We start from the raw sequence: 72,089 nt of genomic DNA, 5'->3' as shown, positions 1-72,089 counted from the left end.
AAATTGCCATAATGGAAAAAAAAAATATCACACAAGTTGAAGGTGGCCAGGGGTCAAAGCAAACACGGTTCATTCCATGCATTACAGTTTGACTTTATGGCATATACAAACAAAACTGACTGAACATCAAAATTTGATTCCCTCGCACTACAAAACCCTATGGCTTTTATAAGGAAGAAAATGATGAAGAATAATCCTGAGTCCCTTTGATAAACTATCTAATAGCACTGAGAACAATTACCTGAGACCTCTGTACACCCATTAAGATATAACTGTATGGTAAGAAGATGTAATCCTGATGGAATTTGTTTTATTTTAGTTTCTATTTTGGTTTGGTTTTATTTTGCTTTTTTGATATTACTGAAATTCAATAAAAATCTGGAGAGAGGGAGACCACTAGGGTGGGTACTAGACATGGACAAATCTGCCAGATTCAGTTTCTCTCTGTTTTTGTTAGTTTTCCAATCTTAAATTCAGTTCATCCTGAACTCTGAGATTTTTTTTTTTAAAATAGTTGCATGAAAATTCACAAGCTTGATTGTGCACATTTGTGCTGATGCATGCATGGTTGTATGCATTTTTTGCCTAATATACACATTTTTGCAAGCATTTTGTTTTCTAATATGATGTATTTTACTGTTAGTGTGTGTGTGTGTGTGTGTGTGTGTGAATGTGTGCATTGCTGAACAGATTCTGTATTATTATTGGAGAACACCATTGCAAAATTCAGAGAAGTTTTAACTGAGTTCAGTTCACATAGTGGTTCGAACACGCAAAACTATGTAGGTTTGCATTAAAATGCAAACTGAACAAATTTCTCTGCCATCCCTAGTGGGAAGACATCTCCTTTCCTATTCAGAAGTTCCTTCACTTGCGGCACTTGCTGGATGTATGGCAACATGTTGATTCTAGTTTCAAATATCTCGTTACAGAACCTCTCCTGCTGTCAGGATGCCCCTGTTGCCTGCTGAATCCTCCAATAGCCAGAAACAACATACAGAATCAAAGCAGACAAAAGGGCTGCTTTCCAAGGCTTTAATTCCATTCATCCTAATGAAGCATACAGATGCTAATTGCCTGAGACTCAGAGGAACTACAAAGCAACAGCCATCTAGGGGTTTCTAAGGGTTAGGACATCAGTTGATCTCCATTTGGGAAAAATGTAGTAACTCTCTGAACTTAAGGGGTGGGAGGGGAAGATCTCCCCCTCTCCCATGGGGCCTCAGAGCGCAGCTGTTGATGTCAAACCAATCAGACTGAGCAGAGTGCCTAAGCTTGACTCCTGCATAGGGGTGGACGAAAGTCACTTACCTTTTCTCGCAGCTTGTTCGCGGTGGGGGGGAGCCCTTCGCTGCTCCCCCCGCGAAGTTCAGGCCAGGGGGGGAGGCTTCCTGCCTTGCCCGGCCGAAATTCAGGCCGGGGGGGGAGGCTTCCCGCCTCGCCCGGCCGAAATTCAGGCCGGGGAGGAGGCTTCCCGCCTCGCCCGGCCGCGAACACGAAAGTAAAAAAAAAAAAAAAAACAACGTCCCCTGATAGGCTACGTGACGATTCACATAGCCTATCACGGCTAGATCTGGAAAGTCAGCTGTGATAGGCTACGTGAATCGTCACGTAGCCTATCACGGGTGACTTTAAAAAAAAAAAAAAGTGCGTACGCGAATGGCGGCCCCCATAGGGAGCCGCCATTCGCGTTCCTTATTTAGTTGCTGTAGTCTACGTAAATGTTTACGTAGACTACGGCGAAAATAAGGGCAACGCTATTTGCATTGCCCTTATTTTCGCCGTAGTCTACGTAAACATTGACATAGACTACAGCGACCAAATAAGGAAGGGGAATGGCGGCTCCCTATGGGGGCCGCCATTCGCGTACGCGCTTTTTTTTTTTTTTTTAAGTCACCCGTGATAGGCTAAGTGACGATTCACGTAGCCTATCACGGCTGACTTTGCAAATCTTGCCGTGATAGGCTACGTGAATCGTCACGTAGCCTATCAGGGGACGTGTTTTTTTTTTTTCTTTCATTGCAATGGCGGGGGCGGCAGCTGGTCGAAAGACCGGCTGCCGCTCCCGCCCCGCTCGAACACCGGACGAACCGCCAGCCGGACCCGCCGCCGAGAGGGACATTCAGGGAAGGTAAGTCCCGTCCCGGGGGGGGTGCGGGGTGCGGGGTGTGTGTGGAGGATTTCTCCCCGAAACTTGTTCGGGGGGCCGAACACGTTGGCGCTCGGCCCCCCGAAGTTTCGGGGAGAAATTCTCCGCCATCCCTACTCCTGCAATCTCTCACTTGTGCCTGCACCTGGCATCTAAAAGCTCAAGTTGTCCCTCCCTTTCTATGCCTGGGTCACTGTCGCTCCCAGGGATGTGAGCGGGGGGGGGGGGCTCCCCCTCCATCTGTGCCTCTGAAGTCTGAGAGAGTTCCTCTCCCACGAATTGTATCTCCCCCTCAGAATCAGAGCTGCCTTGGGACTCTATGGGGTCAGATACAACCCTGACACCCATCACTCCAAAATGGCTCTTTGCAACTATGGCAGCTACAACTCAGCCCTCTGTGGTGCCAACATAGCCTGTGTCTCACAGGTCCCACCATTGGAAGTCTTGTTACAACCTCCGCTCTTTGCGGTGACCATTCCAGGACCCACCCTCTCTGCCAACTGCGAACCAATTGCCATGGCACCATACACACCATGTGCTAGCAGTTATGGTAGCTGCTCAGCTTTGCCCTACGAAGGGCACAGCTATGGAAGAAGATACCATTCTGGCTTGTCATCTCCTTGCTTCTCCAAAAGGTCATTGGCCTGCAGTTCTTACGAATGCATTCCATGTGGCCCTTGCTAATCCCTCAAGGCATACAACGGTACAAATCTAAGGCACAAATCAGGACTTGCTGCAATTGATCAACATCAGATGGAGAATCATTCCAATATAAGCTTCTTCACACATCCATTTTCACCACTCAATAACTGTAACATCCACTGATGGCACGTGTGTGTGTGCGTGTGTGTGCGCGCGCACGCGTGCGTGCGCATACAAGGGTTAGGACAAACAGAACTCACACACTATCTGAAGCAAAAAGATTTTTCAATGGATTTGATTCACACATGCAAATAAAAGTCTTTCAGCATACACAGCAATGGAGTTGAGAGATCAAGTGGTTTATGTGCAAATGCATGAACGAGTCCTCACTCCCAAGCCCCACAGACTTCAACGCTATCGAGATGCAGTGGAGAAAATATTTACCTCAGGAACAGCAAAGGCTGTCATCTGCTTGTTCTTAATGCTGAGGGAACAGGAAATATGTACTCTGATGGAACAAACTCTATGGCTGAAAAAATGTATTTTCCCCTCCATGTTGGTCAACTGAGTGGTGGGGAGATGAGAAGAAAGGTCCTCTCTGAGAACTTTGTCCTTCTCTGTTTCCATTTTGTAGGTTCCCACCCTTGTTTTTGAAATGTACAATTGTGTTTCTGTGTGTGTGTGTGTGTGTGTGTGTGTGTGTGTCGGGGGGGTGGATTGTGAAATAAGATTATGTGCTTCTTTCATTACCATATTTCTCTTTTCCCGGTTAAAATTTACTCTGCATCATCATCAACGGTCTCACCGGCATCTTCTTTGATTATCTTTAAAAACAACAACAGATAAATGGAATTACTTAAGACGCATGGCACACACGTACAGCTTAAAAGGTAAAGAACTTTAAGAAGGGAGAGCAAAGGCCTACAACCAGGGCCTGATCTACACCTCACATCATAGAAATAGAACAGTAAGGTTGGAAGAGGCCTATAAGACCATCCATCTTATCATATCAGTATGGTGCCATCATAGTGACACAGATGCTATATCCCTCTTGTGCACACCTTGTAGCACACACAGTGACATCTGCTGTGGTATTTTGGATAATATGGAATAAAAGGCAGGAAATATCACTAGAAAAGTGGTATACAGATTGTGCAAGGTGGCCCAATGGTTATCTGAGCACTTCAAGACTCATTAAAAAGCACTAATGTACATCTAGCCCTGCTCATCTACTGTGAGAAGCACCTGGGAAGGAGACTGAGCAGCAGGTCCACACGCCATCTGGCCATAGCATTGCCTCATGCCTCTCTGTGGAGATGCTCAGTATTTCTATTTAAATTATGGTTATGATTTCTAAATTTGCATATAAATACACACACGCACGCACACAACTTTATGAAAAATGTATGCAGACGTGCATATTTTACGCAAATTTGAGCCCCCTGGTGTCCTCTTTTGGGGTGATGTATTTCCTCAGTTTTCTTTTCTTTTCTTTTTACTGACACCCTTCTGAACACTCTCCTTCACTTCCTGGATGTGTTGAATTCATTTACTTTCCAACGGCCTCCACTGATTATCCAAGAACTTCCTCTTTCTTTTGGTTCAGGTGTAAGAACAGTGGAGACTGGAGGTTCCCATTAGTGGGGTGGTGAACCTGCTCCAGGTTTCAGTCAGAACTCTAGCACCTTGGATAATTCCTTTAGAGCACAATCCTATGCATGCCGAGACAGAAGAAAGTCCTACAACTCCCAGCACACCTAGAGATGGTGGAGAAATCTGCCATGGACTCCAGTGAGGCTGGATTCTTTAGAATCCAGCCCCCTGGAGTCAGTGGCGGAATGGACTGCTCCCCCCACCATGATATCTGGTAGGGACGGACTCTACCTGGCGCCGGCCAGTCCGGGTCCATCCACTGCCATCCGCAGCCATCTGCTGCCGGGCTGCGGACGCAGGAGTCTGGTGTAGCGGACACCATTTGCATCCCTGCCCTTGGCTGTGATAGGCTATGCAAATATTTACGTAGCCTATCACAGCAAAGAGCAGGAATGCAAATGGAGGAGCAGAGTTGGCTGGGAAAGATTCTGGGGGAAGGGATGGATCCCCCCCCAGCAGATGCCCCAGACCAGACAGGTGAGTGGGGTTCATACACCCCTAAACACAGCTGGCTGGGGAATGCTGAGAGTTACAGGACTTTCTTCTGTCTCAACATGGATAGGATTGCACCCTTAGAGTTCTGACTGAAATCTGGAGCAGATTGGTGGACCCAATGAGATCAGAACCACCGGCCTCTGCTGGGCAAGAATATCAGGAAAACATCAGGAACATCAGGAAAAACTTCCTGATTGTTAGAACAACATGACAAAGGAACCAATTCCCTAGAGAGGTGGTGGGCTCTCCCACACTGGAGGTATTCAAGAGGAGGCTGGACAGCTACCTGTCAGGGATGCTCTGACTTGGATTCTTGCATTGAGCAGGGGGTTGGACTCGATGGCCTTGTAGGCCCCTTCCAACCCTACTATTCTATGATTCTATGATAGGGAAGTTACAATGACAGGTGTGCCCCTGTCACTATTTTCATCTGTGGAATTTGGGAGGTCATATACTTAGTTCTTCAGAACTCTGCTAATGATAGGTAGCTTTCCCTCAAAGCAACTGAGACCAGAGCCTTAGACATATCGGTACTGTAGAGCTCTGGTCCCCTCAAGGATATTAAAAGCCCCTCCCTGAATTTTCAGCTTTCATTTTTAACAAGTGAGTTTCTAATCATTTTTTTAACCTGTGGAAATTTAGAGACTCTGGTCCCAAGCTGTTTAAGGTTTTAAAAGTCAACACCCACACTTTGAATTGGGCTCGGAGCCAGTGCACCAAACTTAAGTCCAGGCATTGCGTGGTTATGGTTACATTAGCCAGCCCCAGCCAGTAAAGGGAAGGACTTCTTCACTCAGCACATAGTTAAACTAAGGACTTTGCTCCCACAAGGTGTGGTGATGGCCATCATCTTGGACAGCTTTAAAGGGAGATTAGAGAAATTCACAGATGATAAGGCTATCAATAACCACTAGCCACAAACTCTATATATTATGGCCAATAGCAGGGGGAATATGCTTCTGAATATCAGTTGCAGGGAACACAATGGGGGCAGGGGTCTTCCACTTCTGTTATGCATGTGGGCTTCTCATTAGGGCATCTGGTTGGCCATTGTGGGGACAGGCTCCTGGACTCGATAGGCTTTTGGTCTGATCCAGCGTGGCTCTTCTTATGCTCCTATGAGTTCTCATAAACCTCCAAAACAAGGCACCTAATTTTATTTTCTTCTCTGACACACCAGAGGGTTGTTGTTGTTTTTTCCCATTCCTCCATCCTATCTCCAGCTGGATCAGTAGCAAATCAACATCACCTTGAGAGTTCAATGTCACCTGCTTCAGAAGGTTTAGATTCAGGAGAGAGATAACTTGACTGTGAAAAGGGTGTGGTCCTGAGGCTTCCTCAGGACAAAGGATTCTGCCGGTGTGAGAATCAAATGGTACTAAAAGTCCTGCCGGTGCAAAATATTGTATTAAGAACAGCTTCTTATTAATGATATTTCTAAACCCCAATGTGAAATGATAGCTTTGCCTTCTTAAAACGCTTGCCAGCATTTTATCCATCCAGAAGTAAGCCAGGCTTTATAGCAGGGACTAGTAACTGGAGGGTGATTTTCTCTGACCCCACTCTTGAGTAGGGTTGTTGTCGGAGAGATACGCAACATAGCCAAATGAGTTCAGGTTTTCATGAATCTCACCTGCAGATTCCACAGCGAACTGGCTGTCCCCCTGTTGGGCAGATTCCGTGGATTTGTGGACCTTTTTCTTCCTGTTAACTTTCCCCAATTTTACTCAAATTTTGTCATAGAAAAACACACATTGAAAAAAACAACCCAGCCAAAAATGCACATTTCCCTATTTTGGGAGGGAAAGACCTTGAGATTTTTTATTATCATTATCGTTGTTATTTTAACAAAATGAATGCAGGAGAAAGTGAAATGGGCAGATTTGCCCATCCCTAACAGCTGCTGGTTTTATACTGTCATTTTAAACTTTTTAGATATTTAAAGTATGTTTTATCCCACTCTTGTATGTTATGCTTTTAACTGTTGTGAAACATCCAGAGAGGTTCACCTATTGGGCAGTACTGAAATGTAACAAATGCACAGATAAATAAAATGTCTGAATTTGCATTGCAGTTTGTGGAATGAGAACAAGCATTTTAAAAACAGGTATATTTGAGTGTGCCTGAAAGAATGTGAACACTTGGAAAACAAATGTGAACAAACACATGGAAGAAAAACTCTCTCTCTCTCTCTCTCTCTCTTTCTCTCTCTCTCTGTCTGTCTGAACTTGAAAAATATATACAAAGAATGTTGATAGCCCCAACCCACAAATGTTGCTGCATCCTTCGGAAGCATCAGGCACAGCATAGTGTATTTTTATGTATGTATGTATGTATTTACAGCATTTATATACCACTCCACATCTGAACAGATTCTGGAGTACTGAACAATAAACTATAATATGATGCAAATATAAAATACATAAAATATGATATTAAAAATAATGTTTTTTTTAAAAGTGCCAATAAAAAAGTGTTTAGTAATTAATTAATTAATTAATTAATTTCTATACTACCCAAAAGCCGAAACTCTCTGGATGGTTCACAAAATAAGTCAAGAAAGGCTTCCTGGGAAAGAGCTTTATTCAGGAGGTGCCAAAACCAACCCAGTGTTGCCGCTGCCTGACCTCCAGGGGCAGGGAGTTCCATAGGAAGGGGGCCACCACACTGAAGGCTCTTCCCTGGGTGGGCGCCAGTCAGGACATTGGTCCATGTGGAACCACCAGGAGCATGCCCTCTGATGACCACAGTGATTGGGCAGGTTGGTAATGGAGAAGGCGCTCTCTCAGGTATCCTGGTCCCAAGATGATTAGGGCTTTGTACACTAGTACCAAACCTTAAACTTGGCCTGGTAGTGAATAGGCAGACTTGGGTTCACCCAAGTTCGACAGGATGAATGACCAACCAAAATGTACAAATGGCCATCCAAAGGTGGAATTACATCTCACAAGCTCGTTAATATGAAAGAGAATGAAGAGGGTGTTGACGGGCATGGAATGATGAGTTAACACCAAGATGCCTTTGATAGACCAATAGCCCCAAAGAAGGGAGGAAAGACAATTAAAACAATTATAACATGTGTGTGAGTGAGCATGGCCTATCGGAGTTGATAATTAATTAGGATTTTCAAATCTCATAATTGAAGGATTGTCCCAGAGACCATATAAAAGGACAGGGCGCTCAACCTTCCTCTCACATCTTCAGTTGATTCCATTCCTTCAGAAACCAGGTAAGTCCTCTTGCGATCCAGCCTGCTCAGGAAGTCTTGAAATATCTCTGTGAGTAACCTTTGCTCCTTACCTTATGAGGCTCTGGTGGTGGTGGTTGGATCTTGAGAGAAACACGCTTGCATCTTAAGACTTCCATTCTTTCAAATGTTTCTTTCTCTCACTCTTACTGATATGGATGAACGCCGGCTGTCGGTGTTAGACTCAGCTTGGAAAATGTGGCCTCCTCATGCCTAGGTAGAATCATGGGGGAGCAATTCTCCATTTCCGTTCCATGGCTTGAAACAATTTCTAAATACCCGGATAGTAAAACAGGCCTGGAATCTTGAAGATTGTTGCAGGTGACATGCTAATTTGGGGGTGTCAGTCCCAAGAGGTGAATATACAGCTGTAACCCAAGCCCTTCTATGAAGAGCAGTCAGAAGAGTGAGTTCGTTTAGCCAGCAGAAGAGAAGCTTGAGGTGATACATGAAAGCTGTCCTCAAATATCTGGAGGGCTGTCACGTAGGAGATGGGGCAGACATGCTCTTTGTTGGTCCAGAGGCAATTGGCGGAGGTGCCGGGAAGTAGGGGTGAACGAAAGTCACTTACCTTTTCTCGCAGCTTTTTTGCAGTGGGGTGGAGCGCTTTGCTGCTCCCCCCACGAAGTTCAGGCCGGGGGGGGAGGCTTCCCGCCTCGCCCGGCCGAAATTCAGGCCGGGGAGGAGGCTTCCCGCCTCGCCCGGCCGCGAACACGAAAGTAAAAAAACAAAAAACAAAACGTCCCCTGATAGGCTACGTGACGATTCACGTAGCCTATCACGGCTAGATCTGGAAAGTCAGCCGTGATAGGCTACGTGAATCGTCACGTAGCCTATCACGGGTGACTTTAAAAAAAAAAAAAAAAGCGCGTACGCGAATGGCGGCCCCCATAGGGAGCCGCCATTCGCGTTCCTTATTTAGTCGCTGTAGTCTACATCAATGTTTACGGCGAAAATAAGGGCAACGCAAATAGCGTTGCCCTTATTTTCGCCGTAGTCTATGTAAACATTGATGTAGACTACAGCGACCAAATAAGGAATGGGAATGGCGGCTCCCTATGGGGGCCGCCATTATCCGTACACACCTTTTTTTTTTTTTTTTAAGTCACCCATGATAGGCTATGTGACGATTCACGTAGCCTATCACAGCTGACTTTGCAAATCTTGCCGTGATAGGCTACGTGAATCGTCACGTAGCCTATTAGGGGACGTTTTTTTTTTTTTCTTTCATTGCAATGGCGGGGGCGGCAGCCGGTCGAAAGACCGGCTGTCGCTCCCGCCCCGCTCGAACACCAGACGAACCGCCAGCCGGACCCGCCGCCGGGATGGACATTCAGGGAAGGTAAGTCCCGTCCCGGGGGGGGCGGAGGATTTCTCCCCAAAACTTGTTCGGGGGGCCGAACACGTTGACGCTCGGCCCCCCAAAGTTTCGGGGAGAAATTCTCCGCCATCCCTACCGGGAAGTGGATTCCAGCTAAATGCTAGGAGGAAACTCTGGATGGTGAGAGCCCTTTGGCAGTGGAACACAACACATGGAGAAGTGGGGAGGTTGGCTGGCCATCTCAGGGATGCTGTACTTGCAAGATTATTGCACCTTGCAGAGGGTGAGGCTAGATGACCTCCAAAGTCCAAAATGGTATGATCCTAGGGCCCTTCCGGCACGTACTGGTCCTGAGGCTCGTTCCAGTCAGTGGGATTTCCTTCTTCTCTAAGACAAAGACAAAGCAGGCCTAAGGTGGGATTCTCTATGCGCGTTGTGTCGTTTCAGATCCAAGCGTTCCCGCTTCAAGCACGATGACTCTCTTCAAGCACCAGTCCTACTGTGACCCATGGACCTACAAAGGCTCCTCCTCCAGCAGCTGCTATGGGGGCGGCAGGCGCAGGATCCGCTATAGCTCCGGGAGCTGCTACGGAGGATCCGGACAGAGCATCCGCTACGCACCGGCTTGCGGCTATGGTTACGGTGGTGGCTACGGCTATGGCGGACGCATTTGCTACCAGCCAATCAGCTACGGGGGTTACGGTTATGGCCGTGGTTGCTACCAGCCACTCAGCTATGGTGGGTACGGGTATGGCGGCAGCTGCTATGGGGGCGGCTATGGTTCTGTTGGGTACGGCTATGGCAGCTGTGGCTACCGCGGCCTCTACGGCCGTCGCTCCATCTGCTACCAGCCTTGCTACAGCTACGGATCCAGGCGTGGCAGCATCTGCTATGACCCATGCAACTGAGCTCCCAGGCCGCCCAATCCCCTCCCCGACAGATCGGTCAGGGCAGCTTCTGTGGACGCTGCTCAGCCCGAGAGCGGGCATGCGGGGACACACGGAGAACCAAACCACCCAACATGAATGCAGCCGACACGCGACCCAGCTTTACAGGCCCGGATTTGCAGAACCACTGAGCCCACGGGAATTCCCGAGGGGACTGGTGGGCGCTCGGCACTTCTTCGAACCCGTCCTGCACTTGCCTGCAGTGGAGGACCACCTTTTGCAATGGACATGGACTGCATGGTCACGCAGGCCCGGGGCTTTCTGCTGGGGAAACCTGGCAACAGAGGTGTCCCTCAGGGATCCCCCTGTGTGGTTTGTGTGACCCAGAGTGCAGCTGGCAGTTGTGCAGCAACACAGCCGGGCTTCCGCTTCCACACTAATTAAAAACCAATGTGCTTGCTTTGCATCAAAACACCGTTCCTCTGGCTTTGTGTCATTGTCCATTTGGTTCTTGCTCTGCTGAAAGACGTCAAAGAGAAAGCAGGTCTTATATATCACGGGGGTCCAACCTCAGGTCTGGGGGCGGGATTTCACCCCCCTGGGTCCCAGTCTGGCCCTCTCAGGTTCCCAGGTGATCATGCCCCACCCCCTGGCCCCACCCCCTTTTCCCCACCCAGCAGACATCTGGTGGCTTCCCCCATCCCATTCGACCAGGTTGAAATGCCTCTCGTAAGGCTTAGCTACCAGCTTTAAGACGTTTAAGCTAAGCTATGGTAGGACTTTGGGTAGTTTGGCTGCACCAGTTCTAGCCTTTGGCCCTGGCCTGGCCGTCACTGGGATGGAGCCCCCATGGGTTTCTGCAAACACTGAATTGGGCCCTTGGGTGGAAAGAGGTTCAGCATCCCTGCATCCCTGCTCTACAAGTAGGCCCACAGCCAAGGGCTGCGAATGTAACTTTGCTGTAGAATATAATCAAGATGAAGGAGGGGGGGACTATGTTGTAAGCCCATTCTGGTCTCTAGTTGCCACTAAGTTCCAGATCACAAAGCAAATGCATTACAGTTTGAAACCTACTGGTGTGAAACCATGAGCATCTCTTCACCATCCTAAAATCCTGCATTGAAAATGGGGTGTTCTGCTTCGTTTTAAATGCAGGATCACAGCGGACTCCCTTACATGTCCTTCCTTTCCCCACTCCACTTTCCCCCTCTTTCTCCCCCTTAACTGCCTCTTCTATATGTTTCATTGGTCCAGCTCCTCTACTTGCCGCTTTTCCTCTTTTCACCGAGGGAACTCGTAAACCACAACAGGGTAATTTGATAGCTCATTTTCTTCAAGCTGTTTAAAAATGGAACCCAGGTCATTTAGTGCAGGAGACGTACTGGAGGTTCACAACATCATCTAAAGGACCCACAAATATCTGTGAACAAGTAATCTCAGTAGCAGAATAAAAGCTCTGTGTGAAGGAGCCCCACAACATCCCTTTTGTCCCACTGAATGGTTCCCAGAGGAAGAATAACTCCTGAGATCATACCTTTATTTTCTCCATTAATAGTCAAAACCCCTGGCACAGCTGGGGGGCACAGGAGGGGGCATCACTTAGAGATAGTGCACCTTCTTTGCATGCTGAAGGACCAGGCCTGGCCCAAGACCTTTTGCTTCCTGATGAAGGACAAGATGGTGTCTCCTCCCTACCCCAAGTATGGAAGCTGAAATGATAGGTGGTTGATGCTTACTTCAACTATGATGATGGGACAGTGTCCTCTATCACACCTGAGACAGCAGGCCGGTTGGAGGGGGTCAGGTTTTGTGGTTTAGACAGCTCTGTTGTCCAACAAGAGGGAACATCTGGGGAATTCAGGAGGGAACATCCAGGAAGACGCCATCACCACCCCACCACCCAGGATCAGTTTCCTGAGGCTATTGCCTCATGGTCCTGAATGGTAGAGCCGGCCATGTAGATCTCCCACATTCAATTCTCTGCAACTCCAGAGGAAAAAAAAGAAGAAGAAAAAAAGATCTTGCACAGCCATAGTGGAAAAGAACCCCATTTGAACCCCTTCCACTGCTGACTGTCCTGGTCTGTTTCTGTCTGTGCAAAGCTAGAAGGTTATGATAGCATCAAGCTACCATCAGGGATGGGCAAATCAATTTTCAGTCTATCTCAGCTTCCCATATGCCTGTTCCATAAAATTTCAGCAAGTATGTTCATACACTTCCCCCCCGCCCCAGTAACATATGCATATTTTATGTAGTTCTCCGAATAGATGAATTCTTGTCCACAACATTCCCTAACATATGCATTATGGTATGCAATCTTTGAAACAAAAAATATATAGAGAATCTGAAGTCATCTGAAGTGCTCTGATTGGTCCAGTAAGTACAGATTTGGTCAGTGTGCTTAAAAATGTGGACCAAAAAAAATTCTCCCCCATCTTTAGCTAGCATCGACATTCACTCTTGAGAGACTATAAACAATGTTTTGATAACCATCCTTCTCAGGGACAAGGAAAAAGAACCAAAGTTCGCTTAAAAACAAAACAAAAAAAGCTTGTTGCTGTCATGTGCCTTTTTCTTCTGCTCTCTGTGTGCACAACGGTGCCGACCAAATCTCTTTGAGAGATAGCCAAATCTCTCAAGCCAAGAGAAAATAGCCCATTCTTCTGATAGTGGCCCATCACTCTGAGATTTGACTCTTTCCCCCAGAGACACTGAGAAGAACTCTCATCTCGATCATTCCAGAGTACAGGGCATAGAACAATGGGCTCATGTTAGAGGAAGCCAGATTCCAACTGAACATCAGGAAAAAAAACCTTCCTGACTGTTAAGCAATATGACAGTGGAACCAATTACCAAGGGAGGGAGTGGGCTTTCCCATGCTGGAGGCATTCAAGAGGAGGCTGGACAGCCACCTGTCAAGGATGCTTTGCCTTCGATTCCTGCATTGAGCAGGGGGTTGGACTCGATGGCCTTATAGGCCCCTTCCAACCCTACTATTATGTGATTCTAGGATTCTAGGATTAAGGCTAAATCCAGCCCTGGAGAGCTGGTCTCAGGTGGCCACTGGGCTTTTAAATGGGCATCTCCTGTCTGCCATCAGTGCTCAAACATACTGAACAAATTCCTGTTCCTCCTTAAGGCTGCCGCATCTCCCCTTCTGGGAACGATGGCCTTAATCATTACTTACCTCTCCACCTCAAAGTGAAGAATGGTATCATGGGAGATGATATGACCAGATTTCTGAACAACATAGTTCTCTGCTGTTGTTTAAGAGGTGTGTTTTAAGAGGGAAAGGTCGGCACCATTGTGCACACAGAGAGCAGAAAAAGGCACATGACAGCAACATGTTTTTTTTGTTTTGTTTTTAAGCGAACTTTGGCTCTTTTTCCTTGTCCCTGAGAAGGATGGTTATCAAAACATGGTTTATAGACTCTCAAGAGTGAATGTCAATGCTAGCTAAAGGTGGGGGAGAATTTTTTTTGGTCCACATTTTTAAGCACACTGACCAAATCTGTACTTACTGGACCAATCAGAGCACTTCAGATGACTTCAGATTCTCTATATATTTTTTGTTTCAAAGATTGCATACCATAATGCATATGTTAGGGAATGTTGTGGACAAGAATTCATCTATTCGGAGAACTACATAAAATATGCATATGTTACTGGGGTGGCGGGGAAGTGTATGAACATACTTGCTGAAGTTTTATGGAACAGGCATATGGGAAGCTGAGATAGACTGAAAATTGATTTGCCCATCCCTGATGGTAGCTTGATGCTATCATAACCTTCTAGCTTTGCACAGACAGAAACAGACCAGGACAGTCAGCAGTGGAAGGGATTCAAATGGGGTTCTTTTCCACTATGGCTGTGCAAGATCTTTTTTTCTTCTTCTTTTTTTTCCTCTGGAGTTGCAGAGAATTGAATGTGGGAGATCTACATGGCCGGCTCTACCATTCAGGACCATGAGGCAATAGCCTCAGGAAACTGATCCTGGGTGGTGGGGTGGTGATGGCGTCTTCCTGGATGTTCCCTCCTGAATTCCCCAGATGTTCCCTCTTGTTGGACAACAGAGCTGTCTACGCCACAAAACCTGACCCCCCCCCAACCGGCCTGCTGTCTCAGGTGTGATAGAGGACACTGTCCCATCACCATTGTTGAAGTAAGCGTCAACCGCCAATCATTCCAGCTTCCATACTTGGGGTGGGGAGGAGACACCATCTTGTCCTTCATCTCAGGAAGCAAAAGGTCTTGGGCCAGGCCTGGTCCTTCAGCATGCAAAGAAGGTGCACTATCTCTAAGCGATGCCCCCTCCTGTGCCCCCCAACTGTGCCAAGGGTTTTGACTATTGATGGAGAAAATAAAGGTATGACCTCAGGAGTTATTGTTCCACTGGGAACCATTCAGTGGGACAAAAGGGATGTTGTGGGGCTCCTTCACACAGAGCTTTTATCCTGCTACTGAGATTGCTCAGCCAAGGACAGGGATTGCTCTGCCACGTACTGAAATGGGGTCGAATTCCCTTCAGTCCGTGCCACGGAATCCTCTGCAGAACAGCACCACGCGGTCCTGCAGAGCCAGCAGTCATGTGGCCTTTTTTCATCATCCACAAAGAGTCGCGGGATTTTCTCAAATAAAAACGCAGTGTAGCATATTCCGATAATAAATACGTACGCTTAAAAACAAAACAAAACACGAATTGTGCTCACCACCTTGTTTGTGGGTGATCTTTTTAAATTGAAATCCTCCATCTCCGTTTACCTTCAGCCAAAACACTTCCTCGTCCTGGGGGCTTCACAAAAGAAGGCTGTCCTAGGCGTGCCTGAGCGATAAACTCTTTGTTTAAAGCAACGCTGTTTGAAAGAAAGACAAAAGCTTTTAAAATGACCATGCTGATCCGGGAGCGGCATGGTCATTTTAAAAGGTTTTTTCTTTCTTTCAAACAGCGTTGCTTTAAACAAAGAGTTTATCGCTCAGGCATGCCTAGGACAGCCTTCTTTTGGGAGTTCAATCAACCATACAACTTGTATGATTGAATATAATCATGATGCTTGTATTCCCCAGAGAAGTTACATTCACAGGGCCTTGGCTGTGGGCCTACCGGTACAGCAGGGATGCAGGGATGCTGAACCTCTTTCCACCCAAGGGCCCAATTCAGTGTTTGCAGAAACCCGTGGGGGCTCCATCCCAGTGACGGCCAGGCCAGGGCCAAAGGCTAGAACTGGTGCAGCCAAACTACCCAAAGTCCTACCGTAGCTTAGCTTAAACGTCTTAAAGCCGGTATAGCTAAGCCTTACGAGAGGCACTTCAACCTGGTCGAATGGGATGGGGGAAGCCACCAGATGTCTGCTGGGTGGGGAAAAGGGGGATGGGGCCAGGGGGTGGGGTGTGATCACCTGGGAACCTGAGAGGGCCAGGCTGGGACCCAGGAGGGTGAAATCCCACCCCCAGACCTGAGGTTGGACCCCCGTGATATATAAGACCTGCTTTCTCTTTGACATCTTTCAGCAGAGCAAGAACCAAACGGACAATGACACAAAGCCAGAGTGTTTTGATGCAAAGCAAGCACGTTGTTTTTTAATTAGTGTGGAAGCGGAAGCCCGGCTGTGTCGCTGCACAACTGCCAGCTGCACTCTGGGTCACACCACACAGGGGGATCCCTGAGGGACACCTCTGTTGCCAGGTTTCCCCAGCAGAAAGCCCCGGGCCTGCGTGGCCATGCAGTCCATGTCCATTGCAAAAGGTGGTCCTCCACTGCAGGCAAGTGCAGGACGGGTTTGAAGAAGTGCCGAGCGCCCACCAGTCCCCTCGGGAATTCCCGCAGGCTTGGCGGTTCTGCAAATCCGGGCCTGGCAAGCTGGGTCGCGCATCGGCTGCATCCATGTTGGGTGGTTTGGTTCTCCGTGTGTCCCCGCATGCCCGCTCTCGGGCTGAGCAGCGTCCACAGAAGCTGCCCTGACCGATCTGTCGGGGAGGGGATCAGGCGGCCTGGGAGCTCAGTTGCATGGGTCGTAGCAGATGCTGCCGCGCCTGGATCCGTAGCTGTAGCAAGGCTGGTAGCAGATGGAGCGACGGCCGTAGAGGCCGCGGTAGCCACAGCTGCCATAGCCGTACCCGCCAGAACCATAGCCGCCCCCATAGCAGCTGCCGCCATACCCGTACCCACCATAGCTGAGTGGCTGGTAGCAACCACGGCCATAACCGTAACCCCCGTAGCTGATTGGCTGGTAGCAAATGCGTCCGCCATAGCCGTAGCCACCACCGTAACCATAGCCGCAAGCCGGTGCGTAGCGGATGCTCTGTCCGGATCCTCCGTAGCAGCTCCCGGAGCTATAGCGGATCCTGCGCCTGCCGCCCCCATAGCAGCTGCTGGAGGAGGAGCCTCTGTAGGTCCATGGGTCACAGTAGGACTGGTGCTTGAAGAGAGTCATCGTGCTTGAAGCGGGAGCGCTTGGATCTGAAACGACACAACGCGCATAGAGAATCCCACCTTAGGCCTGCTTTGTCTTTGTCTTAGAGAAGAAGGAAATCCCACTGACTGGAACGAGCCTCAGGACCAGTACGTGCCGGAAGGGCCCTAGGATCATACCATTTTGGACTTTGGAGGTCATCTAGCCTCACCCTCTGCAAGGTGCAATAATCTTGCAAGTACAGCATCCCTGAGATGGCCAGCCAACCTCCCCACTTCTCCATGTGTTGTGTTCCACTGCCAAAGGGCTCTCACCATCCAGAGGTTCCTCCTAGCATTTAGCTGGAATCCGCTTCCCGGCACCTCCGCCAATTGCCTCTGGACCAACAAAGAGCATGTCTGCCCCATCTCCTACGTGACAGCCCTCCAGATATTTGAGGACAGCTTTCATGTATCACCTCAAGCTTCTCTTCTGCTGGCTAAACGTACTCAGTCTTCCAACTGCTCTTCATAGAAGGGCTTGGGTTACAGCTGTATATTCACCTCTTGGGACTGACACCCCCAAATTAGCATGTCACCTGCAACAATCTTCAAGATTCCAGGCCTGTTTTACTATCCGGGTATTTAGAAAGTGTTTCAAGCCATGGAACGGAAATGGAGAATTGCTCCCCCATGAGTCTACCTAGGCATGAGGAGGCCACATTTTCCAAGCTGAGTCTAACACCGACAGCCGGCATTCATCCATATCAGTAAGAATGAGAGAAAGAAACATTTGAAAGAATGGAAGTCTTAAGACGCAAGCGTGTTTCTCTCAAGATCACCACCACCAGAGGTAAGGAGCAAAGGTTACTCACAGAGATATTTCAAGACTTACTGAGCAGGCTGGATCACAAGAGGACTTACCTGGTTTCTGAAGGAATGGAATCAACTGAAGATGTGAGAGGAAGATTGAGCGCCCTGTCCTTTTATATGGTCTCTGGGACAATCCTTCAATTATGAGATTTGAAAATCCCAATTAATTATCAACTCCGATAGGCCACGCTCACTCACACACATGTTATAATTGTTTTAATTGTCTTTCCTCCCTTCTTTGGGGCTATTAGTCTATCAAAGGCATCTTGGTGTTAACTCATCATTCCATGCCCGTCAACACCCTCTTTGTTCTCTTTCATATTAACAAGCTTGTGAGATGTAATTCCACCTTCAGATGGCCATTTGTACATTTTGGTTGGTCATTCATCCTGTCGAACTTGGGTGAACCTGGCATCTGAAGGGACTTCAGTGGGAGAGTGGAACAGTTGCATTGGGCTACCTGTAGCCTTCTGTGGGCCACACTTGTCATCACGCATATTATGCATCCATCTCCATATCCCATTTTTCTGCTTAGACAGTTCTACTATTCTCATATTAGTTCTCCTCATGCAGTTTATGCCAAGAGATAATGGCTTTGAGCGGAGGCCTGCATCACAAGACCCAGAGGGGTGTGCAGTCTGAAGGATAACCAAAGCCAGTGTGGCTTAGTGGCGAGACTGTTGGAGTGGTCCCCACTGGGCCATGGAAACTCACTGGGTGACTTTGGGCCAGTCACAGACTCTCAGCCCAACCTACCTCACAGGGTTGTTGTTGTGAGGATAAAATGGAGCAGAAGGAGGAGGATTATGTACCCCACCTTCGGTTCCTTACGCAGGGAAAAAAGTTGGGATATAAATGTAATAAATAAAATAAACTATGTTCCACTCTGCATATGACTCAAGGAAGTGTGTATTAGGCTAGCTTGCACAAAAATTCAGACTTAACAAAGCCCGTCAACATCCCTACTTGTGACAGATGAAGGATTTTCACTGTCTGCCTATTCGCTACCAGGCCAAGTTTAAGGTTTGGTACTAGTGAACAAAGCCCTAATCAACTTGGGACCAGGATACCTGAGAGAGCGCCTTCTCCATTACCAACCTGCCCAATCACTGTGGTCATCAGAGGGCATGCTCCTGGTGGCTCCACATGGACCTATGTCCTGACTGGAGCCCACCCAGAGAAGAGCCTTCAGTGTGGTGGCCCCCTTCCTATGGAACTCCCTGCCTCTGGAGGTCAGGCAGCAGCAACACTGGGTTTGTTTTAGCACCTCCTGAATAAAGCTCTTTTCCAGGAAGCCTTCCTTGGCTTCTTTTTGTGAACTGCCCAGAGAGCGTAAGCTTTGGGGTAGTATAGAAATGAAAAAAATAAATAAACAAACAAATAAACAAATAGCCACTTCGGGGGGTGGCACTTCCCCCCCTTCAAAATATGGCTTTTCATGTGTTTTATCTTTGTATCATATTATTGTTTATTGTACACTACTCCAGAATCTGTTTAGAAGTGGAGTGGTATATAAATGCTCTATTGTTGTTCAGTCATTAAGTCATGTCCGACTCTTCGTGACCCCATGGACCACAGCACACCAGGCCTTCCTGTCTTCCACTCTGTCCCAGAGTGTGCTCAAGTTCATATTCATTGCAATGGTGATGCTATCTAGTAGCCATCTCATCCTCTACCATCCCCTTCTCCTTTTGCCTTCAATCTTTCCCAGCATCAGGGTCTTTTCCAGAGAGTTTTCTCTTCGCATTAGGTGGCCAAAATATTTGAGCTTCAGCTTCAGGATCTGTCCTTCCAATGAGCAGTCAGGGTTGAATTTCTTTAGGACTGGCTGATTTGACCTCCTTGCAGTCCAGGGGACTGATAAGACTCTTCTCCAGCACCACAGTTCGAAAGCATCAATTCTTTGGCACTCAGCCTTCCTTATAGTCCAGCTCTCACAGCCATACATTACTACTGGGAAAACCATAGCTTTGATTAGACGGACCTTTGTCGGCAAGGTGATGTCTCTGCTTCTTACTATGCTGTCTAGGTTTGCCATAGCTTTCCACCCAAGGAGGAAGTGTCTTTTACTTTCATGGCTACAGTCACCGTCTGCGGTGATCTTGGAGCCCAAGAAAATAAAATCAGTCACTGCTTCCATTTCTTCCCCTTCTATATGCCAGGAAGTGATGGGGCCAGATGCCATGATCTTTGTTTTTGTAATGTTGAGTTTCAAACCACCTTTTGCACTCTCCACTTTCACCCTCAAAAAGAGGCTCTTTAGATCCTCTTCACTTTCTGCCATTAGGGTGGTATCATCTGCGTATCTGAGGTTGTTGATAATTCTCCCGGCAATCTTAATTCCGACCTGTGATTCATCTAGGGGTGCATGAAAGTCACTTACCTGGTCTCGCAGCTTGCTTCGTGGTGGGGGGGAGGTGCTTCGCTGCTCCCCCCGAAGTTCAGGCTGGGGGGGGAGGCTTCCCTCCTCGCCCAGACGAAATTCAGGCTGGGGAAAAGCGCCACGTCTCCCCGGCCGCGAACTTCAAAAGAAAAAAAAAAAAACCCTGTGATAGGCTACGTGATGATTCACGTAGCCTATCACGGCTAGATCTGCAAAGTCAGCCATGATAGGCTACGTAAATCGTCACGTAGCTAGGGATGGGGGAGAATTTCTCCCCGAAACTTCGGGGGGCTGACTACCAACATGTTTGGCCCCCCAAAGTAGTTTCGGGGAGAAATTCTCCACCCCCCGCACCCCCCCGGGACGGGACTTACCTTACCCGAATATCCCTCCCGGCGGCGGGTCCCGGCGGCGGTTCATCAGGTCTTTGACAGGGGCAGAGGCGGCAGCCGGCCTTTCGCCTCCCCCCCCGGCCTGAACTTCGGGGGAAGCAGTGAAGCGCCTCCCCCCTACCGCAAAGCAAGCTGCGAGACCAGGTAAGTGGCTTTCATGCACTCCTACACGTAGCCTATCATGGGTGACTTTGAAAAAAAAAAAGCGTGTACGCAAATGGCGGTCTCCATAGGGAGCCACCATTCGCGTTCCTTATTTGGTCTTTCGACTGGCTGCCGCCGCCGCCATTGCAATAAAAGAAGAAAAAAAACGCCCCCGTGATAGGCTACATGACGATTAACGTAGCCTATCACGGCTAGATTTGCAAAGTCAGCCGTGATAGGCTACATCAATCGTCACGTAGCCTATCACGGGTGACTTAAAAAAAAAGAAAAAAAAAGGCGCGTACGCTAATGGCGGCCCCCATAGGAAGCCGCCATTCGCGTTCCTTATTTGGTCGCTGCAGTCTACGTAAAGATTTACGTAGACTACGGCGAAAATAAGGGCAACGCAAAAAGCGCTGACTTTGCAAATCTAGCCGTGATAGGCTACGTTAATCGTCACGTAGCCTATCAGGGGGCGTTTTTTTTGTTTTGTTTTTAACTTTCACGTTGGTGGCCGGGTGAGGCGGGAAGCCTCCTCCCCGGCCTGAATTTCGGCTGGGGCGAGGCAGGAAGCCTCCCCCCTGGCCTGAACTTCGCGGGGGGAGCAACGAAGTGCCTCCCCCCCACCGCGAACAAGCTTCGGCGAAAGGTAAGGGACTTTCATCCACCCCTAGCAAGAATACTGGAGTGGGTTGCCATTTCCTTCTCCAGTGGACCACATTTTGTCAGAACTCTCTGCCATGACCTGTCCGTCTTGGGTGGCCCTGCACGGCATAGCTTATGGCTTCACTGATTTACACAAGCCCCTTCACCACAACAAGGCAGTGATCCATGAAGGGGATATAAATGTTCTACATACATACATACATACATACATACATACATAAAAATACACTATGCAGTGCCTGATGCTTCCAAAAGATGCAGCAACATTTGTGGGTTGGGGCTATCAACATTCTTTGTATACATTTTTCAAGTTCAGAGAGAGAGAGAGAGAGCTTCCCCCCCCTTATTGGTTAAAGTGTGTTTGTGCACATTTGTTTTCCAAGAGTTCACATTATTTCAGGCACACTCAAATATACCTGTTTTTAAAATGCTTGTTCTCATTCCACAAACTGCAACGCAAATTCAGACATTTTATTTATCCGTGCATTTGTTACACTTCTGTACTGCCCAATATGTTAACCTCTCTGGATGTTTCACAACAGTTAAAAGCATAACATACAAGAGTGGGATAAAACATACTTTAAATATCTGAAAAGTTTAAAATGACAGTATAAACCAAAGTAAAAACCAGCAGCTGTTAGGGATGGGCAAATCTGCCCATTTCACTTTCTCCTGCATTCATTTTGTTAAAATAACAATGATAATGATAATAAAAAAATCTCAAGGTCTTTCCCTCCCAAAATAGGGAAATGTGCATTTTTGGCTGGGTTGTTTTTTTCAATGTGTGTTTTTCTATGACAAAATTTGAGTAAAATTGGGGAAAGTTAACAGGAAGAAAAAGGTCCACAAATCCACGGAATCTGCCCAACAGGGGGACAGCCAGTCCGCTGTGGAATCTGCAGGTGAGATTCATGAAAACCCGAACTCATTTGGCTATGTTGCGTACCTCTCCGACAACAGCCCTACTCAAGAGTGGGGTCAGAGAAAATCACCCTTTGAGAAAATCAGCCTCCAGTTACTAGTCCCTGCTATAAAGCTTGGCCTACTTCTGGATGGATAAAATGCTGGCAAGCATTTTAAGAAGGCAAAGCTATCATTTCATATTGGGGTTTAGAAATACCATTAATAAGAAGCTGTTCTTAATACAATATTTTGCACCGGCAGGACTTTTAGTACCATTTGATTCTCACACCGGCAGAATCCTTTGTCCTGAGGAAGCCTCAGGACCACACCCTTTTCACAGTCAAGTTATCTCTCTCCTGAATCTAAACCTTCTGAAGCAGGTGACATTGAACTCTCAAGGTGATGTTGATTTGCTACTGATCCAGCTGGAGATAGGATGGAGGAATGGGAAAAAAAACAACACCACACCCTCTGGTGTGTCAGAGAAGAAAATAAAATTAGGCGCCTTGTTTTGGAGGTTTATGAGAACTCATAAGAGCATAAGAAGAGCCACAGTGGATCAGACCAAAAGCCTATCGAGTCCAGGAGCCTGTCCCCACAATGGCCAACCAGATGCCCTAATGAGAAGCCCACATGCAGAACAGAAGTGGAAGACCCCTGCCCCCATCGTGTTCCCTGCAACTGATATTCAGAAGCATATTCCCTCTGCTATTGGCCATAATATATAGAGTTTGTGGCTAGTGGTCATGGATAGCCTTATCATCTGTGAATTTCTCTAATCTCCCTTTAAAGCTGTCCAAGATGATGGCCATCACCACATCTTGTGGGAGCAAAGTCCTTAGTTTAACTATGTGCTGTGTGAAGAAGTTCTTCCCTTTACTGTCCGGGGCTGGCTAATGTAACCATAACCATGCAATGCCAGGACTTAAGTTTGGTGCACTGGCTCCGAGCCCAATTCAAAGTGTAGGTGTTGCCCTTTAAAACCTTTCTCTGTCCCAAGTCGTTTATCTAGAGCAAGGGTAATGTCTGGCCCTGCAGAAGTGCTGGCTTAAAACTCACATGATCCCTCACCGTTGACTATGCCAGCTAGGGCTGATGGGAGTCATGGGCCAAAACATCTGGAGGGCAACAAGTTTCCCACCCCTGATCTAAAGGAATGCCTCTTCATGTGTGCACCTGTTCAGACCTTTAGATGATCTTTGGAAGCCCTCTTCCAGATGCTCTCACCAAAGGAAATTAGGCAGGTGGCTAGGATGGCTACAAGAGAGAGGACCTTATCAGTTGTGGCTCCCCATTTATGGAAAGCCCTCCTCAAGGAGACCCACCTGGCACCTATTTTGTTAAATTTCAGTGTGAGGAGAACCACTTTCTTTTCTCCTAGACACTTCATTTTTTAGTGTTAGGGCTATCTATCTATCTATCTATCTATTGTCATTTATCATCTCTCTCTCTCTCTCTCATCTATCTATCTATCTATCTATCTATCATCTATCATCTATCATCTATCATCTATCATCTATCATCTTCTTGTTTTGTTTTGTTTTGTATTGTATTGTATTGTATTTACTTATTTCATTTGTATCCCATCTTTTTCCCCTCACAACAATAACCCTGTGAGGTAGGTTGGGCTGAGAGTCTGTGACTGGCCCAAACCAAAGTCACCCAGTGAGCTTCCATGGCCAACTGGGGCCTAGAACCCAGATCTTCCAACTCCCAGTCCAACACTCTAGCCACTACACCAGACTGGCTCTCCAGTCTGGTGTATTGTATCATACTGAAATATTTCTATTCTATTCTATTCTATTCTATTCTATTCTATTCTATTCTATTCTATTCTGTAAACTACTGGCATTGTACTTTATTCTTTTAACTGTTCATTATCTGCCCAGAGAACAATTGTTATTGGCTGGATTAAAAGTAAATAAGTATATAATCTGCCCTGAATCTCCCACCATTCAGCTTCATCGGAGAACATCAGATTTAATATGTTAGATCGTGAGACCCCTGTGTTGCCTGTAACCATCTTCCACTCCCCCCCCCCCAAAAAAAAGATTTATTTTGCTTGGGTAATGTGGAAGCTATCCAGGCAGCCTGGCATCTCCATGTTGCACTCTCCCGCTCCCCTTTCAGTTCCTCAACCTGGAGTATATATGGTGTATCCTGTCTGCTCTGACTTCTGAAGCAGGGTGTGTTAGTAACCAAGCTGTAGCCATTTCTATAAGACGTGGGCGGGGTGTGAGCGTGTGCTTGTGTGTGGAGAGACATACTTAAGGACATTTAATCTCTCAGCCGATCTCATTCTACTTATTACAGAATTATTGTGACTCCAACACATTCGGCAGCATTTGCTATCTAGATAAAAAGAGATAGATGGGAGAAGAAATCAGGAGGTGCTCTAACATTGGATTTTAGATCAGGCGAGGAAGAATACACCTGGATGCAGCATGGGTTTAGCCACATGGCTTGAAAGCAAAGAATGCAACCAAAAGAACAAATGTGCCAGTACAAATATGATTATCCTGGGCCAGGGGTGGGTAGACTCCAGATTTGTGGGATCCCCCCCTCCTCCTCCTCTCCTCCTCCTCCTCCTCCTCCTCCTCCTCCTCCTCCTCCTCCTTCTTCTTCTTCTCCTTCTCCTTCTTCTTCTTCCTACAATGCCCAGCATCCACCCATTTTGGTTTATCTTAACACCCCATCTTAAATTCAGTTCATCCCAAACGTCTCCTTTCTTTTTTTTAAAGTTGGCATGAAAATGTGCATGCATCTCTGTGTTTTGAGGAAGTGCCACCACCCCACTTGCCCGGCCATGGGGGGGAGGCATTGTGGGTGGGGGGGGAGGAGATGTGCCTGGCAGCCATTGGCTACTCGGTGGTGGGACCACCAGAGGTGGGAGGGGACAGAGAGGCCTCTTTTAGCCCTCTGTGCCCCTCCCAAACCCCTCTTTGACATGCGGCTCCCTCCTGCCCTCCCTTATGCAATGTGGGTTTTAACTGGTTGCCCTTTTGGGGGGCGAAGTAAAATTTTTTGGCTCATAGTCTGAATGGCAGGGGCTATGCGTCTTTTCACCCACTTCGCACTGTGAGTTGGGAGGGTGAGTCCTTAGGTGAACTTGATCTAATCTTTCAGCATTGGGTCAGATTTTAAATAGCAGTTAGGATGGGTAGTAGGAATGAGAATAGGGATGGTGAGCATTCAGAGGCACTGTTGTGGTGACAGGTGATACCTGAGGCCTCCGCTGTGGGTTTCGCGGCCCATCGGAGGACAAGGGTTACCTGTGAGGTGATAGGGGAAGTTCTAACTCCCCTAAGGGGTTGCCCTGTGGGGTGGTGATGCTGACACTCCACTCCAAAGGCTATGAACATTTTTTTCACTCACTGCAGCGTCAGCTAGCGGCTGGCACAGTTTAGTGCCTGTACGGGTTTCCCCCCTGTGCAGATATTCCAATAAATATCCACTGGGGGCAGTCATCAGGAGGTTTGGGGTGCGGTGTCATCAATATGTGGATGACACGCAGCTCTACCTCTCGTTCAAACCTTCACCAAGGTTGGCCGTGGAATCCCTGTCCATATGTCTGGAGACGGTGAGTGGCTGGATGGGGAGGAATAAGCTGAAGCTGAACCCTGACAAGACCAAGGTACTTCTGGTGGGAGACAAGAGAAGGCTGGGGGATGTTGACCTGGTGCTGAATGGGGTACGGCTACCCTTGAAAGACCAGGTCTGCAGCTTGGGGGTCATCTTAGACTCCCAGCTGTCCATGGAGGCTCAGGTGTCAGCTGTGAGCCGGACAGCGCTGTACCAACTCCGTCTGATACGGCGGCTGTGCCCCTTCCTTCCCGACCATCTGCTCCCATCGGTAGTACATGCCCTGGTCTCCTCTCGTCTAGACTACTGTAATGCGCTCTATGTGGGGTTACCCTTGAAGACGGTTCGGAAGCTGCAGCTGGTACAGAACACGGCGGCTCACCTGATTAAAGGCAGCCGCCGGCGAGATCACATCACTCCAGTGCTGAAGGAGTTGCACTGGTTACCAGTTGTTTTCCAGGCCAAATTCAAGGTGTTGGTTTTGACCTTTAAAACCCTATATGTTTCTGGCCCAGCCTATCTCAAGGAGTGCCTCCAGCAACACCAGACAGGCCACTCAACAAGGTCAGCCTCAGATGGCCTTCTCTCTGTCCCATCAGCCAGGAAAGTTAGACTGGTGGGGACGAGGGAGAGGGCCTTTTCTGTGGTGGCCCCCACTCTGTGGAACTCCCTCCCTAGGGAACTCCGTCATGTCCCCTCTTTAATGAGCTTCCATCATGCATTAAAAACGTGGTTGTTCAGGCAGGCATTTGGGGTGGGTTAGGGTATTTTAGAAAATGTTTTTACTGTAGAATTTTATTGTTTTAAACTGTTTAAAGATGTATTACAGATGTATACAGATTTATATATATATAAAGATGTATGTACAGATGTATGCTGTACATCGCCCAGAGTGGCTGGGTGACCAGCTAGATGGGCGATTAATAAATTTAATAAAAATAAATAAAAATAAATGTGGCCTGATTTGTATCCAAGCACATGTATCTGTCTCTTTATTACCCATCTCCACTCACAGCTTTCTCCAAATACTTGCTTTTTTGAAGACCATTTTTTGCTTAATATATACATTTTGCAAGTATCTTCTTTCCCCCTAATGTAATAAAACTTGATTTTTTGCATGCACTTTCCCCTAATATATGTTGTTGTTGTTGTTGTTGCCCTTATTTTCGCCGTAGTCTACGTAAATGTTTACGTAGACTACACGTGCCCAAATAAGGAACACAAATGGCGGCGCCCATGGGTGCCGCCATTTGCGTACGCGTTGTTTTTTTTCCAAAATCAGCCATGATAGGCTACGTAAGGATTTACGTAGCCTATCACGGCTGACTGCAGGGACGCAAATGGCGGCGGCTATGGCAGGAGATGAGATTCGCGGCCGGAGGGATGGAGCGCCTCCCACCCTGCCCAGAATTTCAGGGGGAGGGATGGAGCACCTCCCCCCCACCGTGAAGCATGCTGCGGGATAAGGTAAGGGACTTTCATCCATCCCTAAGAATAACTCACCAAAATTTGCCAGTGTCGTCATATTCAACAAGGAAGGATTTTGAGATTTAAAGAATTCTAAAGCAGGAGAAAGAGAAACAGACAGATGTATCCATCCAATCAGTGATTACCCAAAACCAACATGGATTTGTCAAGAACAAATCCTGCCAGATGAATCCAATCTCATATTTTGATCAAGTAACCTCCCTTGTGGACTGTGGGAATGCTGTAGGCATAATATACCTTGACTTCAGCAAAACTTTCAACTAAGTGCCCCATGATATCCTGATGAGCAAACTAGCTCAAAGTGGGCTAGATGAAACAACGATCCGGTGGATCCACAGTTGGCTACAGGATCGGACTCAAAGCGTGCTTATCAATGGGATCTTCTCAAACTGGGGAGAGGTAACAAGTGGGGTACCGCAGGGCTCAGTCCTGGGCCCAGTGCTCTTCAATATTTTTATTAATGACTTGGAGGAGGAGGTGCAGGGAATGCTGATCAAATTTACAGATGACACAAAATTGGGCAGGATAGCTAATACCCTGGAAGACAGGAACAAAATTCAAAGTGATCTGGATAGACTGGAGCGCTGGGCAGAAAACAACAGAATGACATTTAATAGGGATAAATGCCAAGTTCTGCACCTCAGAAAAAGAAACCAAATGCACAGTTACAAGATGGGGAATACGTGGCTCAACAACACTATAAGTGAGAAGGATCTTGGAAATGCTGTAGATCACAAGCTGAATATGGGCCAACAATGTGATGGGGCTGCAAAAAAAGGCCAATGCTCTTTTGGGCTGCATTACTAGAAGCATAGCTTCCAAATCCCTGGAAGTACTAGTTCCCCTCTACTCAGCACTGGTTAGACCTCATCTGGAGTATTGTGTCCAGTTATGGGCACCACACTTCAAGAAGGATGCAGACAAACTGGAGAGGGTTCAGAGGAGGGCAACAAAGATGATCAGGGGACTGGAAACAAAGCTCTGTGAAGAGAGACTGAAAGAACTGGGCATGTTTAGCCTTGAGAACAGAAGGCTGAGGGGAGATATGATAGCACTCTTCAAGTACTTGAAAGGTTGTCATGGAGAGGAAGGCCAGGATCTCTCCTCAATCATCCCAGAGTGCAGGACACGGAATAATGGGCTCAAGTTACAGGAAGCCAGATTCCGGCTGAACATTTGGAAAAACTCCCTGACTGTTAGAGCAATGCGACAATGGAACCAGTTCCCTAGGGAGGTGGTGGACTCTCCCACACTGGAGGCATTCAAGACGAGGCTGGACAGCCATCTGTCAGGGATGCTCTGACCTGGATTCCTGCATTGAGCAGGGGGTTGGACTAGATGTCCTTGTAGGCCCCTTCCAACCCTACTATTCTATGTTTCTATGATTCCCTAATCAATGGATGAGTGTAATGCCATAAACATCACAATATCAAAGAGAAAAGAGAAACCGACAGATAGAGAAACAGAAACCGACAGATGGAGCCATCCCTAATCAAAGATTTTGGGATTTGAAGAATTCTAATACTGGAAAAAAAGAAACAGACAGACATATCCATCCCTCATCAAAGGATGAGTGTAATGCCATACACATCACAGTATCACATAACCACTAAAATCTCTGTGTGTGACGTCATAGAGAGCAAACAAAGGAAGTTGAGAATGAGGGCAATGCTTCATTTTGTTGACTTCGCTTTGAATGGGCACTCTCTTTTGTTCCTTTTTTCACATAGTGCCCCCCCCCCGAATCACTGACAATGACATGCTTTTCACCAGTACTGAAACTATTTTGAAAAGTGCCCCTCACTAGTTAGTTCCACCTTTGTTTGTTTGTTTTTAAGGGAAGAAACACTAAGTATTGCACCTAGTTTGGGAAACGAAATCGACACATTGACGAATGGAGAATTCCCTTAGAGACAGCAGTTTATATGACCTGATCTTCCAACGATCTATGCAAGCAGGGTTTTACAATGATGTAAGCAAGTGATTATTATTATCATCATCATTTTCATAGCACCCTACGGCAAGGACTGCCTCGGGGAGGTAGTATGTTGAGCAAAGAAAGAAATTTACAACGCTTGGTCATAATTAACACCAGGGATTTTCATCATTCATAGATGATGATTATGATTTCACAATTGCCTTGATCCTTTCTGGATCAGTTGTCATCGAATGGAGTTCTTTGATCTGTCAGCATCTGGAAGGCAACAATGAGAGTGTTGACTTCATTGTTTTGAGGGCCCAATGCCCCCTTCCCTCAATGAGTCTATCTGCTTACTGCCATTGTCACCAACCGCAGTTTTTCCTCCTCTTCCTCCTCATGGCTCCCACTTGCTTACTTGGCCGGCAGAAAGCCTGGGAGCAAGTAGGCCGTGGCATCTCTGTTCCTCCTCCTCACCACCGCTATTGTTTGAACCAGAGTGAGAGGCATAGGGATGTCAGAGGACTCCATTTGGGGGGTGCAGCTCAGTGAGTTTTCACTGGGGATGGCTTGGGTGCCCAATTCCATCAGGAAGTCCGATGAACCCCCCCACACACACACACCGCCGCCTGCACTACCGAGCCCTGTCACTGAGCCCCTGCCTCCACTTGCCCCCATGCTCAGAAAGTGGCCCACACTCACCCCAGCTGCCTCATCAAGCTCCCCGCTCGCCATTTCTCGGAAAAAATAAAACAGCAATTGCAAAAATGTGCATATCTGTGTATGCACAAAAATGCACATTTTTGTAGGGTTGGCGGAGAATTTCTCCCCAAAACTTCGGGGGGCCAAGCACCAACGTGTTCGGCCCCCCAAACAAGTTTTGGGGAGAAATCCTCCGCCCCCCCGCCCCCCGCACCCCCCCCCAGGACGGGACTTACCTTCGCCGAATGTCCCTCCCGGCGGCAGGTCCGGCTGGCAGTTCGGCGGGTGTTCGAGCAGGGCAGGAGCGGCAGCCGGTCTTTCGACCGGCTGCCGCCGCCACCGCCATTGCAATAAAATAATAAAAAAAAGCTCCCTGATAGGCTACGTAACGATTAACGTAGCCTATCACGGCTAGATTTGCAAAGTCAGCCGTGATAGGCTACGTGAATCGTCACGTAGCCTATCACGGGTGACTTAAAAAAAAAAGTGTGTACGGATAATGGCGGCCCCCATAGGGAGCCGCCATTCCCATTCCTTATTTGGTCGCTGTAGTCTACGTAAACATTTACGTAGACTATGGCAACTAAATAAGGAACGCGAATGGCGGCTCCCTATGGGGGCCGCCATTAGTGTACGCACTTTTTTTTTTTTTAAGTCACCCGTGATAGGCTACGTGACGATTGACATAGCCTATCACGGCTGACTTTGCAGATCTAGCCGTGATAGGCTACGTGAATCATCACGTAGCCTATCAGGGGGCATTTTTTTTTTTTTTTTAACTTTCGCGTTCGCGGCCGGGCGAGGCGGGAAGCCTCCTCCCCGGCCTGAATTTCGGCTGGGCCGAGGTGGGAAGCCTCCCCCCCGGCCTGAATTTCGGCCGAGGCGGGAAGCCTCCCCCCCCGGCCGGAACTTCGCGGGGGGAGCAGCGAAGCGCCTCCCCCCCACCGCGAACGTCCTTCGAGGACAGGTAAGGGACTTTCGTCCACCCCTACATTTTTGTGCAGGCACATATTTGTGCATGCAAAAATGCCCATGTTTGGGAATGCACATGGTTGTGCACACACGGAAATGGGGACTTTCGCAAAAATATGCATTTTCGTGAACGTGCAAATATGTGCATTTCTGCGCATATGCAGACATGCGCATTTTGCGACTGGCACTTTATTTTTCAAAGAAGGATGACCACAGAGCTCAACAAGGCCACTGGAGTGGGTGTGGGTTGCTCGCCGAGCATGGAAGGGGCTCGAGAATAGTCTAGGGACTGGCAAGCAGGGGCAGGGGCTGGGTGGGTGCCCGGAGAACCTGAACAGGGGTGGGTTCACACATCCCTAGTTTTCACCAGCTTGGCCCCCTGGACTTCAGCTCGCTTGTCCGCCAGCTGGCCCAGTTCAACACAGGTTGAGCTGAGCCAGCTCACTGACTTCTGCCATTGCCATGCTGTGCACAAGTGTCTCCTTCTCCATCCCTGGGAAGGAGAAGGAAACACTCACTCACAACAACCTCACAGCTGTGCACAAATGGCTTCTTTTCCCTCCAGGGTCCCCGGAGGGAAAAAAGAACCATTTAATACCCAGCATCTGAGAATTCCAGTGGGGAGCCCTCAGCTCAGCTCGCTAAACACAAGCCAATCCGTTAAGCTCCAAGAGGGCCAGGTTTCCCCATGCTGGACATCCCTAGTTCTGCATGGATTCGGTCATACGTCCCTTCCATGCAATTTCTGCATCAACCTGTGATTTGAAAAATGTGTGGGATTTCCCCAATATAATATATCAAATGGAATGCAAAGAACAGCCTTATACTGAGTCAAGCAAGCCATTGCTCCATTTAGGTTGGCAGTGTTTCCTCTGACAGGCATTGGCTCTCCAGGGTCTCAGCAGAGTGGGGTCTTTCCCAACCCTGTTGCTTTGTGAGCCTTCTGAATTGGAGATGCCAGCAATAGAACCTGGGACCTTTTGCCTGCAAAGTGAATGCTCTACCACTGAGCCCTGGCACTGGCAGGCTAGCCAAACTTCGACTGGTAGCAGCATCTTAGCTGTGTCACTGGCTTAAGGTGACAGTGGGTTTCATAAAAAGCCTTTGTTCAACACAAGGATTTACTGTTCTGTCACCTCTGTTTACAGTATTTAGGTTACAACCTTGCGCTATTCACAGGCTGGGCTTTGGCAGTAGCAAAAGTCCTGTTTTAAAATTAGCCTCCTCCCTTGCTGTTAGAGATGTTCTAGATCTTTATCTCTTGCCCATGTGTCTCTCAGGGCATATCCCTTTGCAGACCTTCAGGAGATGGGAACATCTTCATGTGGTTATTGTGAGGACAAATGAAATAGAACAGATATTCAGTATTACTCACTCAAGTAGTCTCAAAATTACTAGGCCACTTCCCCACGATCTAGAGATCTAGAATTCGGATGATACTAATGATCTAGACTCATTTCAGTTGGGCTCTCAGCCAAGATATGGGACTGAAAACTGCTTTGGTTTGGTCACCTTGGTGAATGACCTACGTTGGGAACTCGATTGGAGGAGTGCAACCCTAGTAGTTCTTCCAGATGTCTCAGTGGCTTTTGATACTACCAACCATGGTATCCTTTCTGCATCCCCTGGCAGGGCTGGGCTAGGAATGTATGAAAAAGGTATTTCAGTTCTTTTTTGATCAGGATTTACCTATTCCACACCTTCCAGATTGAGCATGACCTCAGAGGCAATCTGTGTTTGAAGTCCATATATTTCTGATCTTGCAATGGGATTTACAGGCCAAAAAAAGAGTGTTTGACAACATGCATACTTTAACCCCCACCCAAGTGCATGAGAAAATGTGTACTTTTTAAAGATGCTCAGAAAATATTCTTTAATCAGTGGGAAAAGAATACATACATTTGCAAGAGGCACACAATTGATATGTGTATTTGGAAAAATGTGCACATCAATATGCATGGATTTTCACATGAAATGGAAAAAGCACATCTCACAATCTGATACAGACTTGAGCTGGAATGAGCTTCGAGATGGAATTTGGATAACTTTGGCAAGCTCGGGTTTTGTTGAGTTGCACATTCCCAGGCTGGGTTTTACAGTGGCTCCAGTCCTTCCTGCCAGCTTGTGCACATGAGGTGGCATTGGGGGACACTATAGCATCCTGAACTTTGCACTGGGGATTTATGAGAATTTTGCTCCCATTCCCAAATCATGTGAATTTGTCCCATCCACAACCCCTAATGTGAAAGTGAGCAGGAACGTAATTCACAGGGTTTCTTTGTTTGTTTGTTTATTTCCAGTTTACTGATGGAGAAATGTGCATTTTTCCCAATCCTCCCCCCACCACCACCTAAGAAGGAAAAACAAGCATTTGATGGTTAGACCAGGCAAGAAAGAATCTACACCTGGCCACAGTGTGAGGTTATCCATATGATTTGAAAGCAAAGAACCCAGCATTCTTCTCTCATTGTATGCCATTTTTCATGCCCATTTTCCAAAAGTATGCATGCAATTGGACACATTTATTTTAGGTCCGCAAATCACACTGCAAGTTCAGAAATTTATAGGGAAGTATGAAAGTCACTTGCCTTTCAACGGATTATGTCCCTCCCCCCGGAATCCTCGATGGGGGGGAGGTGATCTGTTCCTCCCCACCGGAATCCTCCACGGCTGGCTGTACTCCGCGGCAGCTCCACAAAGCAGCCAGCCAGGCCCAGGCCAGAGCCGTCCGCAGACAGATTTCTGGCCGCAGAGGGCTCTGGGTAAAAAACACACACACCGCGTACGCAAATGGCGGCAGCTACAGCTGCTGCCATTTGCGTTCCTTATTTTTGGCCATCTTAATCCATGTAAATATTTACGTTGACTATGATAGCAAAAATAAAGGGGAACACAAATAGCATAGCGGGCGCTATTTGCGTCCCTTTTTGATTCACCGTTTTAACCTACGTAAATATTTACGTAGGCTAAAACGGCGAATCAAAAAGGGACGCAAATAGTGCCCGCTACGCTATTTGCGTTCCCCTTTATTTTCGCCGTCATAGTCTACGTAAATATTTACGTAGACTAAGACAGCCAAAAATAAGGAACGCAAATGGCAGTGGCCGTAGCCGCTGCCATTTACGTACGCGATTTTTTTTTTTTTTACGCAGCTATGATTTACGTAGCCTATCAAACAAAGATTTACGTAGCCTATCATGTCATTTTTTTTTTTTACAAGACAAGACTGCAAATGGCTGCGGCGGCAGCCGGTTGGAAGACCAGCCACTGCAGCTGCCGCCGCCGAAGCCACCGCTGCCTGGAACATCCGCCCCAGGTAAGTCTCATCCCAGGGCGGATCCACGGGGGGTGGCAGACCGTTCCGCCACGGAGCTCGGGGAGCCGAATGCACTGGCATTCGGCCTCACTGAGATCTGTGGCAGAATTCTCTGACATCCCTAGAAATTTTCAGACTTCAACCACAGAGTCCGTGTTCAGTCCGGAAGGTGCAGACTGAGTAAATCCTGAACAAAAATGAGCTGGAACAACAACAACAAGATCATCATACATCCCTCAAATTGGGAGACTGGAAATGTAATTCCTATGGCTAACGTACCTCCAAACCAAGCAGAAAACTAAACCAGTTTGCAAATGATACATTTTCATAACAGTCATAACTTGCGTTATGATGGATCCCTCGTAACAAAAGGCAGTGTTCTAGCATGTAACTAGTGCTGAGTCATTACCCTCCCCATCAAACCAAGCCTCTTAAATTTAAAACAAAACAAAACAAAAAAGCGAGTGGGGAAGGTTGAGAGATCAAAAATATGCATGTTGTGGCAACTGGGACAATGCTACTTTGTTTGCTGTCCTGCTCCAATGAAATCCCCATGGCACAGACTTCCCTTCCCCACCCAATTCAGAATGAGGATAAAGCAGCTGACTTCATTTGCCCTCACTGAGACTGTCATATACCCACATCTGATTGGCTACCTGACCACACAGCATCACTGCATTCATGATGTGATCCCTGATTGCCTGGAATCATGTCACAAACAAGAATGGGAAAACAGTGCCTGGAGTAAAGAGGAAGGGGAGCAAATAAAAATAGTGCATTTGGAGTTTTTGATATGGTATTTTGTCTCTCCCCCTCCCTACAAATAACCCCTTCAGCCCAACACGTTTTGTGGACCAAGGTTGAGCATATCACAGAATAAGCCAAGCCAGGAGATGTACCATGGATAGTTAAGATGTGGAAATCCTCTTGCTAGCTCTTCAGCTATTCAAAGCAGCTTTCTGGTGGCAGGCCGGGGGGGGGGGTATTTCCAGCACCACCAGGAACCTAATTTCAAGTCGCAACTAGGGAAAAAAGTTTCTCGCAGAAAGTGACATCTATGAAATTAGCAAGGAACTCCCACTGTTCATATGTTCTGGCTATTCACCTCCATTCACCTCTGTGTATTTAGCCTTAATTGCTTTTAAATGCCTCCCTTTATTTCATTAATTTAATTTGCAAAAATGGTAGCAAAACCAATGTAGCTCATATTCAGCAGACTCTGGTTTGTTTCGATCACTCTCATTAACAAATCTGACCCAGAGGGTATTGGATGCTAGGGATGGCGGAGAATTTCTCCCCGAAACTTTGGGGGGCCGAGCGCCAATGTGTTCAGCCCCCTGAACAATTTTCGGGGAGAAATTCTCTGCACCCCCCCGCCCCCCACACACCCCCCCCCGGGATGGGACTTACCTTCGCCGAATGTCCCTCCCGGCGGCGGGTCCGGCTGGCGGTTCGGCGGGTCTTCATCCGGAGCGGGAGCGGCAGCCGGTCTTTTGACCGGCTGCCGCCGCCGCCATTCCAATAAAAGAAAGAAAAAAAAAACGCCCCCGTGATAGGCTACGTGACGATTAACGTAGCCTATCACGGCTAGATCTGCAAAGTCAGCCGTGATAGGCTACGTAAATCATCACATAGCCTATTACGGGTGACTTTAAAAAAAAAAAAAGTGTGTACGGATAATGGAGGCCCCCATAGGGAGCTGCCATTCACGTTCCTTATTTGGTCGCTGTAGTCTACGTAAAGATTACATAGACTACGGCGAAAATAAGGGCAACGCTATTTGCGTTGCCCTTATTTTCACCGTAGTCTACATAAAGATTTACGTAGACTACAGCGACCAAATAAGGAACGCGAATGACGGCTCCCTATGGGGGCCGCCATTTGCGTATGCGCTTTTTTTTTTTTTTAAAGTCACCCGTGATAGGCTACGTGACGATTAACGTAGCCTATCACGGCTGACTTTGCAGATCTAGCCATGATAGGCTACGTTAATCGCCACGTAGCCTATCACAGGGGCGTTGTTTTTTTTTAACTTTTAATTTCGCAGCCGGGCGAGGCGAGGCGCCTCCTCCCCAGCCTGAATTTCGGCCGGGCAAGGCGGGAAGCCTCCCCGCCGGCCTGAATTTCAGCCGGGCGAGGAGGGAAGCCTCCCCCCCCAGCCTGAACTTCGCGGGGGGAGCAGCAAAGTGCCTCCCCCCCACCGCAAAAAGCTGCGAGACCAGGTAAGTGACTTTCGTGCACCCCTATTGGATGCACAATAATATAGACCTCGAGTGGATTAGCTATGGATAAGATATGAAAATAAGGATAAGATATGAAAATTTAAGCTGGAGGAGACTGAAGACAGGGATGGCACAGGCGCCTGATTCCATCCAGAAATCTGGTGGAACTGCCTCTGCCCCCACCCCCATTCACCAAGCCACTTCCCCCCCACACTCCCTGCCCATGCACAGCAAATGGCCTGCACTCACCCTGGCAGCTTTGTCGAGCTCTGTCGTTCCAGTTTTGGAGAAATAAAATGGCATTCACAAAAATGTGCACATTTGTGTGTGTGCAAAAATGCGCATTTTTGCGCATACAGAAATACGCACATTCACAAAAAGTGCATTTTTGCGCATGTGCAAATATGCACATTTTGTGATGACTATTTTATATTTCAAAAGATGGTGACGGCGGAGCTTGATGAGGTCACCGGGGTGAGTGTGGGCTGCTGGCCGAGCACAGGAGGGGCTCTAGCACCGTCTGGGGACTGGCGAGCAGAGGAAGGGGTTGGGCGGGCGCCCGGAGAACCTGAACAGGGGTGGGTTTGCACATACCAAACTGAAGTGGAGGGGGACATGAGAGCACCCATGATATACCTGAAAGGACTCTTACATAGAAGAGGGCAACAGCTTGTTATCTGCTGCCCCAGAGGGCAGGAATTGATCAGATGGGTTAAAGAGATGGGCAGCGATATTTTGGTTGAACATTAGGAGAAACCTCTTGATGGTAAGAACAGTCTGACAACAGAACCAATTACTAGAGAAGTGGTTATAGGTTCTCCCTCCCTGGAGGTCTTTGAGCAGAGATTGGATAGGCATCGCTTCGGGGTGCTCAACTCCATTCAGGAAATCTAGAGGTAAAACTAAATGTCCCCCAACTTTTCAGGTCAGTGATTGTATGACTCTGTGCCATCACATGGAGTTTTTCATATTGTTTTCTGCTGCATCTTTTAGTGACACTGTGGTTTACTATGTTCTCTCCCCCCCCTGCCCCACCTTCTCTCACACACACACTTTCTGTGCCACACCTCTTTCTTGGGTTTGAAAGAAAGCAATATAAATTTAATTGGCGTGGGTTTGGCTTTTTTCTTTTTTGCAAACAGATGTGACCTGCGTAGGTGATGAAACCAGTCTTCCTCCAGTAGACATGGGACCATAAATATATAAATAATAATTCAGAGCAAGGCTGAAGTTTTCTCTGACAAGAAATGCGCTCACCCCAACATTCTTTCCTGTGAGTTCTTCAGACATTGCAATAATATACACCACCCTCTCAGCATTAGAGAGCAAAATGTGTGCACCGATGCACTTGTTGTGAAGGCATTGATTTTGGCATGGAAGCAATCCCTTCTGTAAGAACCCAAGAACTAGAGCTCTGCACCAATGGCTTCTTGAAATTCTGATTGGCTACATGACAACACAACATCACTGCATTCATGGTGTGATCCCTGATTGCCTGGAATCATGTCACAAAGAAGAATGCGAAAGTAGTGTCTGAAGTAGTGGGTAATGGTACCTTTTGAGTTTTTCAGGGGGGGAAATTGTCTCCCATCCCTCCCCACAAATATGCTGTTCAGCCCCATATTTTTTGTAGATAAAGGTTGAACACACCACAGAACAAGTCAAAACATATGTGGCATGGATAGTTATGCTGTGGGAATTCCCTTGCCAACTCTTCAGACATTTGAATCAGCATTTTTTTTTGGGGGGGGGAGCATTTACAGCACCATCAGGAACCTAATTTCCAGTAGCAACTAGGAAAGAGTATCTAATGCAGAAATTACTATATGGAATTAGCAAGGAACAACTACTGTCACTGCTGATGTGTTCTGGCTATTTATTTTTCCATCTCCATTACTCTCTGTATATTTCCCCTTAATTTAATCTAAATGCCATTTGCATCCCTGCTCTTTGCTGTGATAGTCTACGTAAATACTTACATAGCCTGTCACGGCTGACTGCAAGGACGCAAATGGCGGCCGCTACGACGGCCACCATTTGCGGCCACAGCAGCCCGGCCATGGCTGGAACTGCCGCGGAGCGGAGCCAGCCGGGCAGGATTCCAGGGGGAGGGACAGAGTGCCTCCATGCCACTGTGGATTGCCCAGCGCAGAGCCAGGTAAGACTTTTGTACATCCCTATGTCATAGAATCATGGGGTTGGAAGGGGCCTACAAGACCATCGAGTCCAACCCCCTGCTCACTGCAGGAAGCCTGATTCCCAGGCCGTCTCCCATTCAAGTACTAACCAGAGCTGACCTTGCTTAGCTTCTGAGATCAGACGAGATCAGGAACATCCTGGGATGCCTCTCTATACCACAGCACATTCCAATTAACCCCTAAACATACAACACAATAATATAAACAAAGCCAATAATTACGCATTAAATAAACTACTAATCAAAATGCTAAGTACTTACAACCAATCAATTAAAACACTGAACCAATTTGAAACCTCAACTGCAAACCAAGTGTTCCTCACTCCATACATCAATGCTTCCTGCTTTGACTTGAACAAATACATTTCCAAGCCTTGTTTAAATTTGTCCAACTCCTGTTCCATGTGGAGGTGTACAAGGAGAGATTTCCACAATGGTGGGGAAGATGAGAAAATGCCTGGAGCCGAGAGTTTGCCACCTTAGTCCAAGGGACCACCAGGAGTCTGGAATCTGCAGACTGAGTTCTCCTAAGAGGGGCATGCCACACAACCAACTCCACCAAATAATTGCCCACCACACTGAATGCCCCTCTCCGGTTGGATTCCAATCGGGCCATAGGTCCATGTGGAACTTATGGCCTGTTAATTACAATTATCTAACTGGTATATCGTAAATGATACATAGGTCACCCCATGTTTGAAACATGTACAGACAACCCAATTTTATCTTCACTGCTATGTGAGGTAGGTGAGTCTACAAGGAGTGACTTATTGGCCCAAGGTTACCCCAATGAGTTATATGAATGATTGGGATTTGAGCCCAGACCTCCCTGCTCCAAAACCAAGACTCTCATATCTGGTCTCTATTCCATGGATTATGTACATGCCTGAAGCAACTGGCCTTGTTCGTGCACAAGCATTGTAGTGCAATTATTGTAGAATTATTTCAATTAATAAAGCATGCATTGTTACATTAATATAATGCTGTTGTACCATGCCAAAAATAATATGTGCATTACTTGATTTCACACAATGCAATTACTGTATAGACTGTGTAGCTGGCAGGGAAAGGTGTGAGAACTGATTCCATTGGAACGTCAGATGTGAGGTGCTACAGATCTGTGGGGTTCTCTTTCTGATGGTCTCCGAGATGCAAGGTTTCCGAATTAACACTGCTGTCATCAAGAGATGGCAATGTACGTGTGAACCAGCCCTCTGTCTCAGGGACATCAAAGCATGCTGGGGTCCGAAAATGTAGGAAACTCAACTGGGGGAAGCCCAACTCCTGTGGAGTCTATGACAGTTTGGCCTGTGTGGTTATTGTCTCATAGGAGTAGGGATGTGTGAACCCATCCTTGTCCTGGTTCTCCCATAGCCCGCCCAGCCCCTGCCCCTGCTTGCCAGTCTCTAGTCCACTCTCGAGCCCCTCCCATGCTCAGCAAGCAGCCCACACTCACCCCAGCAGCCTTGTTGAGCTCCCCAGTCACCTATTTTTGAAAAGTAAAATGGCAGTTGCAAAATGCACTTATATGTGTATGTGTGAACATGCACATTTTTGTAAAAATATACATTTTCGTGCACATTCAAATATGTACATTTGCAAAATGTGCATTTTTGCACACATGAATATGGACATTCACAAATATGTGCATTTTTGCAATCACCATTATATTTCTCAAAAAATTGGGGCCACAAAGCTCAATGAGGCTGCCAGGGTGAGCACATGCTGTTTGCCGAGTGTGGGCAGGGGTCGAGAGGGAGCAGGGTCTCGGCAAGCGGGGCTTGGGGGTGCGGGCAGAGGTGGTTCCACCAGATTCCCAGATAGAATCATCCCTACATAGGAGATGATTCCTTGAGATGCTTTGAGATTCTTTGAGGTTTAGGAAAGTTGTTCCATAAAACATAACCTTCCACAATGTGCTTTATGTCATGCTAGGGACATGGGATACATTAATTCAGTTCACATTTTAATATGAACTTATCTAATTTTGCACTTCTGAACTGCTATGCAAACTGAAACTCAATTATCCTTCAGAATTCACAGTTTTCTAGATTTTGAAATGGTGTTCTCCAGTTATATACACACACACACACACACACACAGGCAAGACTGTGTATATTAGAGGAAATAATGTTCAGATATTCATCATATTAGGAAAACTGTTCGCAAAAATGTACGTACAGAAAAATGCATGCATTTAGAAAAAAATGTCTATTAGAAGAAAGAAGTTTCAAGTATGTATCATATTGAAAGTGAGGAGGAGCTGAGGAACCTCATGACGAAGGTGAAAGAAGAAAGTGCAAAAGCTGGGTTGCAGTTAAACCTCAAAAAAAAACCCAAGATTATGGCAACCAGCTTGATTGATAACTGGCAAATAGAGGGAGAAAACATGGAGGCAGTGACAGACTTTGTCTTTCTAGGCACAAAGATTACTGCAGACGCTGACTGCAGCCAGGAAATCAGAAGACGTTCCCTTCTTGGGAGGACAGCAATGACAAATCTTGATAAAATAGTGAAGAGCAGAGACATCACACTGACAACAAAGGTCCGCATAGTTCAAGCAATGGTATTCCCCATAGTAACCTATAGGGGTGCACGAAAGCCACTTACCTGGTCTTGCAGCTTGCTTCGCGGTGGGGGGGAGGCGCTTCGCTGCTCCCCCCAAAGTTCAGGCCGGGGGGGGGAGGCTTCCCTCCTCGCCCGGCCGAAATTCAGGCCGGGGAGGAGGCGCCTCGCCTCGCCTGGCCGCGAAATAAAAAGTTATAAATAAAATATATTTATATTTTATAAATATATAAAAAGTTATATTATATATAATGCGAAATAAAAAGTTGTATTATAGCGTTGCCCTTATTTTCGCCGTAGTCTACGTAATCTTTACGTAGACTACAGCAACCAAATAAGGAACGCGAATGGCGGCTCCCTATGGGGGCTGCCATTAGCCGTACACGCTTTTTTTTTTTTTAAGTCACCCGTGATAGGCTACGTGATGATTTACATAGCCTATCATGGCTGACTTTGCAAATCTAGCCATGATAGGCTACGTTAATCGTCACGTAGCCTATCACGGGGGTGTGTTTTTTTTTACTTTTCTTGGAATGGCGGCAGCGGCAGCCGGTCAAAAGTCCGGCTGCCGCCCCCGCCCCTGACGAAGACCTGCCGAACCGCCGCCGGGACCCGCCGCCAGGAAGGACATTCAGGAAAGGTAAGTCCCATCCCGGTGGGGCGGTGGGCGGGGGTGGTGCGGAGAATTTCTCCCCGAAACTACTTCAGGGGGCCGAATACGTTGGCACTCGGCCCCCCGAAGTTTCGGCGAGAAATTCTCCCCCATCCCTAGTAACCTATGGCTGCGAGAGCTGGACCATAAGGAAGGCTGAGCGAAGGAAGATAGATGCTTTTGAACTGTGGTGCTGGAGGAAAATTCTGAGAGTGCCTTGGACTGCAAGAAGATCAAACCAGTCCATCCTCCTGGAAAGAAAGCCAGACTGCTCACTTGAGGGAAGGATATTAAAGGCAAAACCGAAGTACTTTGGCCACATCATGAGAAGACAGGACACCCTGTAGAAGATGCTGATGCTAGGGAATGTGGAAGGCCAAAGGAAGTGGGGCTGACGAAGGGCAAGATGGATGGATGATATTCTGGAGGTGATGGACTCGACCTTGGGGGTGGCGACAGCCAACAGGAAGCTCTGGCGTGGGCTGGTCCATGAAGTCACAAAGAGTCAGAAGCGACTGACAGAATAAACAACAACAACAACAACAACAAGGTATCATATTAGGGAAACAGTTTGCAAAAGTATATGTATATGGAAAAAGGCATGTATTTTGGGGGAGGGAATGAACAAAATGCTTATGAATTTTCATTCAATAAAACACAGTGTTAATTTTATTTATTTATTTATTTATTTCATTTCTATACCGCCCAATCGCCGAAGCTCTCTGGGCAGTTCACAAAAATTAAAACCAAACAGCACACAATAAAACAATTTAAAATACATAGAACATTAAAACCACAATATAACAATACAACCACAATAAAACCTAGCAGCAGTGCAGGAGTTTAAAATACAGACTTAAAATAGCAAAGCTAAAAGTTTAGAAAGCTAAAATGCTAAATACTAGTTCATGATATGAACTGAAATTAAGACTGGATAAATTATCTAAGTTCAGGATGAACCAAATGTAAGATTGGGGGTGGGGGGGGAGAGAAATAGAAAAGAAAAAGAAAAAAAAGAATAACTGAGAGAAACCAGAGAATTGACAGGTCCAGACATCCCTACAAGGGACAACCATTGCAGATGACCCACAGCTTCTACCCACCTTTTAAAGGGCACAGGGAAATGTAAAAATTATCAACCAGTATTGCTTCAGTTGCTCTGGCTACCTGTGTGTTCACAGGCCTAATTCAAAGTCTAGTTTTTTTGGCCAGTAAAGATCTCCACAGTTGGAATACACACTTATGGGATCACCTCTCCCTATATTAGCTTGTGCGCTTGGTGCAGTCAGGTGGTCTTGCTTCATAAATCCTCACTGTATGATCTGGAACAACAAGAAGCAGCAGGGCTTCAATTGTGGTGACCCCTTTCCGTTGGAAGAACCTGCCATTAGATGAAAAGAGGAAGCCACATCTGGGTGTTTTCTGGAAGGCTACCGGACTTTCTCATTTCAGCAGCCATTTGGTTCATTTGGTCTGGGGGTGTTCTTTTTGTTGTTGCTGTTTGCTTTTATTATAACACTCATCTGCTGTTTAGATTAGAACTTAATACGTTTGTGTTTGAAATATCGTACTCTATTTTTGAATGTCTGAAAAATTGCTGATACACATTTCTTTAAAAAATAAAATAAATAAAATCACGTTGATGCTGAAAACGTCAAACGAGACTGAGAACAACAACAGGGGGAGGGGTGAATTTAATTGCAAACAAAGAATTTCACATTTGCAAAGGATGCATCACAGGATTGCACAGGAGACAGCCAGGCTTCCTTATGGTGCTGCTTCATGACTCACAGCAGTTTTAATAAGGAGAAAGAAATCCTTAGATCAAACAACATCCTCTTCGTGTAATGATGCCGAGGGATCTTGTGCTGTGTACATAACAGGCATGACTGGGTCACAGGCCCTCTGGGTTCTTTTGTTCTGGCAATGTCTCACAGCCCCCACCTTGTGAAGGTTGCCATATCTCCGGCATGCCAAATTCAAGATTGCAAAGGGAGTTGAGAGTTGACACACCCTGCCAGAAGAACCAGTTGCTTTTCAGGCTTGTTGCCAGAGCTAGTCTAATGAAGTGAGATAGGGAGGGTGCCTCTTTGGAAACGAAGCAGAAATTTCGGGGAACTGTGCCCTGCTTCGCAGAAATGGTAGACAGTAAAAAAAGAAAAGAGAAAAGGATGTCATGAGCACCTGACTGGATCCAGGCATCCTGCAGACTGCCCCACATCCGGCCCCGTGCCCCCCACTCACCAAGCTCCTGGGTGCTAATGTGCATGCTCATCGAGCCCTTCACAGTCTGGGAGCGCCCTGCAGCCAGCCAGGCACCCTCAGCCCACTGTGGGCTTCCATTTTTAAGTAAAATGCGGACTCCATAATGTTCATATATGTAATGTTGTGCACAACGGTGGTGGTACAGGGCCATCTCCACAACATCAGAGGCATAAATGAATCCAACCCATAGATTCCACAGCAGACTGGCTTTTTCCAAGTCATGCAGATTCCACAAGCTTGGGGACCATTAAAACACACACACACACACACACTCTTTCTGGAATAATACACACATTTAGTCATATACAAGAGCCTTGTGTGGCGCAGAGTGGTAGGCGGCAGTATTGCAACCGAAACTCTCCCCACTACCTGAGTTCGATCCCAGCGGAAGCCAGGTCTTGGGTAGCCGGCTCAGGGCGACTCGGCCCTCCATCCTTCCGAGGTCAGTAAAATGAGTACCCAGCATGCTGGGGGAAAGGTAGTCACGACTGGGGAAGGCAATGGCAAACCACCCCGCTACAGTTTGCCATGAAAATGTCAGCGCAAATGGCGTCCCTCTAGGAGTCAGCAATGACCCGGTGCTTGCACGGAGGAACTTTTCCTTTCCTTAGTCATATACAAATATGAAAGCTGCTGGGAAATATGCTAACATGTATGCCGTTTTTTAAACACTACAACCACACCCAGAGAGAATGTTTTATGCACCTCTGATCTCTCTTCGGCCTCTGCTGTGTAGCGATCTTTTGCTTGTGTGTGTGCTCCTTGCGTGTGCTCTGCACATTGTATGATAATCTGGGGGATGGGAGATGAAAACGGTGACATGCCAGCGAACGTTCTGTGAACTGTGGCTGACTTTTGTGTATACTTTTCTGAAAGGGGGGGGGCGAATCTGTCAATATGTGGAGGATGGAGTGAAAGACTCCTGGCAATCGGTGAAACACAGATGGAATGGAGTAAACAAAATCCATACCCAAGTAGGGATGTACAAAAGTCACTTACCTTTTAGCGAAATTGATTCGAGGTGGGGGGGGGAGGTGCTCCATCCCTCCCCCCGAAATTCTGGCCGGGGGGGAGGTACTCCATCCCTCCCCCCCGAAATTCTGGCCGGCCGGCTCTGCTCCGCAGGGATTCTGCGGAGCCGCCAGCCGGCTCTGCCAGCGGCCAGACATCCGGCCACTGGCTAGCAGGGACGCAAATGGCGGCGGCCGTAGCAGCCGCCGTTTGCGTCCCTGCAATTAGCCATGATAGGCTATGTAAATGTTTATGTAGCCTATCACGGCTGATTTTAAAGAAAAAAAATGCGCATACGCAAATGGCGGCACCCATGGGCGTCGCCATTTGCGTTCCTTATTTTGGCACATCTTAGTCTACGTCAAGATTTACGTAGACTGAGATGGTGAAAATAAGGGGAATGGAACGCAAATAGTGTAGACGCTATGCTATTTGCGTTCCCCTTATTTTTGCCGTCTTAGTCTACGTAAATGTTTACGTAGACTAAGACGTGCCAAAATAAGGAATGCAAATGGCAGCGCCCATGGGTGCCGCCATTTGCGTATGCGCGTGTTTTTTTTTCTTTTAAATCAGCCGTGATAGGCTATGTAAACATACATAGCCTATCACGGTGTTTTTTTTAAGAATCTAGCCGTGATAGGCTACGCAAATCTTTACGTAGCCTATCACTTTTTTTGTTTTTTTGTTTTTTTAAGTGGAAATGGCGGGGGCGGCAGCTGGTCGGAAGACCGGCCACTGCAGCCACTGCTGCTGAACTGCCGCCGAACCGCTGCCGGAGTCGCCGCCGCCACCAGGAAGATCCACCCCAGGTAAGTCTCGTCCCGGGGGGGGCGGGCAGGGGGGCAGACCGTTCTGCCACTGATTTTGGGGGACCGAATGCGCTGGCATTCGGCCTCCCCGAGATTCGTGGCAAAATTCTCTGACATCCCTACAAGAAACCCTTCTCTCTCTTTGGCTTCCGTAAGGAGGGATTCCCATCAGAGCAACCCTGATGGCCTCTCTTCTGTCTTGCCTTTCTTGCTCTGGGGGTAGCCTACACTGAGGTTCACCTCCCCACACCCAGGGCTGGCCCTACCATTTTAGGCAGAGTGAGAGAGCCACCCCAGGCCGCAGATCCTGAGGGACAGGCAGCACTGATCAGATGCGGGAGAACAGAGCTGTATTAACTACCACTTAGCCTCCCTTGTGCTCCCCAAACTGCTTTACTGCCTCAAGTGTTGTGTGGGAGATCTTCCCATCAGCAGTGCTGGAGTAAGGTTCAGCGTTCAACTTCACTCTGGTTGGCTTCTGGATGTTGAATGGAGGAGGTGCCATTGTGTCCTTCACCTCAGGTAAGCAAGCTCGGTTGTTCCCCAGTACCCAACGGTGTGACAATCTCTTCACACTGCAGAGGTTATCAGCAGTCGCCTGGACCCCTCCAGATGTTTTGGACTACCACTCCAATGTTGGCCGGGGCTGCTGGAAGTTGCAGTCCAAAGCATCTGGAGGCCACCAGGTTGGGGAAGGCGGTACTAGATGGTCTACAAGAAAGTTAAGATTCCTCGGCCTTCTCCTCTCCCCTTCTGCAATTTGGAGATGATAATATGAAGCTACCTTACCCGGCTGCTGTCAGACTCAAAGAGATAATGTGCGTGGATTTAAAAACGACATGCTCTAAAAGTCCTAAATTTTGTAAATTCCAGGATGTGGCCATTGTCCACTTGTGTGATTCCGTACTTCATTCTTGCTGACATTTCTTAATATTCTTATGGATTGGATCAGGAGGTAACAATTCACATTTGGAATAGGGGTAATTTAAATTTATAGCAACACTATACCATTACGCTATATCATACAGCATGTAGCTGGGACTTGCCCATTTTTAACTCTGGTTTAAGTGTGCATGATCCTAATTTGGATTGGGACCACATCCCCCCCCCCCGACCTGGATGTAAAAGTCTCCACTGACTCCCCACAAGGGGGATTTGGGGGAAAAAAATGGTGAGGGGATAAGGTTTAGCCTACTCAGAGCCTGGTAGTCATGATCCAAATTGGGTCCATGCACGCGTACATGAGAGTAACCCCCCCAAAAAAAACACCCTGCCTTGAGTGCCATTTTGGATAGAAAGGGGGATGCATATCAAAGAAATAAACAATCCCCAGCTGCATGTTCTCTTATTAGTGTAATACGTAGTTTGATTCTCCATGTCAATAGTTAAATGAAAAGTGGGGGTTTGGAGGATTTAGCCTTATGTACCTCACATGTGGATGCATTTTGCTGTCCCCTGGACATCATAATCACCTTCTGGAGCAAACAAGCGAACAATCAAACCTAAACAAGCATAACACATGCATTAGCTTAAATATTTGGATTCCAAGTTTGCCTGCTGCATGAAGAAGAAGAAGAAGAAGAAGAAGAAGAAGAAGAAGAAGAAGAAGAAGAAGAAGAAGAAGAAGAAGAATTAATTCAGCTCAAATCTCTTATCTCGGTCAGTAAATCTTAATGAGGTTCCTCATGAAGGTGCTCCAAAGATTACCATATTTGAGCGACTACTATAAAATCCTTTGATATCTGCTGATGGTGCTGTAAAAAATCAGTTTGCATTATTTGCCATTAAATCTTCCTGGGGTGTAACCAGAATGCTATATTATGCTTGGAGGATCAACTAATAATTCCAAGTGAGGAGGGAAATAATTACAGCAGTTTGAAGAGGTACACGTAGCGCATCTTCATTACACAGGTAATTAAGAGTTGTGGAACAAAGGGATGTTTCATACCCCCTTAAGGCTCTCTAGGAGTGCATATAAGAGAGCTAACTATGGCTTTCCCCCCAAAACCGTCACTCCAGTCTGTCTCCTCGCTGCAACCGGTAAGTCCGATTTGATTCAGTTCATTTACAAAGACTAGATACGTCCTTCTCCAGTCTTATGAACCTAGGTTGGATTAGAGATGAGCAACAAAGGCCCTGAGAAGTTCAACTAGTCTTAGTGAAGCCCTCACCATTTTGCTCGAAGCAAAATCAGGCTTCGGGTTTCGGTTCTCCTGCAGGAACCCTGCAGGAGAAATGTGCGTTTCGCTTCCCTTGAAATGCCCTAATTTCATTTTAGGCAAAACTGCCTGACTCACTTTAGGAAAAATAAAACATCCTAAAACACCCTTCTCACACTTCCATCCAAATTACAGCTAAACGGGTCTCATTGGGTTCACTTGCTTCTAGCGTACTTAGAGTGTGCAGTACAATTATATGTAAATCCCATTGAGTTCAGTGAGGCTTACTCCCAGGTAGGGATGTACGGACTGTGTAAAATCTGCTCCGTCTGTGTTTCGTCGATTGTCAGGTGCCTTTTGTTCTGTCGTCTGCCCACAGATGGATGCAATTCTTTTTTTTCATGTGCAGAAAAATAGGCAAAGGATGACTGAAGTATTGACATATTAACATAAGTATTTACATAATTGTCCTTAGTATGTAATATTTAGTGTATTGTCCCCATTCCATTCAATGTTTCCTCAGCAGAAACTTACACATTTCCCTACAAATTTATATGCATAAATTTCAGGAAAGTGAAAAAAATCATCTGGAAGTCCACGGACTCCGCGTGGCCTGAGTGGGTCGCTCTGCAGAGGATTCCACAGGTGGGATTCTCAGAAATCTGAGCTCATTTTACTCTGTCTCGAATTTTTCCAGCATACCTACTGCCAGGTAGGAATGTACGAAGGTCACTTACCTTTTCGCAGCTTTGATTGGGAGGTGGGGGGGAGGCGCTCTGTCCCTCCCCCCAGAATCCTCCCTGGACAAGCTCTGCTCTGCAGCGGCTCTGTAGAGCCACCAGCCAGGGCTGTCTGCAGCCGGAGTTCTGGCCATGGCCAGCTGCTGTGGACACAAATGGTGGCCGCTGTAGCGGCCGCCATTTGCGTCCTGCCAGGCTGCCATGATAGGCTACGTAAGTATTTATGTAGCCTATCACGAAAAGAGCAGAGGCATAAACAGCATAGTGGCTACCGTTCATGCCCCTGCTCTTTGCCGTGATGGGCTGCGTAAATACTTACATAGCCTATTACGGCAGCCTGTCAGGACGCAAATGGAGGCCGCTATTGCGGCCGCCATTTGCATCCGCAGCAGCTGGCCGAGAGAACAGCTGCCACCACTGGAGCCACCGCTGGAGCCGCCGCCGCCAGAACATCCGCCCAGGTAAGCTTCGTCCTGGGCGGGATTCTGCAGGGTGGCGGGGGGTGGGAGGCCGTTCCGCCATGGGTTTCAGGGGGCCGAATGCCAGTGCATTCGGCCTCACTGAAATCTGTGGCGGAATTCTCCGCCATCCCTACTGCCAGGTAGGTGTGTATAGGCTGCAGTCCTATACACTTTAACCTAGAATTAACCCCCATTGAACTCACTGGGACTTACTTCTAAGTAGACATGCATGTGATTGTGTTATCGGCTTATACCACGATCTTTTACAGTATGATACTTAATCCAGACCAGCAGCAGAAATTGTATGTGGAATGGAGTTGGGATGAGCCTCGGGGCTGGATGGGAAATAGCTGCAGAATAGCTCAAACATAAGCAGAGGCAGCTGGATATGTCAGCATAATGGTGACTGTATTTAATGCTGTACCAAAAATTTCTCCCACTTTTTTTTTTTTCACCATTCTCATTCAATTTGAAAGAAAATAAATTGCTTTGGAAAAGAAATTCAGAGGATGATAATTTGGGGGGGTAATCATGGGTGGGGTTTGGGGTTCTTGGGCTTAACCAAGAAGATGGAAGAAGAGTGTGTGAGGGAAGGGATGTGCGAACTCATCCCCATCCTGGTTCTCTGGACTCCTGCCTAGGGATGTCAGAGAATTCCGCCACGGATCTCGGTGAGGCCGAATGCCAGTGCATTTGGCCCCCCGAAATCTGTGGCAGAATGAAGCCCCCCTGCCCCCCACCCCGCAAAAGGCATGCGAAATGGGACACCTACCTGCTGCCGCTCGCGCTGCTTTGCGAATGGTGGCCGTGGCCGCCATTCGCTTCTTCACTATAGCCGTGATAGGCTACGCAAATACTTATGTAGCCTATCACAGGCCAGCTAACGCAGGGACGCCATTTACATCCCTGTGGAAGCCGTGATAGGCTGCATAAGTATTTACGTAGCCTATCACAGCAAAAAAAAAAAAAAGGAATGCAAATGGCGGCGGCTATGGAGGCCACCATTTGCGTTCCCTTTTTTTTTTGGCCATGATAGGCCACATAAATATTTACGTTGGCTATTACAGCAAAAGAGAGGGGCACAAATGGCATAGTGGCCGCCATTTGCGCCCATCTCTTTTGCCGTAATAGGCTATGTAAATATTTACGTGGCCTATCATGGCCAAAAAAAAAAGGGAACACAAATGGTGGCCGCCGTAGCTGCCGCCATTTGCGTTCGCTGTTGTTGGGTTTTTTGCCATGATGGGCTACGTAAATATTTACGTAGCCTATCACGGCAAAATACAGGGATGCAAATGGCGGTGGCTACAGCAGCCGCCATTTGCATCCCTGTAGGCTGCCCAGCGGCCGGAAGTCTGACTGCGGGAGGCCCTGGCCGGTGGCTCTGCGGGATTGCTGCGGAGTGGAGCCGGCTGGAGACAATTTCGGGGTGAGGGACGGAGTGCCTCCCCCCACCATGAATGTCACCCTTCGAAAAGGTAAGTGACTTTCATACATCCCTACTCCTGCCCAGCCCCTGCCCCTACTCGCCTGTCCCCGGTCTGCTCTCGAGCGCCTCCCACTCTTGGCGAGCATATCCTCACACGTGAAATGTGCATTTTTGTGAAGGCACACATCAGTGCGTGTACAAAAATGTGGATTTTTTGTAAAATAGGCGTTTTTGTGCAGACACAAATATGTGCATTTGCAAAATGCGCATTCGCACGTGTGTGCACATTTGCGCATTTTTTGATTTACGTAGCCTATGATGGCTAAAGCAGGGACGCAAATGGTGTCCTCTATGCCATTTGCGTTCCCTTTTTATCCGTGATAGGCTACCTAAATATTTACGTAGCCTATCACGGATAAAACGAGAAGGCAAATGCCACCGCCGGAGCCGAAGCCGGAGCCAGGTAGGCTCCATTTTGTGAGGCTTTCGCCGGGTGGAGTGGCAGGGGGCTCCATTCTGCCATGGATTCCGGGGGGCCGAATTCACTGGAATTCGGCCCCCTTGGGATCCATGGCAGAATTCTCTAACATCCCTAGATTCGGTGAGCTCAAAAATACCAACCAAAGAAATCCAAAATGCTGCCTTAAGAAGAGTGGAAGCCTCAAGACCATTGATGCTGTTGCCACTTACAGAAGCGGCACAATAAACCAAAAACCCTTTTGGGGATGCGAGGTGGGGGGAGGCAAGCTGTGCTTCAAGCTCTGCTGTTAATGAGCACTATCTGTGAGAAACTGCTGGAGAATTTCTCCTCCCCTAGGAGAAATTCTGTGAACCCCCCCCCCCACAATTTCTCTGCCCACAAATAAGTGTGAGAATTTTGAGAGGCCATTTGCACACAGCTCAATATTATAGTAAGTAATTTGGAAGGATCTTGCTTCTCCTTATGACTCAACAAGTGAGACCACTTCAACAGACTAATTTACAAGCAATGTCATTTACGACTGGACATCTGGATTGCATTCCTAACAATGCATGTGTACTCACAAGTAAGCTGTACTGTGTTAAATGGAGTTTACTCCTGGGTAAGTGAGCACACGACTGCTGCTTAAGAGCACAGCACTATGCATGCCTACTCTCTGGGATTTCAGGGTGGAGTTTCCCAACCTGAAATCTTCCCATCTTCCCTGGGGATGCCAGGGATCAAAACTTGGATCTTTTGTACACACAGCAGGTGCTGGATCACTGAGCTATGGTCTCTCCAGCTTTTAGGGCCCCTTCAAAATTTCATCCTCACAACAACCCTTTGAGGTAGGTTAGGTTGAGAGAAGGTGACTTCTACATCCACTCTAAACATTGGCCATGCCATCTGGGGCTGATGGGAACTGGAGTCCAGGAACAGGTGGAGGACCACAGGCTTCTTATTCCTGCTCTACTGACCACACCTAGGGATGGTGGAGACATGTCTATGAATACGACCTGCAGGTTCTGCAGAGGACTGGCATTTTCCCAGATTAATGGACTGGTGGTTTGTGTGTGTGTGTGTGTGTGTTTACTGGGGGGGGGAGGATTTCTGCAAATCTGCACTTTTCCAGGTGTGCATTAGCACAAATAAGCATTTGCAAATAAGAACAAAATTCTCTTCACCCCCTAAAAAAAAATATATCCGATTCCGCCAATGAGAGGAAAACGGAATGAAAGATACCAGACAGAACAGATTGAGCAAAATCCATACAGCTTAACCACACCACATGAAGTCATACTTCTCCTTACAGCAGGGGTGGGGAACCTCTTTCAGTCCAAGGGCCAAATTCAACTTCAGAGAAGCTCTCGGGGGCCACCTTCTGGTAGTGGGCAGGGCGAATGGCAGAGCCAAAATGCCAAAATGCACACATCCAACAACAATGTATTTTAGCTTAAAGCTTTTACTGCTAATAACGAAGCCTAAGGTAGGAATGGTGGATTCATCACCATCCACACTGCCACCCGTCCACCTAATCCCTGCTGGTTCCCCACTGTCAAGGGCTCCTTGGAGGCCTCTCTCAGTCTAAGTGATGCTATCTAGCCATACATTCCAGGTTCCTAAACAATATTGTTCTTTACAGCATCGGACTTTCTTTTCACCACCAGACACATCCACAGCTGAGTGTCCTTTCGGCTTTGGCCCAGCCGCTTCACTCTTTCTGGTGCTACTTGGAAATTCCCTCTGCTTTTCCCCAGTAGTATATTGGACACCTTCCGACCTGAGGGGCTCATCTTCCGGCGTCATCTCTTTTAGCCTTGTGATACATTCCATGGGGTTTGTCAAGGGCTCCTTGGAGGCCTCTCTCAGTCTAATCCAGTAGCCAAGTCCAGACACAGACAAAGGGATTCCTTTCAAAGCTTTATTCCTCTTTTACAACTTAGCAACTCTACTGTTAGCAACTAGATATGAGCAGCAGAGTACCTATGCCCTAAGTTGGAACAGTTGGTCCCCATTTGAAAGGGAATTACTGGCAGACCCCTGAACTTAAGGACTAGGGAGAGTCCCTCCCCTTTTCCCTTGGATCCTCTGGGCGCAGCCGTTGTTTGCGCGCCAACCGGGCACTATGCCTCCTTTCTGTGCCCTCCATCTGGCGCCACTCTCTGCGTCGGCGTCGCGCGTCCACCAAGTCTGCTTCCCGTGCTCTGTCACTCCCTGGACTGCTATCTAAGCTAGGAATGCTGGTGGGAGGAATCTCCATCAGCTGTTGGCCCTGGGAAAGAGGAGCGCGCTCCTCTCCCAGGAGCAACTGCTCTTCCTCAGAATCAGAACTACTCTGGGATTCTATGGGCTCAGTGTCCACCCTGACACCCACGCTGCTGCACAGTCCATGGGTGCCCAGCAGCCAACGATGCCCTCACTGAGTTGCCATTTTCTTCACAAAAATGGTGGCTTGGGTTCCTCCATAAATGTAATGTTGCATAAATGGTGGCTGTACAGGGGCCAATTATGGAAAATTGCGGCATAAATGGACCTTTGACATCTTCAGTGTTGCGTAAATGGGCCCTTTATGGCCTCCATTTGCAAGACATTATATTTATGGAAGAACCTGAGCCGTCAGGGTTTTTTTTTCCACAAAATGGTGACTCGCTGAGGGAACGGGCGGTCCCTGGCTCAGCCAGCAGGTCTGGTGAGTATGGTGGCTCGGCATGCAGGGGGAAGGAGGCAGGGTGGGTAGGGTCTGCTGGACTCCACCTCCATCTCAGGCTCCCATGGCATCCCTAGCCTTAGGAGAGACATTTCCACTGTTTAGGATGTGTGTGTGTGTGTATGTGTGCAAATGCCGGGAAACCCCCAAACTATCATAGAATCAGAATAGTAAGATTGGAAGGGGCCTACAAGGCCATCGAGTCCAACCCCCTGCTCAGTGCAGGAATCCAAGTCAGAGCATCCCTGACAGATGGCTGTCCAGCCTTGTCTTGAATGCCTCCAGTATGGGAGAGCCCACCACCTCCCTAGGGAATGGGTTCCATTGTTGTATTGCTCTAACAGTCAGGACGTTTTTCCTGATGTTCAGCTGGAATCTGGCTTCCTGTCACTTGAGCCCATTATTCCAAGTCCTGCACTCTGGGATGAATAGGAAGAAATCCTGGCCTGCCTCTCTGGGACAACCTTTCAAGTCCTTGAAGAGCGCTATCCTATCTCCCCTCAGTCTTCTCTTCTCATGGCTAAACATGACCAGTTCTTTCAGTCTCTCAATCTGATCCTATGGAATCGCCCTATGCCACACCCCCTCCCCCTAGGCTACTCCCTATTTTACAGGCTAGGCCTCCTCAACAGCCTAATCCTGAGTTATTGGAATGATTTACCCCTGGGGTAGGCAACATTGTGCCCTCAGGTACCAATGCTTCCCTGGACACATTCCTTGATGCCCACCAAGGTACCCTACCCCCCACACACTTTTTAAATAATAAAAATAACACATCAATCTCATTGGTGCTGAACGGTGTGGATTCAAAGGCGTTGTTTAATGTGTTGGGCTTCAGACCACACTTCTAGGGATGTATGGATTGTGTAAAATCTGATCTGTCTGCCTTTCGTGGATTGTCAGGTGGCTTTTGTTCTGTCGTCTGCCCACAGACAGATGCGATTTTTTTTTTCTATCATGTGGGGAAAACAGCAAATAGTTATGTAAATATTTACGTTAAGTATTTACATAATTTACCTTAGTATGTAACAATACATTTAGCATACTGTTCCCCATTCCGTTCAACGTTCCCTCAGCAGACAGTTCCATATTTTTCTATGAATTTATATGTGTAAATGTCGGGAAAGTAGGGGGAAAAAATCATCCGAAAGTCCACGGACTCTGTGTGGCTCGGGGGGGGGGGGTGTCTCTATGCAGCAGGTCAGATTTTCAGACATCCAAGCTCATTTTAGTCTGTCTTGAATTTCTCCAGCATCCCTACCCACCTCTGCCTTGTAACTAGGTATGTTTGGCAAGTTACTTGTCCTTTGTGACTAGCCACTTATCCAATGGCGGGTGCTTCGTGGTGGTGCCCATGGCAATTTCTGAAAGTGCCAAATGTCCCCACCAGCTTGAAAAGGTTCCCTAGCCCTGATTTACTGTCTTTTTCTGTCCCTCAACTACAAAACTGATGGAGGGAAGCTTGTACAAATGGGCAAAGGAGAATGCCAGGATACAAATCCAGCCCTGCCACAGCCGTTGCCTACTGAATAAAGTTAAGAGTTCCAGTAACACCACCCACCTTGGGCTCTGGCCATGCCCACTCCTGGAAGATGGACCCAGGAAAAAGGTTCCCCACCCCATGTTTAGTATGATGGATGGTTGAACTGCCTTCAGCCTAAGCAATTGAACATAGAAAGCTGAGACACAGCAACCATTCCTCTGTATGGGTGTGTGTGGAGGGGTCATCTCTGAAGCAAGTAGGGTCACCATCAGGATGGGAGGGTGCTGTTGCACTCATGCCCTGCTTGTGGGTTCCTGGTCAACAGCTGGTTGGCCACTGTGTGAACAGAATGCTGGACTAGATGGACCCTTGGTCTGGTCCAGTAGGGCTCTTCTGATGTTCTGATGACTTTTGTCATTAAGGATCCCTCTGACCCTGCTCTGTGTAGCTCAGACATTTCATCCATAGCTACATCCTGTTTCTTGATCACACTAGAGTGTGACCAAACACCAAGAACATTCCTTTTTTATATCCATATTGGATATATATCTATAATGCTATGGCCACTTTTTAATGGGAAAAAAGGACTCAGTACGTGCTGTTGTTGGTGCTGTTGTTTTTTTTAATAAGTACACGGGGGGAATGAAGATGAATTAATTGTGTTGACTTTCTCTTCTGTCATTTCAGACACGCCTCCCATTCCCAAAAGATGACTTTCTACAGGCAAACAAGCTGTTATCAGCCGTGCTATCAGCCGTGCTACCAACCATCCTATCAACCATCCTATCAACCTTGTTACCCGCAATATGTGTACGGACAAGGTGCTGGCTACTCCGGGGGGGTGAGCTGCTATGAACCCTACAGGAGTTATGGTGGCTATGGATACAGTTCTCGCAGCTACGGTTCTGGTTCTGGTTACGGTTACGGTTCTGGTTACGGTCCGTCTTGCATCCCACCATGCAGTTATGGTTACCGCTACAGCCGCAGAGGAAGCTGTTACGAGCCCTGTGGCTACAGGATGGGGTATGGTGCTAGATTAAACTCCCCATCGAGAAGACCTATTGGGGGAGGTTTGTAAGCCCTGCTGGGGCCCAGCTGGGACCTTTTAAGCCCAGCTGGGACCTCTGTGGGATCGAAGATGGAGCAGCAAACCCATGGCCAATATGGCCGACCCATTGTTTCAGAAAGGCTGAGGACCAGCAGGCCTCCCTGGATTTCATGAGAGGATAAAGCACTCAGCCCTTCTGAAATATTGAGCCAGGACTGGCTTGGCACTTGTGAAGTATACAACACATGGGTCTTCTTTTTCTCCCAGTGGCCAATGGCCATTACATCTTTTCAAGACTTTCCATAAAACATAGATTTGCCTTTCTGACTTCACATTCTGCCTGAAAAGGGGTGTGGAGGGAGGGGAGGAGAAGAAATACAGGACTTCTGTCCTCTACTTCAATAGAATCTAGCTGGAAATACATGAACACTTCTCCGATTGTAACATTATTCTGTGTTATGCAATAAAATGTATACTTAGCATCAAATTGCCCTCTGTATCGTTTCATTTTACTTTCTCAAATATTCTCTATCTTTAGTTTTCCGTTGTGAATGGGGAATAGGGATCCTAGAAGTAGAGATGTTCAGATTTTGTACAATCCATTCCATTTGCATTTCATGGATTGTCAGGTGCCTTTTTTGCCACCATCCACTCATTGATTGCACCCCCCCAATTTCCTGAATTTGTGCAAATTCAGTTTTTTTTTTTTGCAAATCTGAACTTGCAAGAATGTGCAAAACTTGCAAGAATGTGCAAAATGGAACCAATTACCTAGGGAGGTCGTGGGCTCTCCCACACTGGAGGCGTCGTTCAAGACGAGGCTTGCACAAAGCCACAAAGTCCCCCAAATATGCATTTTCATGCTTTAGCCTATGGGAGAAATGTGCAGTCTTGGCCAGTGTATTATTATTATTATTATTATTATTATTATTATTATTATTTCTTTCTATGGCTGTGGAATTCATGGGTCAGATTCATAGACCTTTGAAGTCATTTGCTTCCATTGAGGATTTCTCCAACATCCCTACCTGGAATTTTTGTTTGTGTGTTTGTTTGTTTGTTTGTTTAAGGAGTGGAGGGGATCAGGATGTGTCTATTCACTTTTAAGGGTCATTTTGTTTTTACATCTGCATATATAGTGAACTTATACGTGGGACGTATGACAAAATATTGGAGTCTGGGGTGGTCCTTTTCAGGTTTTATTTCTGTATTACATTTCTGTATCACTCAGTAACTAAAGCCAGTCAGCTAGATGGTCCCTCCTCTAGGACATTCCATTGTCCCCTCTGCCCACCGTGCTCAACAGTCAAGCACACCAGGTCATGGCCATTACTTCATGCTTAGTCCTCATTGGGTTGTTCTGGGGTTCCTCCCTCTTAGGCTTAGCCCCTTAAGATTTGTTATACTTTTGAGAACCTTGGGATTTTTCCTAGCTTGCTTGTACATGTATGGTACTACTTTGGCTTCACACGGATCCAGTTTCAGACAATGAGTTCAGTCTTCGTATGTAAAATATACCACCACATTCAATATATACTCTTGATTTATTTATTTATTTTAAAGTGGAAACTCTGAGATCTAGTAATCGAACAAAGCAAAAACAGAGAGCAAATGACAGAAAGATGGGCTTCAACTATGGGGAAAAATCCTTTAATGGTTAAGCATACCCATATTATTCACTTCAGAGTAGAAAGGGCTGTACCACTCCCCTGTCAATCAATAACCCTTGATTGCAACAGTAATGTATTTTTCCCTGACCAGTGCTAGGGGAGGAAAGACTCAGCTCCCAAGGACAAACTAGGAGTTGATCTCTAGTCTTCTCTGCCTTCCTGCTTCCAGGGTTCAAGGTGAAGAGCAATGATTTAAAACATCCATTACTCTGTTGGAACAGAACCACTGATGCCAGTCTCTGATTCAGAATGAGAGGACTTCCTCTGTTGCATTCTGTTACCATTTCTCTGCTTCTCCCTGTGTTCTAATCCTCCTGAATCGGTCCTGGCTTAATGTGGATAAGTTCTAAAATTAGTTCCAGAATTGAAGGAACTTCCAGTTCCTTCAGTTCATGTGCATCTTTCCCCACCCACGCTAGGGATGGGAGAGAATTTCTCCCCGAAACTTCGGGGGGCCGAGCGCCAATGCATTCGGTCCTCCGAAGGTTGTTCGGGGAGAACTTCTCCGCCTCCCCGCCCCCCCCAGGATGGGACTTACCTTTCACGGATGTCCCTCCTGGCAGCAGGTCCCGGCGGCGGTTCGGCAGGTCTTCGTCAGGGGCGGGGGCAGCAGCCGGTCTTTCGACTGGCTCCCACCGCCGCCATTACAAGCAAAGTAAAAAAAACAAAACACCCCTGTGATAGGCTACGTAATGATTAACGTAGCGTATCACGGCTAGATTTGCAAAGTCAGCCGTGATAGGCTACGTTAATCGTCACATAGCCTATTACGGGTGACCTTAAAAAAAAAAAAAGCGCGTACGGCTAATGGCGGCCCCCATAGGGAGCCGCCATTCGCGTTCCTTATTTGGTCCTTGTAGTCTACGTAAAGATTTACGTAGACTACGGCGAAAATAAGGACAATGCAAATAGTGTTGCCCTTATTTTCGCCGTAGTCTACATAAATCTTTACGTAGACTACAGGGTCCAAATAAGGAACGCGAATGGCAGCTCCCTATGGGGGCCGCCATTTGCGTATGCGCTTTTTTTTTTCAAAGTCACCCGTGATAGGCTACGTGACGATTAACGTAGCCTATCATGGCTGACTTTGCAGATCTAGCCGTGCTCGTGATAGGCTACGTTAATCGTTACATAGCCTATCACAGGGGCGTTTTTTTGTTTGTTTGTTTTTCTTTTGAAGTTCGCGGCCGGGGAGACGGGGCGCTTCTCCCCGGCCTGAATTTCAGCCGGGAGAGGCGGGAAGCCTCCCCCCCCCGGCCTGAACTTTGGGGGGAGCAGCGAAGCGCCTCCCCCCCACCGCGAAGCAAGCTGCAAGACCAGGTAAGTGACTTTCGTGCACCCCTACACCCACCCAATTTCACAGGGGAACTCTAGCATAAAATGGCTTAATTGCAACTTATAAAAAAAAAGCTCAATTTTATTTATTTGGCCCTGAATAGAGACGATGGTTTCCTATCCCAGTACAGGTGTGAATTTGCTTAGCAATGTTAAGATAACTGGATTCTCGCCATTTACTACTTCTGGGAAGGGCCATATTGCATATAGGTTGGTCATAAATGAAAGTGAGAGAAATCAGCATTGATCTGATCCTTCCCTAACTGTGGGTGAAATTTATGAAATGTAGATTTCCTGGAGCTAAAGAGCGTGTTTAGGGTGGTGGTGGCCAGGATGGGCAAACCCCCCAGAAAACTTGAAAAGTCTGATCATGGATAGATTCAACAATGCATTATGTGACATTATTAAATATTAGTATGAAATTAAAGTGGACTGACTTAAGTCTGATTGATTTAATTGTGTCTACTCTAAGCATGACTAACTCTGGATCCAACTGTATATAATTTCATATTAGTATATGAGCTTTGAACCAAATAAAATGATTAAGGGCGCAATCCTATGGGGATAGGCAGCTGCTTCTGAACTCAGAGGTGACTGGCTATCCAAAGTAGGGCAGGAGAAGCACAGAGGGGATCATTCCCTCCGTGCTTCTCCTGTCCTGCATTTGTGGCTAGGCAGACGATTTCACCTGAGTAGTCACAGGAAGGCGGAGTGGGGGAGAAGGTTGATGGATGACACATAAGGTGTGTTGTACCAGCATTCCCACCTTCCCCGCCCTGAAAAGCCCCCAAGAATGCCCCATTTTGGCCACTCCATGTTCCTCTTTGAAGCGTGGAGCACGGCGCTGTTCTGCACTGCCTGTGAGGCAAGGCAGAAGGGGGTGGGGGAAGGTTGGTTCTCCGGGAACTGACCTTGGAGTGCGGGCTCTGAGGTCAGTTCCTGGAAAACCAGATATCCTATGGCTGTCCAGCCACTGACTAGCAGCCATAGGATTGCTCCCTAAACCAACTACAATGAACCATTTCACCAAATTTCATTATTAGTCAGCTCGTTGGTCGAAACTTGTATGTTTACAATGGTCACCTTTGTAACAAGCCTGAATTGATGTCTTAGGAAGTCACCGTTATGTTCAGAATGGACTGCAAGCTCTGGAGTCTCCTTAGCTAGTTCTGATTCTGAAGTTAAGGACTCTCTGGGGTCTATCTTCATACCAGTGGTTGGTGGCAGTGAGTAATCATCACATGGCATCATCGCACAGGCCCATGTGAGAACTACCAATCAAAAAGGGGGCATAACGTGATGACTCATGATGTCGTGCCATGCTACGCAGATCCGAACTACAGCTCCCAAGATGCACCTTGATATTGCACATTCACAAAGATGCATATACATGGAATGAGAGTTTGCATTAAAGGAGAACACTCATCCGAGCTCCTGCCTTTTTTCCTCTTGCAAGGAACCCAAGGTGGCTTACATTTTAGCCTCACAACAACAACCCTGTGAGGTGGGTTGGGCTGAGAGTCTGTGATGGGCCCAAAGTCACCCAGGGAGCTTCCATGGCCGAGTGGGGACTAGAACCCGGATCTCCTGGATCTCAGTCCGTCACTCTCTCACCACTATACCACACTGGCTCTCAAATCCCATAGCCTAACTGTGCGCTGTGTGAAGACATATTTACACGCATCTGTCCTGAATCTCCCACTGATCAGCTTCATAGGATGACCCAAGGTTCTAGTATTTTGAGAGAGGGAGAAAAATGTATCCCTATGTTTGTTTGTTATGGCAAACATACGCATAGAGTCAGTTTATGTTATTTTCATAACAATAGTGAATAGAGCCAGTGAATTAGGTGGAAATACATGTACTCCAGAGGAATAATCAAACACACAGTCTGAACCCTGAGCTGGGGTCGGGGGGGGGGGAGTTGTTGAAAGGAGGTCTGCTACAAAGGCAGCAGCTTTATACCAAGTTAGATCATTTTTATGTATTTATGTACGTCATTTACATGCCACTCCATGTGTAAACAGATTCTGGAGTGGTGAACAATAAAAACAAACATGCACACACACACACACACACACACACAAACACCATAGTAAAAGTTAAACAAACAAACAAACAAACAAAGAGAATACCAATGAAAAAAAAATGTGGCTGGCCAATCAAGGAAGGCTTCTTGAAATAAAGAAGTCTTCAGCAAGTACTGAAACTATCGCAGTGTCTGTGCCTGTCTGACCTCCAGACGCAGGGAGTTCCAGACAGAGAAAGGAAGCTACCACACTGAAGGATCTACTCTGGGTGGACTCAGATTGGGCCATAGGTCCATGCGGAACCACCAGTTTCATGACCTCAGTGACCAGGCAGGTTCACAAGGGATAAGGCTCTCTCTCAAGTATCCTAGTCCCAAGGTGTCTAGGCCTTTATACACTAGTTGTTGTTGTTGTTGTTCAGTCATTCAGTCGTGTCCAACTCTTCGTGACCCCATGGACCATAGCACGCCAGGCCTTCCTGTCCTGCGCTCTCTCCCGCAGCATGCTCAAGTCCATATTCATTGCATCGGTGATGCTATCTAGCCATCTCATCCTCTGCCATCCCCTTCTCCTTTTGCCTTCGGTCTTTGCCAGCATCAGGGTCTTTTCCAGACAGTTTTCTAGGGATGTCGGAGAATTTCTCCACGAATCTCAGGGAGGCCGAATGCCAACACATTCGGCCCCCCGAAATTGGTGGGGAAATTCTCCACCACCCCCCTGGATGGGACTTACCTCGTGCGAATGTCCCTCTCGGCGGCAGGTCCCGGCTGTGTTTCGGTGGCATTTTGGCGGGGGCGGGGGCGGGGGCGGCAGCCGGTCTTCCAACTGGCTGCTGCCGCCGCCATTTCCCAGTAATTGTAAAAAAAAAAAAAACACGTGATAGGCTATGTAACGATTTACGTAGCCTATCATGGCTAGATTTTCAAAGTCAGCCATGATAGGCTATGTAAATCTTTACGTAGCCTATCATGGCTGACTTTGGGAAAAAAAAAAAAGCACGTACACATTTGCGTTCCTTATTTGGGCACGGGTAGTCTACGTAAAAACTTACGCAGACTACAGTGAAAATAAGGGCAACGCTATTTGCGTTGCCCTTATTTTCGCCATAGTCTACGTAAATTTTTACATAGACTACCTGCGCCCAAATAAGGAACGCCAATGGCGGCGCCCATGGGCGCCGCCATTTACGTACGTGCTTTTTTTTTCCAAAGTCAGCCATGATAGGCTACATAAAGATTTACATAGCCTATCACGGCTGACTTTGAAAATCTAGCCGTGATAGGCTACGTAAATCGTTACGTAGCCTATCACGTGTTGTTGTTTTTTTTACAATTTCCTTTTTTATTTCGCGGCCGGGGAGACGGGGCGCTCCCCCCCAGCCAGAATTTCGGCAGCGAGGGATGGGATGCCTCCCCCCCGGCCTGAATTTTGGCCGGGAGGGGTGGCTCGCCTCCTCCCCGCCAAGAATTTCAGGGGGAGAAATGGAGCGCCTCCCCCCCACTTAAAACAGCTGCGGGACCAGGTAAGGGACTTTCGTCCATCCTTAGTTTTCTCTTTTCATTAGGTGGACAAAATATTTGAGCTTCCGCTTTATTATCTGTCCTTCCAAGGAGCACTCAGGGTTGATTTCCTTTAGGATTGACTGATTTGACCTCCTTGCAGTCCAGGGGACTCGTCAGAGTCTTCTCCAGCACCACAGTTTGAAAGCATCAATTCTTCGGCGCTCAGCCTTCCTCATAGTCCAGCTCTCACAGCCATACATTAGTAGTGGGAAACCATAGCTTTGATTATATGGACCTTTGTCAGCAAGGTGATGTCTCTGCTTCTTACTACGCTGTCTAGGTGTGCCATAGCTTTCCTCCCAAGGAGCAAGCGTCTTTTAATTTCATGGCTACAGTCACCATCTGCGGTGATCGTGGAGCTCAAGAAAATAAAATCTGTCACTGCTTCCATTTCTTCCCCTTCCATATGCCAGGAAGTGATGGGGCCAGATGCCATGGTCTTAGTTTTTGTAATGTTGAGTTTCAAACCAGCTTTTGCACTCTCCATTTTCACCCTCAACAAGAGGCTCTTTAGTTCCTCTTCGCTTTCTGCCATTAGGGTGGTATCATCTGCATATCTGAGGTTGTTCATAATTCTCCTGGCAATCTTAATTCCAATCTGTGATTCATCCAACCCGGCATTTCTCATGGTGTACTCTGCATATAAGTTAAATAAGCATTAGTAAGGAAACTTAAACCTGTTTTAAGTTAGAGGCTAAAAAGGGGCAGCCCCTGACATCAGTTGAGCTGCAGCATTCTGCACTAGGTCTGGTGCCCAGACCAGCCTTCAGGGCAGCCCCACAAGAACACACTGCAATTCTTAAGTCTGCTTAGTTCAATATTGTCTACACTGAGTGGCTCTGGGTCTCCAGAGTTTCAGATGGGGTTCTTTCCTAGCCCTACCTGGAGTTAGGGATATCAGAGGAACCCATCTGAGGGATGGAGCTTTCATTGGCTCACCCCTACACACACACACACACACACACACCCTCGCCCTGGACTTTGTTCCATCTTCTGCTAACTTGCCTAACTCAGTAAGTTGGGACACCTAGTGAAATTTTGCTGTGTTTTTTGTTTTAATTTGTGCAAATTATCTGCTGCGCTTTATGCAAAACTGTGCAATTTGCACTAATTGCGTGAAGTACAGCTGCAATGTGTGCAACGTGTGCAGATTTCAGCCAGAATTTGCACAACTTGCTGCTGTAATTTGCACAAAGTACAGCCCCCCAAAATGTGTAAAAACTCCTCCAGGGATAAGGGGAAAATCCATGGCTCAGCTCGCAAAGTTAAACCAAGTTGGGTTTGCCAAGGATGTCCAGTGAGCCTCAAAAGGGCTGGATTTCCTAGTGACAGACATCCCCAGCTAAGGTAGGGATGGATGAATCTTTCATGTTTGCTTTCAACTTGATTCTGGATTCAAGTTTTTCCCATCCCAAATATGAAGTCACTTGCACATTTTGGTAAGTTCTTATTAGAAATAAAAATAAAAATGACCCAAACAACATTTTCACCCACTTCTATTCGCCAAATTCAATAGGTTTAGCTGCTCCCAGCATGCTTAGAACCACATTGTACCTGCCTGCCATGTAGTTCTGATAAAGAGCCTGTCAGAGAGACGACAACTCAAATTCAGCACCAGCACACTTAAATACACAGGGATTCAAAGCCAAACTTTTGGAGAGCTAAGCACTCAGAGCCCTGGGCCTGAATGAGCACATGGTTTCTCTTATATCCATTTGTTAAAAACAAACAAACAAACAAAAAATCTCAAGTTATTTTTGTCCCGAATATGGAGATATTTGCAATTTTAAAAAAAAAACTTATAAAAAATGAGCTGAAATAACATGTTCACATACCCCTAACCTGGAAATTGCAGGCATCGAACCCAGGATCTCCTGCTTTATTCATTCATTCATTCATTCATTCTTTCTTTCATTTCATTTCTATACCACCCAATAGCTGAAGCTCTCTGCATGCAAAACATGTGTTCTAGGTAGATTTGTGGAACCACTTGTCTATATACATCGTGCAGGAAGCTGTCATTGAAATGATACATGCCCGATGACTGAGAAGAAGGTGATAAAAGGAAGAGCCAAGGGCAAACTGGTTAGCAAGATTGAAAAAGTTTGAAGGAAGATTAGTTAGCCCAGCAGGTCAATCACTATGCTTGTATACACTTAAGACCTTGGGGCTAGTACCTGCCCCATTGCAAGCCTACACCTTCAAATAACATATGCACATTTGTACATATAACACCTAATTGCATCTTGTCTGAACCTATTTATCTTCATCTTCAAAGGCAATAACTAATTTCTTGAGCATGCTGCAGCTGCTGTCCAAACATGTTCGTGCTGCGGTTGCAAACCCTGGGGTGAAGATGCTCATGTTTACTGCAAGCTAAGGGTTATTTATTTATTATAATGGATGGTTGACAGTAACCCAAGAACTCAGGGTGAAGCTCAGTTATTCCACTCCTACTTTTCCCTTTAAGGATGTGCTGAATGTTCTTTCATTCTGATAGTCATTCAGAAGTTGAATGCAGCCAAATTATACATTATGAAAAACATGCATGCGCACACACACACACACACACACACAGATACACACACGCACACACACACACACACAGATACACATACATGTCCTATTCTTAGCTAACAATTGCTTAGTTTCAGTGCTGTTTGGTGCCCTTTTGTCCTCCTGTCTATTGTCTCTACTCAACGGCACTTTTCCTTTTTCTTTACCCTCACTGTCCCTGACCTCAATTGCCTCTTCTGCCCTTTCTTTCTGATGCACAGTGGTTTCAGAAGAGCTACCATTGACAACCAAATGGCCTGATGTATCCAGTAGTATTAAGCAGACAAATTAGCAAGTGGGGTCAGTGAGGGCACAGTGAGGGCAGAAAGAACATCCAACCAAGACGTAGGGTGGGAGAATCAGCAAAGCTCAAGTTCATTGAGGTTCTCTGAGTTCCACATCAAAGCTCAGTCCACCTCATTTCTGTTCCTGATAGTGAGATTCATATTATTGTTGTGTGAATGGGAACAGTGTGCCTCTGGGTACACATTTTTAATAGTGAACATACAAATATGTACTCCCCCCCATTGACTAAAGCATGGAAATGCACATCCCCCCGCCCCTACCCCAAAAGTGCATGATTAAAGTAGGCATTTTTCTACAATACGTATCTTTCAAACCAGCATTGCAAGCTCAGAAATGTGCGAGCGTTGGGTAGCATCCTATTGTGCCCATTCACTTGTGCAAAAACAGGGTTTGGGCACTTCTAAGAATAACCTGAAATGCGTGGAATAGGGCAGGTAAATGGAGCTCATAGGATGTAGCTCTGTTGACCTGTCTGAATCCAGAAACAGACATCCCTGCTTGATTCTGAAGCTATTTTTTAGAAGCAGCAAAGCCTAATTGCTCAAGCGGTGGAACCTGTGAGCACAACAGAACCAGCAAAGACTGAGAAGTCCCATTGAACACCAGCCTTTGACTGCAAACAGGGATCACATCCATGTTCACATTCATGGTTGCGAATGGGGCAGGTTCTGGTCAGAAACGCACTGACATGATCTTCTCGTCATACAGACCTGTTGAGGATAACATCTGTGAAATGCTGTGAGCATATTCACAACTGGCAGAGAAAGTTGCTGACTTTTGCTTTAGGGGAAGTCCGCTGACAACCTCAGCTGCTCCTTCCTTCCTGCCACCTTTGATGGTCTTACAAAAAGCCCCCAAGGTTTGGCCTCCTCGGCGTTCTTCAGATCTTTTACCCGAGTTGGAACGCCCACATTTGCTTCCAGTCTTACTCTAGCTGACACTTCAGAGCTGATTCTATTCCCTGTCATGCCGTGGCAGGCATGAAATGCATTATTCTCAAAACCTTCATCCTTGAAATCAAATGGAGGCAGTAATATTGCCCTACAAGCACAGTCTGAGTTGGAATAAGACCAGGGATGTAAACCGCTTGGCTCAGTTCGGATGCCGCATAAACACAAGAGGGGAAAACATTAGCAGTGACGATTATGACATCACTCACAAAATTCCACCCACTGCTTGTTGGGCGAAAACACATCAACATAAAAATCAAATTACAGCTGTTAGAGGAAATGGCAGAGGATGCTGTTTTGGAACAAGAATTTTGGAGAGCCTCTGGCAAATCATTCTCAGTACCCCCACCCCAGCTCCAAGAGTAGGACCATCCGTAAGACTCTTCATGCAGTTCTACCATCTCCCATGGGTGCCCAGTGTAATGAAACTGTGGTGCTGTTAGACTAGGGGTTCAGGTGCCAGGGCCTGGTCTGAAGGCACATGAGTCAGCCACCTTGCTGAAGCTAAGCAGGTTTGGGTCTGGTCAGTGCTTGGAGAGGGGACCACCTGGGAACCCCATGTCACCACCTTGAGTTCCTTGATGGAAGACACGGGGGATATAAATGTAATAAACAAGCAAACAAACAAACCTCATCATGGGGGCCAAACCCAGCCCTCAGCAGGGGAGGGGGGATGCAGTTCCCTCAAGTTCCTCAGATGGTACACCTCTTTCCACTGGCCCCACCCTGTTAACCCCAACCACTGATTGTTTGCCTGCTTCTGTGTGCCCCCCCTTCTAAAAAAGGCTGAAATGCCTTCAGAGGCTTAGTTACTGGCAGTCAGAGCTTTCAGCATTCAAGATGAAGCTGGACAGCCACCTGTCAGAGATGCTTTGACTTGGATTCCTGCACTGAGCAAGGGGTTGGACTCGATGGTCTTATATGCCCTTTCCAACCTTACTATTCTATGATTCTATGTATTAGCATTTTTGATATTTCAGCTCCACCCCTATGGCCATTGGCTCTGCCCACCACTGGAATGTAGCAACCCTTGAAGGGTGAGAGAGGTTCTGCTCCCCGGTGTAAGACCATCTTTTGATTTTGGGTACCCAGAACACACTAAACCATGCCACGCTCCAGAGCCAGGCACAGTGGGATTTCAGAGAGGGACGGTCAAACTGTCAAACTCCATTTTGCTTGCTTTGAGGTTTTGTTTGTGGGTTGTTGTTTTGGCTTGGGTTCATTTTTGTTTTTCATTTGTACCTTTGTCCCATTTCATCTCCGCATTGGATTTTGATTTGTCTGTTTTTTTTTCTTTTTTTGTTGCTGCTTTGTCTGCATGGAAATGTCTAAGGATTTTTGTATGCAAGCTTGTAACCATTTTTAACACGCGCGCGTTTTGTGCACACTTGTGCTTTTAAAAGCGGTGTCGCAACGTATACAGTGTTTCTGTGCATTTTTCCGCCAAAAGTATGTATTTCTGTGCATGTATAACATATGCCATTTTTGTGGCCATTCCCCCCACACCCAACTCCATTTCAAACTTCAGGAATGTACAGATTTTGCTGGAAAACTGCATTCTGGTTTGTGTTTCGGGTCGGGAATTTGCCAAGATCATTTTAAAATGGGACTCTAGTACATTCCTCACACATGAAAATGCAAACTCAACCCATTTCCCACCCATCCCTAGTTCCTGGCAGTGACGTTGATGATGCTGAAGTGACTGTGTCACACACACACACACACACCACCACCACCACCACCACCACCACCACCACCACCACCACCACCCGGCAACTCAACCTTGGTACTTACTAAGGGAACTTTGTTTTGTTTTATAGAAAAATGTTGATTCCAGAATTGTTGTCCATAAGCCATGAGAAGAAGTCCACACTACTACTGCAAACAAGATATCACACCCACCCTTGCACTCTTTGCTAATTAATCCAGGATAATTACCATCCTGGAGTCATGATTGCTAATTAAGAATACCATGGTTGAAGTTCTTGTGTTCTCAGAGGCTTCTCTGTTCTCTGACCATCTTGTGGAAGGACATTCTGCAGTTTAATTATGCACTGTATGAAGAAGTACTTACTTTTATTTGAACTCATGCATTCATCGGTCGTGATGTTGGACTTCCAAAACAAGTGTTTTGTTTTGTTTTAATGTGAAGCTTCCTTTTTGTATTATGTCCACATTTGGGATCCCACTCCTGTCTTCCCCTTCTGAATAAGTGGAACATGTTACAGCTTTATTTATTCTCACTTGTGTTCCGCACAGGATGAATTCCAAAACTCAGGGGATGATTACAAATGTGAACACAGAACAGCTGATCAAGGATAAATGCTAGGCAAATGATTCAATGTGGAATATATTTTAATGAGGAAGAGGAGGAGGAGAAGAAGAAGGAGAAGGAGAAGAAGAAGAAGAAGAAGAAGAAGAAGAAGAAGAAGCAGCAGCAGCAGCAAAAAGAGAAGTTGGAACTATGCCTAACAAAGCAAGTATACACATGAGCAAAGGGCTGGATGCGCCTGATCTCATCTGATCTGGGAAGCTAAGCAGGGTCAGCTCTGGTCAGTACTTGGATGGGAGGCTGCCTGGGAATCAGGCTTCCTGCACTAAGCAAGGGGTTGGACTCGATGGTCTTGTAGGCCCCTTCCAGCACCTTTAATTCTATTTAATTTAATAATTCCAACCCTATGATTCTATGATGTCGAGCAAAGGGCTGGATGCTCCTGATCTCGTCTGATCTGGGAAGCTAAGCAGGGTCAGCCCTGGTCAGTACTTGGATGGGAGGCTGCCTGGGAATCAAGCTTCCTGCACTGAGCAGCGGGATGGACTCCATGGTCTTTAGGGATGGCAGAGAATTCCGCCACGGATTCCAGTGAGGCTGGATTTTTTAGAATCCGTGATCCCCCCAGAATCCATTGCAGAATGGCCTCCTGCCCCCCCCCCGCCCACCCCATGGAATCCCCCTGGGACGACACTTACTTGGAGCAGCTGCGGCAGATTCGGCGGCTGCGGCTGTGGTTGCGGCGGCGGCAGCTCCGGCAGCTGGTCTCCTGGCCAGCCACACCCGGGCTGCTGCCGCCATCCTTGCAGCCGTGATAGGCTATGTAAGAATTTACGTAGCCTATCACGGCTAACCCCACCCCCCAAAAAACAGTGTACACAAATGGCGGTGGCTACGGCGGCTGTCATTTGCGTTCCCTATTTTTCTCCGATTTATCTTATGTAAATATTTACGTAAGATAAAACGGCAAAAAAAAGGGGAATGAAAATAGCGTAGTGGACACTATTTGCATTCCTTTAAATAACATATTTACATAGGCTAGAACAGCAGGAAAAAAAGGAACGCAAATAGCACCCACTACGCTATTTGCGTTCCCCTTTTTTTTGCTGTTTTATCTTACGTAAACATTTACGTAAGATAAATCGGTGAAAAATAGGGAACGCAAATGGCGGCCACCGTAACCGCCACCATTTGCGTATGCTGGGTTGTGGGGTTTTTTGCCCAGCAGTGATAGGCTATGTAAAGACTTACGTAGCCTATCACGGCTGCCTGGCTGGACGCAAATAGTGGCCGCTATGGCGGCCGACATTTGCATCTGCACCAGCCAGTCCACGGCTGGAAATCTGGCTGTGGACGGCCCTGGCCGGCTACTCTGTGGAGCCGCCACGGAGCAGAGCCGTCCATCGAGGATTCTGGAGTGGAGGACCAGATTGCCTCCCCCCCCTGTTGAGGATTCTGGGGGGAGGGACAGAGCGCCTCCCCCCCCCATGAACAGAATTCGCAAAAAGGTAAGTGACTTTTGTGCATCCCTAATGGCCTTGTAGGCCCCTTCCAACCCTATGATTCTATGATATCAAGGATATTTCAGAATATGGCTTGCCATGCTGGACCAAATCCCCAAATGGTTATCTAGCCCAGCACTCTGTGTCCTACAGCAGCCAGCCATGTTCCCCAGAGAAACACACAAGCACAGTGTGAAAAAGATAAGACACGCCCTGGTGTTTGCCTCCAGGTGCATCTACTTATCAGAGCAGGTATACTGCTACTGAATGTAGAGGTACAATTCTTAGCTAATAGAGTTCATAGCTGTTTGTAGACCTCTCCTCCCTGGATCAGTCTAAAACTTTCAAAACACCATCCTAATTTGGTCATCACCACATCATGTGGCCCTGAGGTTCTTCCTTCTTACCAACTTACCCACTCCCTTACCAACCTCCTTTAATAAAAACCACCTTGCATGATCAGATCAAAAGTCCACCTAGTTGAGTGTCTTTCTGTTAGGGTTCCCTTTTTGCCTGGCTGAGAACTCCTAGAGCCAAATCAACACTCAGACCAGAGGCTGCATTTCCAAGGCTTTAATTCGATTTACTCTAATGAGGCATACAGACTGCTAGAGACTACAAAAGAAACGGCCTTCAGGGAGTTCAAAGGGAAGCTACAAAAGTTGATCTCTGTTGGGGAAAAAAGGTAGCAAGCTCTCTTAACTTAAGGGGTGGGAGGGGAAGATCTCTCCCTCTCTCTCATGACATGACCGGGCACAGCTGTTGATGCCGAGCCAATTGGGCAGAACACCGAAGTGCAGCCCATGAGACTTCCCACTTGTTGCCTGCATCTGCGTCTTGCATCTAAAAGTTCAGGTTGTTCTTCTCTCACCTCCCCCTGTCCGCTATCACTCCCAGGATGTGTGAAGGGGCGAAGGGCTCTCCATCCAGCCTGGGAAAGTTCCTCCTCCACATGTAGCAGCTCTTCCTCAGAATCTGAACTACTCTGACACTCTATATGCTCAGGGGAACCCTGACACTTGCCCTCTCCCCTAACAGTAGCCAATCAGATGTTCTTGGAAGTGCACGAACAGGGCAAAAAAGACAGTGCCACCCTTGTCCTTTGGGGTAAGCCCACTTTCAGGGATATGATTCTTCTGAGCATGGAAGCTCCATTTAGCTACCGTGGTTGATAGTGATTGCTGGACCAATGTCCTCCATGAAACTGACATTAAAAAAGGCATCGAAGGAAGTGGTCATCACCGCATCCTGTGACACTGAAATCTTCCTTCCTTCCCGCATTATCTCTCCCATTGCTTTCCATCTTACCCTTCCTATCTGTCTCAATTACAGAATAAACCTTCTACCCGTCACCTTCCCAGATTGCATAGCAGGTATCTCCTGACATCCCTCTTCTTATCCCTTGATGGACCTTCCCAATAAAACAAGATGGGACTTCCTGCTCACTCCCTTATAGAATCATAGAATAGTAGGGTTGGAAGGGGCCTACAAGGCCATCAAGTCCAACCCCCTGCTAAATACAGGAATCCAAGTCAGAGCATCCCTGACAGATGGCTGTCCAGCCTCTTCTTGAACAC

The 72,089-nt window shown here is 47.1% G+C and overlaps 1 protein-coding gene across 1 annotated transcript; it reads right to left on the bottom strand.

Moving 5' to 3' along the window:
• Positions 1–15,947: 15,947 nt before the first annotated feature.
• LOC146334593 (uncharacterized) lies at positions 15,948–56,240 on the bottom strand. The gene is made up of 3 exons (XM_084823617.1): positions 56,081–56,240; positions 17,707–17,790; positions 15,948–16,851 (listed from the first exon to the last, which is right to left on the bottom strand). The coding sequence occupies exons 1-3, from the start codon at positions 56,238–56,240 to the stop codon at positions 16,391–16,393; spliced, it is 705 nt and encodes a 234-aa protein (XP_084679743.1). The 3' UTR covers positions 15,948–16,390.
• Positions 56,241–72,089: the final 15,849 nt, after the last annotated feature.

This window comes from Heloderma suspectum, chromosome 17 (assembly GCF_057233095.1).
Source record: "Heloderma suspectum isolate Gila_16-S chromosome 17, 16-S_ref, whole genome shotgun sequence".
Taxonomy (NCBI): domain Eukaryota; kingdom Metazoa; phylum Chordata; class Lepidosauria; order Squamata; family Helodermatidae; genus Heloderma; species Heloderma suspectum.
This window is presented reverse-complemented; position numbering and strand designations above follow the sequence as displayed.

Excerpts from the sequence above, each read along its gene's own strand:
- LOC146334593 (XM_084823617.1), bottom strand. The coding sequence starts at position 56,240 with ATGGTGGGATGCAAGACGGACCGTAACCAGAACCGTAACCGTAACCAG. Across the intron at positions 17,791-56,080 it reads TGTCCGTACACATATTGCGG|GATTGTCCCAGAGACCATAT; the intron begins GTAACAAGGTTG and ends TCATAATTGAAG. Across the intron at positions 16,852-17,706 it reads TCCATTCCTTCAGAAACCAG|ATCCAAGCGCTCCCGCTTCA; the intron begins GTAAGTCCTCTT and ends GTGTCGTTTCAG.